The following is a 71,677-nucleotide window of genomic DNA, read 5'->3' as shown; positions in this document are numbered from 1 at the left end:
GCCCCATCCCTCATAAGAAGCAGCACACTGCTGAGGGTGGCACTGATCTGGGTCCTTTACCTCTCAATGTGAAGTGCTATTGAACATGGACTAGTACTGCTCCATTGCCAGGTTCTTTCTGTTTTCCCCATTTCTTCTGCTCCTTTTTTGTAAGTGCGCACATCTATGGAAATAGGGTCCTTTCAGTCTTTTCTCCTACAGCAACCATGCAACAGCAATGAGCAGAAGAAAGAATAATTCGTAAATCCTGATAACTCCTTCAATTTCTCTCCTCAGTGCCAGTTAACTCGGACAACATGACCTTTCCATTAGGTCTCACCAAAGTTTGGTTAAAGTCTGCCTGCTTTGTCTGATCTGATGTTTGCCCTTTATGCTCAACTTGAATTACTTTATGCTTAGTTTTTTAAAAGTTCTTACCTCAAGCAAATTATCCCTTTCAGGCCTCTTGCACTTCTCATGATCCTATTTGTATGTGACAATTGCAGCAGAAATGAAGTGCCACTGTAACTATCAATATTTATAAACTGACATGCAAGTGAACTCTGCATAAATCCTGAAACAGAATTGCTGTTGTTTGGTCCTCTCCTTGATCTCAGAAAACACCATTTAGCCAAGAAAGTATTAAGACAAACCCAGCAATACTGATCAAATTTGATTTTCCCCCTCACTGAACCTGTTTTCTGACAAACAATTAGTGAATGACTGTTACTTCTTGTTCTCACTGGCAGTAATTTAATTTCCTCTTTCATTTTAATTAAAAAAAAAAATATTGTGAAGCTAATTTTCAAGTCATTGTGCTTTGCAGAGTCTGCCCAATGGGAGAGGATTGAGCCACATACAGCTAAAATCAAACCCATTAGCTGATCCTTTACTTCAGGCAGGATTAGCAGGCAGGCCTCTTTACCCCCAGTCAGGCATCCTACCTATTTCTCTGAACCACTTCTTAAACCTGCAGTTGGAAACTGCAGAAAAAGAAAAGAAGAAAATATTCAGTTGTGAGTAAAGAGGAAAAACCATGCTACTAAATCCCAAGGAAAACAGCTCTCTGTTTTATTCATATTTGATTTCAGTGGTAACCATGGGAAACCAGAGCCAAACCTGGTACCCTCTTGTGTACTGCAATCCCTCACTCCAGCGCAAACAGAGACACAAGAGCTGCAATGGAAAAGGGCATATCAGTTAAAGGTGGCTCAGTTAGCACTAGAAAAGGCTTTACTTGAGAGGTTCAGTAGAGATCCAACCCTAAACATGAAATGGCCAGGTGGACTCGAGAGACTCTGCAGCACTGCTCGGTAACAGCACCCTGGGACACGGCGTTTTGCAGGGACCTGGTGTGTGCAGCCTGAGCACAGGAGTCCTGGTGATACGCTGGGTGTTAGAAACACATGATGTACTGACTGAGGACGTGCCACTGCAGTGTGCAATGCAATAAGGACCACGGCTCTGGGCTTTAGGAGAGACAGAAGGCCCCTCTGAGTTAACAGACTGACACTACCTACAAGCTGAACTTTTTCCCCCACCAAGGTTGACAGGTAGAGGGAACAATCTGTTCATCTGTTTTACATTTCAGCCTTTCACAACTCTGTAATTATTCCATCTGCCCTAGCTCAATTGTTTGCTGAACCTTGAAATTTGGCTGGTAAGTAGTGCTCAACTGGAATGTGTACTGCAGCCAACTAAGAGTCTGTGCAGATCTTTCTTAAAGATAGCACCCAGCACGCTTCTCAGCCACCTAATGAAGCAAGGCAGTGCTTCCTGGTGAGCCTGCTGCCCCATTAGCATTCAAGCACTTGCTGTGGCAGTTGTGTCCAAATATCTATGGATGCCTTCCTAAAAATGGCATTAACAACATAAAAGGGAAGTACAGAACAGGGATCTGTGTGTGTGCATCCACTTGGGTGTTAGGAGTGTCTAAGCACCATTCAGCACCATTCAGCCCAAGTCATTTGAAGTAATCCAAAACATAAAAGTAGTCTTGAGTACTAAGAGCCCTCAAAAAAGCCTGGATATTCTGATGATGCCCTTTGCAGAGATGAAGCATTACCCACATAACTCAAGGTTATCTGACAAATAATTAGCATTACTGGCACGAATGGTGATTAGTGCCATCCAGGTACAGGAGGTGAGGAACTGACTCCAGGAAGAGTAGGAAGAACAGGTGCAGAGAGAGGGTCTTAGTTCAGGAGTAAGATCTTAGAGAAATTCTCTGAGGTCTTGCTGTAAGTTTCCTTTAATGACAGTGTTGCAAAATGTCCAGAAACTGAAGTGTATTAGCTCAAAGCTTACAGCCACTGTCCATGTGGAAAAAGATGTGCCTCTGAAAACTCTAAGTGTATAAATGTAAGCAGCATAGACTCCAAACCTTTCGGTGACAATAGTAAGAATTTCTGTGAGATCAGCAGTTGAAAATTGCTGAAAGAGACAGGAAAGTCTCTTCCAGAGTGTGTAACTGTGTCTTAAATGTATCAACATGTCACTAAGAAGACAGAGCTGTGAGAAAGTCAACTGGTTCCACAGTGCAGGTGCAAAGCAAGATCCAGAAGCACAAACCACAGTAGTGAGATGCTATGTAGGCTCCAGCTCAAGTTGAAGAAACATCAAATCAATTCAGAACAATTGCAGAGAAAGGCAAATAAAATATTCGTGAGAAAGAAGGCAAGACTACAGAAATTTGGCATATTTAGTCTCACAAAATGCAAGCCAAGAGTAGTACAATTACTTCACATGAATACAAATGAATGTTGAAAACCTGAGTGGCCATGCTGGCTCAAGACCAAACAGGTTTAAACTGATCATAAACACATTACACAGGAGACAGGAAGACACTGGGTTTCAGGAGAAGCAGTTTTTGACTCATCATAATTAATTGTGAGAGTCGTGTGGAGTAAAATACTCTGAACCTCACAATACATAACCAACAACAAAATCCCCGATTCTATTAAGTTTTAAGGTATTTCTAGGAAATAGGGACTCATATTTGATATGCTGGCCCTGTCTCATATTCCTGCATTCTACATTTGAGCTAGAGCACAGTGTGTGGGCACAGAACTACAGGAACTAACTACTGTTCCTGCGACAGTCTGGTTTCTGGTCCCTAGAATTGGTTCTTCTGGGGGAATTCATCCTCCCTGGCACCTGCAGCAAGGGAAAGGCCATTAGAAAGGCCATTTCTGGAGGATGTCAGAGATAACACAGATGTTAGACTTACCAACTGAGATTATGGGATTATGCTGGTATGGATGTGCCACTTAAAAATAAGGAAGAACTGGTCAGGGTGTAACTGTAATGATCCAGACACAGGAGAGTTCAAGATCCAGGGTGGGGAGCAGGAAGGTCAATAGCCCTGAACCTCATGACAGAAAGCTGTAGCTTACTCAGGGAAGAGGTAGGTGTGAGGAAACTCCTATGGGAGCCAGCTCTTGTGGGGTTTCAAGGGCAAAGGAGTTCATAAGAAAAGTCCATGCTGATGCTCAAGGATAAAACACACAAGATATTTTAGGAGGTTGGCTTGGCTAAAAAGAGAACTCATGGCAGAGCAATGCCAAAAAAACCCCCAAAAACAACAACAACAAAAGAAAAAACTAAACAGCAACGACAAAACAAAACAAGAATGCATAAGCATATTGGGACTTATGAGATGTTATGACAGAGATTATATTATTGTTTCTGCTGAGGTGTGAAGAGGTGTAATCAGGAAAGCCAAAGCTAAGCCAGGGTTCAAGAAGTGCTTCTGCTGCTATGTAAGAAGTAAATCAGGTAAAGAAATTATGATAAATGGGTTGAGTGGTACATTGATGACTGCCTGCAAATGCAGGCAAAAATTAGGTACTTTGTGCCTTCTTACTCTCAGTTTCCACTGATACTGTTCCCAGGTGTTTTAGCCCAAAGGCAGGGGTGGAGGAATTCCAGGAGTAGAGGAGATTCAGCTTAGGGGTCTCCTAGAAAATCTTACTTTATACAATTCCATTGACCCAAGTGGGATTTGTGTGAAGGGAGTTGAGTGAGGTGGCTGATGACAGCATGAGGCCACTCTCTGCCATTTTTGAAAGGTTGTGGAGCCTGGGGGAGGTCCCTGAAGATTTTATGTGCACCTAGAAGGCACCTAATGATTTTATGATTCCCAGGGTTCCATCAGGTCACTCTGGCTGGGGCAGACAACTCCAGGCACATGAGGTAAGAAGGTTCATTGGGTAATACCTCATGACTCCCTGGGAGGCTGCAGTGCAAAGTACCACAGGCTTTCTCCACATCTCAGCACTTCTGGCCAGCCCTCTGGGCTCCCTTGATTCCTTCCACAAGGAGATTTTCACAGAATCTTGGAAAAGTTTGGGTTGGAAGAGACCTTCAAGATAATTTAGTTCCATCCCTCCCCTCCATCCCCAAAAGCAGGGGTGCCATCCACTAGATCAGTAGCTCTGGGCTTGAACACTTCCAGGTACAGGGCAATCACAGCTCCTCTGGTCAAGTCTGTGTCAGGGCCTCACTACCCTCTGAATTAAGATTTTCCTCCAAATATCTGCCCTCTTTCAAGTTAAAGTTATTCCCCCTTGTTTTATCACTATATGTCCTCAAAAAAAAAAAAAAAAGTCTCTCTCCAGGTCTCTTGTAATCTGTTTAGGTACTGCAAAGTGCTCTAAGGTTTCCCTTCTCTTCTTCAGGCTGAACAACCTCAACGCTCTCCTGTCCCTCCTTAGCACAGTTACTCCAGCATTCTGAGCATCTCTGTGGCCTCCTCTGGACCAGCTCTAGGAGGTCCACATGCTTCCTGTGCTGGGGAATCCAGAGCTGGATGCAGCTCTCTGGGTGGAGTCTCAAGAAGGCAAGGTAGAGGGGAAGAATCCCTTCCCTTGACATGTTTCCCCCATTGCTTTTGGTGCAGCCCAGGGTGTAATTGGCTCTCTGGGCTGCCAGTCCATACCACTGGCTCATGTCCACCTTTGTATTTGTCAGAAGAACCCCAAAGTCCTTCTCCACAGGGCTGCTCCCAATGAATTCTTCTCCCAGTCTCATGGGATTGCCCCTGGTGCAGCGCCTGACACTTGGACTTGCTGAACCTCATTGGGTTCTTCGGGCCCCATTCTCAAGCTGGTCCAGGAACCCCTGGCTGGCTCCATCCTTCAGGTGTGTCACTGTACCTGCAGCTTGGTGTCAGCTGCAAACCTGCTCTCCCTGTCCGTGTCACTGATGAAGGCACTGAAGAGCCTCAGTCCCAGGACAAGCCCTGAGGGACACCACTCGTCACAGCCTCCAGCTGGACATGGAACCATTGACCACAACAACAATCCATCCAGCCAGCTCCCTGTCCACTGAACCCTACACCCTTCAGGCACAGGTCTCTCCAAAGGCCTTACAGAAATCCAGGTGGATGGCATTGGTCAGTCTTCCCTTGCTGACCATTGCAGTCACTCCATCACAGAGGGCCACCAGATGGGCAGGGACGTTTTTCCCTTAGTGAAGCTAAGCTGGATATCTTAGAACATCTCCTTGTCCTCCATGTGCCCAAAATTGCTTCCATAAGGATCTGATCCATGAACTTCCCAGGCACAGAGGTGAGGCTCACTGGTCTGTAGCTCCCTGTGTTATCCTTTCTCCCAGTTTTGAAAATAGGAGTGACGCTTCCTTTTTTCCAGGCACCACAGAAGTCCCTTGATTGCCATGACTTTTCAGATATGATGGAGAGTGGCTTGGTAACATCAGCCAATTCCGTCAGGACTCTGGGATCTCTCTCATTGGGCCCATGGACTTGTGCCTATTTTCTCTCCCATCCAGGGTGCAGGGAGGTGGTCAAGGGTGATCCCCTCTACTCAGAACCCACCAAGCTTCACTGAGGCACTGTGTGCTGTTTGGGGTCCCAGGCAGAACTGACAAACCAGAAGGGCTCAGGGGAGGCCACTGGAACTGAAATGATCACCCTCAGAGGAGGGTCTGTGGGGCTGGTTCAATACGGAACAGAATGGTCTGAGGCAGCTCACAGCACACCCTTGTGCCTGTGGGGATGAGATCAAGTGGATGGGGCCAGGGTCTTCCCAGTGAAGCACACCCTTTGGCAGGAGGGCAAGAGACAGTGACATCAGCAGAAACTAGAGAAGTTCAGCATACAGTTAGAAGGGGAAAAAAATTAGAATAATTATGCACTATAGCAGGAGCCAGAGGAGGCTGTGGGATCTTGGAAGGTTTTCAAATTCCAGCTGGACAAAGCTCTGAGCATCAGGGTCTGAATTCATCCTGGAATCCATTCTTCACCTCCAAGTAAAAGTTTGGGGCAGAAGCTATCTGTGCCAACTACAAGGCTTTTGTGGTCTGTGACCTAGGAGTTGGTATTGTTTTACAGAAGGTTTTAAGTACACAGAGTAACTACACATCCGAGTGAATTCCTGTTGAATCCAGAGGGCTCACACTCCCCAGCTGTCAGGTTACACATATGTTAGGAAAGCAATGTACTGTAGCAGCTACATTACTCCACAGCAGATGGCCTGTACAAGCTTGTACACCATGACAAAAGCTTCAGAGCACAGCACATTTTTCTCTTTTATCTGGAAGTCAGTACAGAAAGCAAAGTGTTGGAAAGTGCATGCTGAAAATCTAGTAATGCAAAAATCCATAGTCAGATCTCTGTAGAAAGATCTGTTTTGGTGTTTAATTCCTTATCCCACACTGGGAAAGACTGCTCTGTGTGTGTGGCTGTCCATCTTAGGCCAAATTTGTTTATATGAGTTTCAACTGCATTTTGATTAAATTAAAATACTTTCAGATAACCACAGCGATAACTGCAATATGATTAATGACTCATACAAAAATAAACTGATTTAATTTACTCATAGTAGGCCCAGCTAGAACTGTAGGATTTGATTCACTATTTTTCAGATAAACATTATTCTTGGAATCGATGTTCCAGATTAATTGCTGACAACTCCTGACGTCATTTTCCTAGAAGCTTTTAATAGAGCACTCAGCAATCCATTCTGCAACTGCTCAGTCCCCTCCTGAAGCTGGGAAGACTCACCCTGTGACAACTGTCAATAGCAATGGGCTGCCCTGGCTGGCTGCAGTATTTGTCATTCTAATGCCTCATGCAATTATTGGCCTTGCTTTGGAATATTCAGATGTCTGGCCTTTCCACAGCAGCTCTGCAGAACCACAGGAGGACAGTGTACAGCTTCCATCTCCCATTTGTCCTTGTTGTTACAGGACAGGCATGGACAAAGAAGCTCAAACAGAGCCTAAATATTAGAATAGTTGGCAAAGAGTCTGCACTCTGAAACACTGTAAAACCCCCCTAGAGCTACAGCAACCCTTCCTGCTAACAGACACAGACATCAGATAACTGTCTTCAGAGGCATTTGTCAACTCCCAATCAGTTTTATTCCCTTCCCTTTCAGCTGTCTGGCACCCCAAAGAAACCAGTGATTAAATAAGGAAACTTTCCAGGGGTAAAAATATTTTTTCATTTCCAGATAAACTCTCTTGAAGCACACAGAATTCAACACCTCCCTCTCCTAGGTGACAAGTCATTTCTGCACAGCACAGATTTAAAGAGTTTGATTCCAGTGCCCATCAATAGTATGTTCAGGGTACTGACACTGCTGGAATAAGCTTCCAGAGTCACTAGCCATGGCTGCTACATGCCTGGAAGATGACCTCTTCCCAGAAATGCTTGCGGCAAGAAGGACTATGCAGCCTGGTACTCGACTTCAAGGTCCATTTGGCCTTTCTTGGCAAACCTCATTTCCTGCAGTTGCAAAATGACACTGACATGATGGCAAGGGAGCCTATAAACAAACAAACAAAAAGCAAATATCCAAAGAGACACACGAAGGGGTTAGATTCCAGCTACAAGCCCAGTGCTGTTGTGAGGCTGGACTATGCTCTAGGAATAGCTCCTGGAGGCAGCACGCCTTGCAGACACACCCTGGACTGAGATTCCCTTTCCCACCCCTTGTCCCTCACTTCCTTAATAAATAGTATAAAATAAATTAACAGTGATTTAAAATTAGGAAGTACATGTACTTACTATAGCTACTGCTCCTAAATCTCTGTATAAAGGAAATAAAATAAAGGAAAAGGCTTTGCAACTGAATGGGAGCATTTATTACATGTTTAAGGAAAATTTTCAGATTGGAGTCAGCTGAGAAATCTTTTGTGGGTTTCCCCATACTTGGTACTGATTTTACTGATAGAAAATATCTAGATATTCCTAATACAATTACTACACCCACATAATTAGCATAATAAATATATAAGCCTGTCAGGATGATAGTCTAATGCACTTACCACACTGTTATTTTATAGTGAATTCCAAGTATTCTTGGCAGCTGTTTGAGTGTCAATCAGGCTGAAAAAATTAACAACAGAAAAGCAATCACTCTCAAAATAAAAGACCTCAAATATGAATCCTGCATAAAAGAAATTTTAGTCCCTTTTATCAATAAAGACTGGGTTTCATTTTGATCTCATACTAACTTTCCATCAGTCTGTGCAATAACACTGAAATGTAGATTCTTCTCTGCAGACTCCAGTGCTAACATCCATGGTGTCCAAGGGCTGATGGGAACTCTAATGGGACTTTCCATGCTTCTGAGTGTGCTGCTGAAAATGCACTCAGTGATTTCCCTCATCCAAGGCAGTCCCACTGCTTCAGAGTGAGATGTCTCCAAGTCTGAAGGATCCAGCCCCTTTTGATTACCTTTATTTTTTCAGACCATGAGACCATGCAGACATGAGAGATTACAGATAAATCCAAAGAAAAGCAAGATCCAGACCCTCTTCTTCCTGCAGCTGGTAGCTGCTGAAGTGGTTACAACCACCTCACTGTATACAGCCACTGCCTCCGTGGTCACTGCCTAATACCTCACTAATTAGCTGATTAACCTGCACAGGTGCTTTTCACTATCGTGACAAACAGTGCGAAGCTGCTTCAGTGTTAGTCCTGCACAATAAATGAGGATTATTGAGGAAGCATGGTAGCAGCTTCACAGTGCAAGTAAACCCTCAAATTATTTCTGTACCAGAAGAAATAATGCTGCCAACAGGAGGTAGATAAAGCTCTAGAGTGCATACGGAATAAGATTAAGCACGAATTAATGAATTACTGCAAACTGGAATGTAAGCAGAGGTCAGCCTGCTCCAGAGATGTGCTTGCAGTTAGTTCAGCCTTCACAAAAGGTCCACTGGTGTTCTCAACTAATTTGTGGTACAGAGAAAGCCAGTGGGAGATCTGCATGGAGACATGTGGAACAGCAGAGACCAGTCAATTCAATGGAAAATCTCACTACAATGGCAAATGAACACTACAGCCTAGGCTACCTTGCATTAATTTATATTTCATAAAACAGAAAAAGTCTGCTTTTGAAGCACTTTTCAGGGATAGGTCACTTATTGTGAAATAAGTGTGAAATGCTACCTTTCATGAAAGGTAAGGTCATGTTACTGCCTGACAGTGATGGTACTACCTTCCCTCGTCTCTCCATTACCAGCTGTTTGATCCCAAGCCCATCCAGGCTGTGCTGCCCTTCTGGAACTCTTCTATACATTTACCTGTGTAACAATTATTCCTAACCACCACCACAAGTTTAAAATCTTGCTCTTCCTTCTATTACCTCTGTTATCCAGACTTTTAAGCATCTGCCTGGAGTACTGCCCTCTGCATGCCTCCTCCCAGCTCAACACAGAAAAAACAAGTTGTTTTCTACACCTTCATGCCATTTCTGTCACTGCTGTCTTGTGTTTGAGAACCCTGCATCCACCTCAAAGGTGTGAAATAGAATGTGCTGCTTTCTTGCAAGCACCATTTCACCCCTGGCGTCCCTAAACAGTTCTTTGGGGTGAAAGTCACCTTCATATCTTTTATCAGCCCTACAATCTGGGTAGGACCTGTAAAAATTATGGCAATGATAAAAATGGTGGGCAGCCTTAATTGCATCCAGGCATCTAAGACAGTGGGATGACCCAGGTAACAAAGAGGGTATGTGTAGTTAACTGCATGTTAGAGCAGAAGTTGAATTGACTTACCAAGAGCACTGACTTGTGTCTTTGCCTCAGTGGTTGCCACTGAAAACCACAGAAACTTTTCCCAAGATAAGTAGACAAACTGCAGTATCATGCAACAGGGACTTCTTTTGTGGCTGGAGAGTTGACACACACATAACCTGAGATGACAAAACACAGACATGTGCACACAAATATTGTTACAACAGGTTCTGTAACAATCAGAGTCCTTGAGCCCACAGGTGAGCTCACAGCTGTGAGCAGGTATGGGTGAAGATCAGCTCCTGGGGAATCATGGACAACCAAAAGGAGCTGAGGAAGGCAAAGCCATGGCAGCAGAAAGCTGGAGTAAGCGCGCCAGGGAGATCAACTTGCAAGCAAGGATACAAAAGTAGTCATCGTATGGAAAGTAATCATCGTATGCATTTGCCACCAAAACATCTTTCTAAGTCTTTGGCTTCGTTTCACATCTCTCTCAAATCAATCCAAGTTTGTTTTTTGTTTTTTTTTTTTGTTTGTTTGCATAGGAGAGGTTTGCATGCTCACTGAGTCAGCATATAAACTGTTGTAAATGAAATTAGCTAACTGTGATGCTCCAATCTGCACACAGGGCGATTACTCAAAATACTTCAGACACAGAATAAATAAAACAAAAACCACCAAGCACTGGCTGTCAAGAAGAAGCAATATGACACTAAATTATGAGAGGACTCTGGGGGAAAATTCCAACCCTCAATTCTGCAACTGCAAAAAAGAACTGGAGAGCCAAGTCCTGCCAGATTTTATGGAGCTGAATGGGCTGAGCTAGAGGAAATACCAAGAATCTGTTTATTTATTATATTCCCCATACAGTGAGCTGTCATAAGTTCCTGAACCACTCAGAGGGAAAAAACAAATCACAGCTTCTTTTTTTTTCCTCATTCTATTTTAAAATTCAAATAAATGCTCAGAAAAAACTTCATCCTTAGCCATTCACAGCCTCTGGAGTTGTTTCCCAGTTATTCTGGGGCTTTTGCAAGCAGAGCTGAACAGCCACTGTGCAAATGAACCCTTAGCCCTGGGCAGACCCACTTCACACACCAACCAGCAAACACAGAAGTCAGAACAAGTAATTTAACACAATCTGAGCAGAAAAGAGTAGTGAAACTGTCACAACCCCCCAGCATGAGGTACTTTAGTTTGCATGTGAAGCTCAGCACTTACATATCTGGACTGCTGAATAAAAAGTTAAAAAAAAAAATCCCTTTTATCTTCAAAGTGTCAACTCAGGTTTGGTATCAGGCAATAGTGAAAGTGAACAACCAGCATATTTTAAGCTGTAACCACCCAAGCAAAAAATAGCAAGTGATATTTTTTCTCTCTCTCTCTTTTTTTTTTTTTTTTTTTTTTTTAATGGCTCTCCACACAGAGCAAGCAAGTTATTCTGTGCTGTCAAGAATGCTGGATTCCTACTAGCAACAGTCAGCAGTTTCTTTTTAGTTGCGAAAGCTGCAGGAGGCTCTGGCTGTCTGGCAGATCTGTGTCAGAGCATGAGCAGGACACTGGCAGAAGCAGCACCTCCAGCCCTGTGTGTACATGTAGCACATCTCCATTTCCTCACTTCCACAAGGAAAGGGGTCTCCCACTTTTCCCTCTGCCTGGCAATGCCGTCTGCTGGCCATGCCACTGGGAGGAAATGGCGTGGAAGCCAAGCCTAATGTAAAAAATTAGTTAGAAGATGGTTCTTATTACAGACATTAAGCTGACAATGTGGCAGGCTAGAAATTCCCCAGCCATTACACAATACTAGGAAATTTGGAGTTTAACTGCAATTAAGTCAGCCTGACATCAGCATCCCCTTTTGCAGAAAGAGAGCCGTGGGAGATCCCACACCTGCAGATGGAAGAGGCTACAAGGAAATTCCACACCTGATGATGGAAGAGGTTATGAGGTGCAGGGGAAAGGGTCTCTTTTACCAACACAGCTGGCTCAAATTTGTGTTTATTTGTAGCAGCTTCTCTCCTATATTACCTAAGGAGCACCAGGGCAAACACAGGTCAATACTCATCAAATGTACACATCAACTACTCAAACACTAAACTACAAACTACTAAACTCACCGTGAGCCAGCAATGTGCACTCAATGTGCTCACAGCCCAGAAAGCCAAATGAATCCTGGGCTGCATCCAAAGCAGCATAGGCAGCAGGTCAAAGGAGGCAATTCCACCTCTCTTCTTCTCTTGTCAGACCCTCACCCTCAGTTGCATCCAGCTCTGGGGGGTCTCAATATGAAAAAGACATGGAACTGTTGGAGCAAGTAGAGGGGAGGCCACCAAGTTCATCAGGAGCATCTTCCCTGTGAAGTCAGGTTGAGAAAGCTGGGGCTGTTCACCCCAGAGAAGAGAAGGTTCCAGTACCTGAAGGAGCCTACAGGGAAGCCAGAGAGGGATGCTTTCTTGGGAACTCTAGAGATAGGACAAGGAGGGATAGGTACAAACTGAAAGAGGGGAGATTTAGGTTGGACATAGGGAAGTAATTCTTTATTGTGAGGATGATGAGACACTGGAAGAGGTGACCTGGGGAGGCTGTGTGTCGCTCTGTTGGGAACGGTGAGAAGAACGACACAGACTATCTTGTGGAGTCAAACTGGAGAATTTTCTCCCAGTTTATTGCTTCAGATCTTTTTTATAGACCGATACATGAAAAGAAAAGAAAAACTCTTATTGGTTAGTAAACTAACACATCACCATCGTTGGTCAGTGGGGTACACCACCCCTCGACCTTCTCCTGCAAGAAAACAAGGAACAAACAAACAGCACCTGCAAGGCTGTTCTCTATCTCTGAGGATTGTTTTAATTCCTCCTTTTGATTTCCCAGGCCACTTTCTCAGGCAAGACTGAGAAAGTTATTCGACCTGCTATTCCACAGGCACCGTGCTCCCTGCTTCACAGTTAACATCCATAGTTGTGGATGCCCCAACCCTGGCAGTGTTCAAGGACAGGTTGGATAAGGCAACCTTGAGCAACCTGGTTTAGTGGGAGGTGTCCCTGCCCATGGCAGAGGGGCTGGAACTAGACGGTCTTTTATATTCTGTGACACCAGCACTGGCAGAACTTAGGTGCATTAACCCATGCGTGCACTAATGAACTTACAAGTAGTGTGTCTGTGACATTTTAAGAAGGACATTGAGGGGCTGCAGCGTGCCCAGAGAAGGGAACGGAGCTGGGAAGGGGCTGGAGCCCCAGGAGGGGCTGAGGGAGCTGGGAAAGGGGCTGAGCCTGGAGAAAAGGAGGCTCAGGGGGCCCTTGTGGCTCTGCACAAGTCCCTGCCAGGAGGGGACAGCCGGGGGGGTTTGGGCTCTGCTCCCAGGAACAGGAACAGGAGGAGAGGGAACGGCCTCAGGCTGGGCCAGGGGAGATTTAGATTGGATATTAGGAAGAATTTCTTCCCAGAAAGGGTGGCTGGGCATTGGAATGGGATGCCGGGGAGGCTGCAGAGTCACTGCCCCGGAGGTGTTCAAGGAAAGACTGGACGCGTCATTCAATGCCTCGGCCTCCTTGACACGGTGCTGTCCGCGCACAGGCCGGATAGCCTCAGAGACCTTTTCCCCGTCAACCGCTCCGTTCTCTCTCTCTCTCTCTCTCTCTCTCTCGATATATACATATTTAGATATACAGATATTTGTATTTCTGGGTCTCTGCCCGCGCCCCTCCTCCCGCTCTCCCCGCCCTCAGGACTTCCCGCGCCTGCGCCTTGCCGGGCGCCTCAGGCCGCGCATGCGCGTCCCCCCCTCCCGCCGAGCCCGACACCGCCTCCCTCCTCCTCCTCCCTTTCCCGGCCTCTTCCCCGCCACCTCTTCCCGGGAAAGGGACGAGGGCGGCCGGAGCGCGGCACGTAACCGCCGCCATGCAGATCACGCTGAAGACGCTGCAGCAGCAAACCTTCCGCATCGACATCGACCCCGAGGAGACGGTGCGGCCATTCCCGGGCTCCCTCCCCATCCCGCCTCCCCCACCCCCGGGACGCGGCCGTGGAGAGGGATGCGGGGATCTGTGCCCTCGCCCCCTGGGGAAGGGAGGGACGGACCCCTCTGGTGAAGGTGGCCGGAGATTCAGGGAGGGGATTGGGGCACGGGGGTGATGCGGTGTCCTCCCGGGATGATTTTGGGGGATTGGGGGCCGGGGGGAGGGGGTGAGCTCAGCCGGGGGTGATGAGGGACCCCTTTTCCTCGGGATGCTGGTGGGTAAGAGTGACTTCCTATCGCCGAAGGTAAGGCTGCCGTGGCCAAACCTTCGGCGGAAGGACTTTTCCCCCCTTGTTTTTGAGGAGAACGCCCCGGAGGTGGGAGGGGGAATAGCTCCGAGGTGGAAAGGGGAAATAGCCCGGGAGGTGGGAGAGGGGCTAAATATCTCACGTAGTCGTGGGAAGGAGAGGAGCGCTATAGGAAAGGAAAGTTTTTCCTTTCGGGGGGCCGGGGTGCCGTGGGTTAGCAGTCAGTGGGGCACAGATCCCTGCTGGTTTATAATGGGAGCACTGGGAGAGGGGATATGGTGAGACTGTCTCTCTCCCGGGGTGGGGCTGGGAGTGCAGCAGGAGGAAAACGTGGTGGTCCTTCCCATCCTTCTATGGATTCCCGCAAGGGAAACGCTGGGGGAGTTGTGGAGCTTTTCTGCTAGGGCAGGAGCATGACCTGGAGAGGGGCTGGTGTTTGCTCCCAGGTGCATCGCTATGTGCCCGGGCAGGTGTGTGCTGTGGAGGTGGGAGAGTGCGAGGAGGGTTTATTGTTTGGCCTCACGGGGCGAGCTGCAGTGATTAATCAGTCTGCACTTAGAAGGGGAGGGAGTGCAGGAGAGACTCTGCTGACCTCTGTGGAGCTGGTGTTGGCGTGTGTGATGGGGTTCATAGCAGTCTCGTTCCCCCTCCCCTGTGCCTTTGGATGTGTGTAATGATGCTGCGAGTGAGGAGACATGTTTTGCTTCCAGGTGGATGTTTTCTTCTGGCACACGGGAGCCCGCTGGAAAATCCTCAGGGAAATGCAGCATTCTGAGATGAGAAGGGCCTTAAGTGAGTTGGCAGGGTTGGAAGTTGCCTTGTCACTTTCCTGAGCAGGGATGGTCGATCTGATAGCCAAGGCCATACACACTTGTGGCCTTGGTTTGAAAGATCTGGGGAGGCTGGCAGCTTCCCTTTCCAGCAGCCTTTCCTGTGGCAGGTGGGCAGTGAAGCTCTAGAAACTATGGAACATTGTATCTGCTCTTATAAAGTCTGTTGGTTTATCCTCTTCCATCTTAAGGAAAATAAAGGATGACAGTTGTAAGTTGGACTAAGAGCTCACTTGGGTTATCATTGTGACTGAGAGACATGTCAAATGCCTAGAAGAAACATGGGTCAGAAACCTAGAAATACTTAAAACATAAGTCTTTACTGTTACTGAGAAAACTCTCTTTTTTTTTTTTTTCCCTCTCTTGCTCTCTGCATTCAGTAAAATCCTGGGAAGTAAATTCAAGGAGAGGACCGAAGGAACGTTACCAGTCAAAGCCCTCACCAGTTTATGAGACAGCAGAATGCAATGACTGCAAGTTGGGTTGTGGGAAATGAGACTGCACCCTCTGTTTATAAATGTAGCTGCTACAGTAGCTCAAAATTAAAATGCTCCTCATGAGCATAACTTCAGGTTTTGGCCAGGAATGGGTGGTAAGACAAAGGAGATCAGGTAGAATTTGAGGAGAACTTTGTTTTAAAAACAGCAGGATAAAGACCTGATCTTATTAGCTGTAGAGGTGAAGAACCTGTTTAAATTTCTGTGGCACACTTCTTAGAAAATTATGAAGAACTTACTCTTGGAAGTATTAAAAATCATATTGACTTAATAAAGAGAAGTTCAGCTTTGAGCCTTCAGTTACAAACTGAGTCTTAAAATCAGAAAACGATTTGAAATATGCTATGTTGAGGAAGTGCCTCACAAGTGTGTGCTTTCAAGTCCTCAGTCAGATTTTTTTTGAATACACGAATTTTAGCTAACTGCGCTGGTTTCTTAGATTAATTTCCTGAGATCTTGAAATGTGTTTCATATAGTTTGGGAAACATTACTTTTAGTCTTTGGACCATGTGTGTGTTTCTCAGAGGTAGGCTTGTTTACTTGGATTTCTGCCCTGTGCTGTGACAAGGCCAAAAATCACGTAGTTGTGATAGGCACAGGAAACCTGTTGATCCAAAGTTGGGTTCTGTTTCTATAAAATTGCTTTCATGCTCCTTTTCTCCCCTTACTCTCAGTAGCAAGTTAATCTGGAGAGACTTGATGTTACTGTGCAAAGTAGCATTCTGACAATATTTAATGCTTGTAGCTGAGAGCTGTTGTTGATAAGAATGTTTAAACCAACCCCCAGTGAGAATTTGAAGCAACACACATCCTCATAACTAATTAGCTCTGCTACTTAGCTTTTTGCACAAGCAACTCGGGGGGTTTTTTCCTATTAAATCACACAGTTGAGTTTTAAACTTTCCTTCAGTAGTGTGACTCTAGTTTTAAAACATTAGCCAACTGAGTATTTTGAGTGAATAAAAACTACACTTGAAGCTATCTTGCTTGACAAAGCACTGGGTGAAGACTGTCAGGTACTCTGACTAAAGAAGATGAAAAGATTTAGCCTCGGGCACTATTATTGGGGAAAGCCCATTATCAAATGAAATTTTCGCAAGCCTGGCTGTTTTTCCTTCGGTATTGTGATGCACCCATCAAGCTCCACACAGGGGTGCATATACCTATTGTGGCCTTTCTGGTGTTCTGAGCGGGGCCACGCAGGGCTTGAGCGCTCAGATTTAACCAGGGTAAATGAAAGCATGTATCAATCTGCACAAGCTGCTGCTTCTTTTTGTTGGCTCTCTGTGAGAAAGTAAATACGTGAAACATTGTGTTAGGAAGGAATAACAAGCGCTGTCTGACACTGATGCAGGCCTGTGTAGCCACATCTCTTGTCTGAAGTGACAGTGCTGACACTGTAAGCTTCTAAATGTAGCATTTCTGTTGTAGTTATCACTATCTAGATGCTAAGCAGGGTTTTAAAAGTCTTCAACAAACGTTCTTAACTCTGAAAGTGAAACACTGGGCAAAAGTTAAGTCTGTCCTGTTTTGTTTTCAGCTCCCCCTGTGCTGTTAGCCCAAAAACCTGGTTGTCAAAATGCAGAGAAGTGCAGGGAATATTCAGGATGTCAGCAGTCTTTCGGCTGCAGTCTCTATGTCACATAATATGGGCTTTCACATTTCACTGTTCCACCACAGCACTTGAACACCCAGGAAAAGCCAGCTTGTTTAACACCATGTCAGCAGAACACTTAGTTGTGGAAGTTTGAGCTTCTGCTGTGTTCTGGTGTGTCCATAGTATGTGTGTGCTTTATTTAAATGTGTTTATGGAGATTTCTGGATGCTAATGTTGCTGTGTCAGAATAATTGATTTTGTAACAGTTCTGGAAGAATCAGAGACTATTGATGAGTGAAATGGTGCGAGCTGACTCCAGGGCTTGTAACTTGTGAGTATGAATGTACTCTTGATAACCTCCTTCCTACATGTGCTTCAGTGCAGATTAATCCTGCAGCAGTTGTGGGTAATAGGATTGTTTTTTGTATTTCCCTGAGAGTTTATCATTTTAGTGGTTAGAGGAAAAGTGCTCAGTTCAAAATCCAGAAATACCCTTCTAGGTTAAAGATGTTTTTCTGCTTCAGGTCTTGGCATTTTTCTATAATTGCTCTTTGGGTTGTACAATAAGTATTTTTCTCTGCTTCTGGAGGATTGTTTTGTTGTTCTTGCCTCTCTTTAGGATTTTATTGTTATTGGGGGGGTGTGTGTGCTTGCAGAGGCAGAGGAGGTGTGAATTTTAAGGGCTTGCACTTGCTACTTGTGGTTTGATATATGACTCTGCAAAATTGTAACTTCAGAGATAACTAGAGTAAGAATAGAGTAGCTACATTTGTTTTTCATTGTTTTCATGCTTTCTTCATAGACTGTAGCATTTTTGGATTTACAGTCTGTTACAATTCACATTTGTTTAGTTGAGTCTCTAGAGGCTTTTTGCTACTGCTTTTCTTTGGTGTGTAGTCCTTTTCTGTTTCCTGGTTAGAATTAGGATTTTCAAGCAAGGAAGTAGTTCTGATTCTTGGCTGAAGAAGGCTAGGTTTTCACATGTTCAGGAATATTTTCCTGACATTCTAGTGAGTGTTTTAAATATAATTTCCAAAGAAATTCGGGTAGAATGACATATTTTTTTTAAAAAATGAAAAAAGGAAAGGATAAGACAGCATAAATTACTTAATACAACTAAAATTATTTTATTCATATTGGAATATGTTTTTATATGTTGTCCATTTTTCAAATGCCATGGCTGTGCCCATAATTTTTCAACTATTTTATAGAGAATGTTCTTATCCAATTTAGCTGTCAGCAAATAAAAGTTAGCTTTGTACTTTTAATAATTTGGCAGTATTATATGCTGTATTCCTCAAAATCTAAACTGTCTTGGGCCACCATTCCCAAGGTGGCCAGTACACTGAGTAGTTAAATATAGAGATTGTACACATATAAATATATCTAAGTGGTATTAATGAATATATCTAGAGATTGTACACACTTAAGGATGGTTCTATATATATTAAGGTCTGTTTTGCAGGTATGACTGGAAAACAAAGGTATCTGTCCTTGATATGGATAACAACAGGCTGGAAGGTGTTCCCTTTGAAGGTTGGTGAAAGTGGAGAGTACATTTAATTAAAAAGAATTGATATGAGCAGATAATCCAGCTACTGTCTGGAGTCCCATTGCTGCCCTTGTGCATAAATGGCTGTTTTTGCTGACAAACCTTTCGAAAATATATTTTTTTTTTAATTCCTGAAACACAGAAAAGGATATCTTTAGGTGTGAGATAGGGGGGTGTAAAGTTAGAGCCCCCTGGCAATGTTTTCTCTCGCCAAGGTTTGTGCCTTTGGTCAGGGTTCCTGTGGGTGGAGTGGACTCGGTGAAACAAATCTCTCGATTTCACAGGATGTGGTGATGTGCAGCCTGTCTTACCTAGAGCCTGTAAGGATAACTGTCCTCTGCATGCTGCCCTGCAGGGAGCACCAAAGGAACGGGAAAAGGAGAGGGAAGGGCTTGCTGTGGCTGTGAGCACACAGAGTGTTGTCTACACACTGACTCTGGTTCTCCTTCTCTTTGTCTTTCCCTGTGTTTTGAGGCAACCCTCCAACTGGCCAGTCAGCGTGCAGTGTTGCAAAAGGGTTTTTTAAGCGTCTTTTTAGAATTGATCAAAGTGGCCTGTCAGTCTTCTTCATACTCAAATAGCTGTGTCACTTTTATACTTGTAAATGGGTTTGTGGGGAATGTGCCTGTTGTGAAAATTGTCTGCCCAAAGCTACAGGAGGATTTTTTGTGCTAATCAACATGACCATGCAAGAGTCACCACTCAGACTGTAAGCTTTCTTCCTAAAACAAGCCTTTGTGGCTTCAGAGGCAGGAATGTCCATCTTGCTGCTTTTCTTCAAGCTACAGATAGCTGAAAGCTCTGCTTTAGGCTGAAATTTGTGTTCCTGTGTTAGTTAGTACAAAGCTGCATGAATGCAGCTCTTTTAGTCACCTTTTTGCATCAGAAAACTGGCCTCAGTGTCTCCTCTTTCTGGCAGGGCTTAGATCAATTTTGAAATGCAGGGCAGAAGTGTCTGGAGGCCTGGAGGCCAGCTTTGAGATCAGAAATTATTTCTCTTGATATCTGGTCAGTGCATAACAACTACTAGACTTAAAAATTTCATTTGTGTGTAGAGGAGCTCAATTTTGTGGAGGAAATTAGAAAGGTAGAGGTAATTGCAGAGAAAGTAAATGTCAGGGCTAAATTTGGATTTTTACCTTGACAATTCCAGACTATTTTTCTTCAGAAGAGGATGCTTCTTTCTTTGTACGCAAACTTCAACAACAGTAAATACAGCAAGTAAATAAAGGAGCTTATGAATGCTTTATCCTGTCTGTTTTTAAATGCTGGAGTAATTCTAGATGCCTTGTTTATTTGAGTACAACTGGGTTTTTTTTTCAGGCACTTATTAAGCTCGTAAACCTGGCTGGATTAACAAGGCTCTTCCTCTCCTGTGGTTCTTCCCAATTACTGTATCTGTTATGCCTTTGAGGCCTGAAGTAGGGCAGTGATCTGTTCATGTAACCACCATGATTGCCTTCTGACTAAATATGAGTGTCCTGTTTAGAAAGATAATATAAGGGAACACTGTGAATGGAGTTTTGTGCCAGAAAAGCCTGCTTTTCTAATTTGTGGAAAGAAGTAGCTGGAAGCAAATGCATTCTTACCAGTAAAAGTACTGTAAAGCATTGATTTATGAGCTTAGTAGTTTCTTATCCTCTGTGTGTTTTCAGTAGTAGGCACAATATTTGTCATTAATCAGTTGCTGCTCATGGAGTTTGATTAAGGGTAGTAAAACCTGTTGCACTGGTCAGTTTGTTGCTTCATTAGCAGCTTTATTGTCTGATACAGCTTCATTGTCCTCGCCTGACTTTGAGCAGTGTGTATATGGCAGTATAACATGTGGTAAATATTTTTGCAAGGGCAATGGGAGGAGAAAACTCAGGAATATCAAAGCTAAATTCTAAACAAGTTTTCAGACTGTGATGCCCTCTCTCAGGGAGGAGGAAAAGAGCAAAGCCCTTTGGAGTAAAAGCTTTTGTCCTTGTCTGACTAGGACTTTTCCCAAAGTCTGGAAGAAACCTGTTAGCCTTCTATGGAAAAACATGAAGAGTGACAGAGAATTATAAGGTAGATTTAAAGAAAAAAAACCCTCTGTGCAGCATTTATTCTCAAAGAGAAGCAGTTCAGCACTTGGTAGGTTGGTAGTGAGGGTCTTCCAGAGTTAGTCTTGGGATGCATCGCTTCACAGTCCTTTAATTCATTTGATTAGAATTGCAGTAAAAATGAACAGAAGCATGAAGACATTGACAAACACAAAGTTTAACATTAGTGCCTGGCTGCCTGTTTGAGGGTCAGACTTTGGTAAGTCGAATGAGCAGCATTGATTGATTGGAGTTGGGTTCATTAAAAGGTGAAGCCCTGAAGATCACAGATCCTGAAACGTCCAGGGAGAGCAGTGATGCTACTCTGCTTCAAATGTGCTCTCCACCTGTTCCCAAGGGCAATGAATTTCTACCCTTGGAAAGAGATGCCTGGAGCCTGTGGAAAACTGTGACTCTGACATGAAACTAAAGAGAACTGCTTAGCTTAGCTCACAAGTTTTGGTGAAATTGTGTAAATGTCTTATGCTAGTAAGCACCAAGGGATGTGGGAAGGCTACTCATGCTTGAATTATAACATCAACATAAGAAAAAAATCAGTATTAGTAGTCTGGGAATTAACTTGGGCAGGAAACTAGGAGAAGACTTCCAATATCAGAGTAAACTTTGTAGCAGCCTCTTAGTAGAAGTAGCAGACAGGCTTGTCTGTGGGTACATCAGATTCCTGATGAAGATTGTGGGGTGGAAGATGTGTTTGTGGCTTGATGTCTACAGAAGAGATCCTTACCAGTTTTGTATTCAGTTTCACCCAACATCTCAAGAAATTCAGCAATTTGTCTTGCCTGTGTAATTATCCATTCAAACCAATGAAAGTACCCTGTTCACATTTTCATTAGGATTTATGAAATGAGGCTTTGAATAAACTGATGATTTCTGCCTCTTCTGTGTTAGCATTTATATGAGGTAGGAGAAATGAAAACTGGTGTGTGAGAGGGAAGGAGGGGAGAGTGTTTGATCCATGGGAGCTGCTTGCCTGGACGGAACCCAGTGTGCCCTGCTGGCTTAGCTGGCAAAAAGTGACTGCAAGGAGCAACTGCGAAACTCAGCACTGGTGATTTCATGAAACCCATTTTTAGATGCCTGTCTGGGATACAGCTGATGACTGGTGTTTCTTTGGAAGACCTCAGTTTTTCAGTTAGGAGTTGATTTGCTCTAGTTCTTTATTAAACAGATTGCATGGCATATATTCTCGAGAACATTGCGCTCAGTTTCTGAGTAGTAGGGAGAGTTTTATGTCTGAATTCATAGGGGACAGAAAAAAGTCATCTTGACTGGTAAGTGTGTTGTTTCTGAATCTTTAAGCTAAAGTGTTTGTAGATGAATTGATGCTCATTTTTAAAGGTATTGCCATGAAGTACAGGCTCTGTTTATTGTGCTGTGAAATTTTATTAAGGGCAGAGGAAAAATGGGATTTGGTGAGGACTGAAATACATTTTGAACCCTAATCAGGTTGAATAAAGCTAGGAAGCCTGAAGGTTTGGTTTATGGATCTGTATTTATGAGAAAAATAAATCATAACCTAAGGATGATTTCTCAGTTTGACAGATCAATGTGCTGGGTGTGCTTCCCCAAAATTAATTTTCACTTAATAACCAATGGTGGTGCTGAACTCTAGGTTCTCAGCAACCTAATTTGCTAGAGACAAAGTTTAGGATCTTGCCTTTTTCAGGAGTTCACTGCACCAGCAGCTGGAAGATGCAGCTGAAAAGCATTGAGAAGGCTTCTCTCTCTCTCTCTCTCTCTCTTTGATTTTTTTAATTCTTCCTTGAAAATGGAACATCTATGGTTTAAATCTAAATGAAGGTGGATCAGACTACTGTCTGACCTACAGGTTGTTGCACCATCATGCATTTTCTTCTCTCAGCAGAATTATGAAGGTATACCTCACTATGCTTTCAGTCACTCCAGTTAAAACTACAAGAGGAAATTCTATGCCACTGGAATGTTGCTGCTAAAACTGATGTATCTGATCTTATCTATTCCTTTTCTTTTTATTCTGAAAAATAAGTATTGTATCCTCTTCATTTGCGTTCCAGTTTAGGATGTAATCTGTTCTTAAACTGATTGATGCATGTGGCAAGAATACAGGAAGAGAATAAAGACCAGCACTGAAAATTTTAACTGCCTATTCTCCTCTGGATTTCCAGTTTTTCCAAGAATTAAGAAGTTAAGGTGGCCTCTGTATTGGCAAGCTCCAGCCAAAGATTGTTCTTTAGGGAAAAAACTTGTAGTTTATGTTCAGAACCGCCATGGATCTGTAACCTCATGGTGTTATTTGCATTGATAGCTACTTCACTGAGGCAATAAATGCCAAACTCCTTCACTTGGATCCAGTTACTGCATAGTAATTAGTATAACTCTTTATTCTGTCCTTACCTAGACCACCACAATAATAAAAATTATGCCAATATTAGTATGCAGAGAGGATTTTTGGATTGTGGAAGGGGACTGTACAGCTGAAGCACTGTCACTTGAATGTCCAACAAGGATGAAACTGCCTGTGGCTGCCACGTTAGTTCTCCTAGGTGTAATCCTGTGGAACATGGGGCTGTGTGCTCTTGGTGGTCCTCAGCACATGGAAGATGTGAGCCTGTTGGAGCTGGTCCAGAGGAGGCCATGGAGATGTTCAGAGGGTGGAGCACCTCTCCTGAGAGGGATGGGGTTGTTCAGGCTGGGGAGACCTTGGAGAACCTCCCAGTGCCAAATAGGGGCTTATAAGAAAGATGGGGACAGACTTTTTAGCAGGCCTGTTAAGACCCTGCAAGCAAGGGATTTTGTGCGGTGAGGATGGTGAAACACTGGAACAGATTCCCAGAGAAGGTTTTTTTCTTCGTTTGCCTTGGCCCCATGGTGTAAATGGAAGTTTGCCTACATCTGGAGATGAATGCCACCTGCCAGAGGGATGAAAGCATAGTCCTGTTTATTGCAGACTTTTGGAAGGGGGAACATTTTGGGAGGTTTTGGAAGAAGGCAGTGCCTCAGGTCACTTGCAGTACATCAGTCACAGCACAGTAATAATAAGGGGAAATCATACACACAGGTGGTCAGCAAAGGCAAATTAATTGTTGGATCCTCCTACAGTAAATATCTTAACTCCTTTTCATGGATCCAATTATTGTGTAATAAATCAACATGTGTGTTCAGTGTGTCCTGACCTAGACTTTTAGCTGTTCAAACATTTATGTTTGAGAGAACACATCTTGGTTTTGTTCCTTGTGGGAATAAGGCTGTTGTCTGGAATAAAACAATAGAAAATGAAGAAGACAAAGTAGATATTTGAAGCTAGTGCCTTGATTGATGCAGTGGACATGAAACAAATTTTTATTTTCTCCCACAAAATAGATTATACATGTTAGTGGCATTGCAATACTTGTTACAAATCTATGACAAACATGGTAACTGGGTATAAAAGAAGTAGCCTCCAGTCATTATCTTTGAGTGATTGGTAAAAATGCATAAGTGTAGGAATAAATTAGGAGAGTATTAAAAAGTAGATATTTGGAAATATAACAGGCTTTTACCATGATTCAAGGGATTAATTTGCCCTAGTGTATGCAGGACTTTAAATGAAGTTATGTGAAGTATTAGTATAATATGTATTTAAGTTTAGGAAAAAAATCCTTGGTGACTTTTCTGTGGTGAAGGAGATTGTTCAGTAGCAACGTGAGTGACTTGAATCCTTAAAATTGGGGAGGAATTAACAAGTTATATTTTTAATTTTCAAGAAAATATGCTTTAAAAATAAACTTAAGTCCAAAGATAGGACTTAAAGTAAGTGCATGAGAATGATGATGCTTTCAGCGAATTACTGTCAAATTTGACTGTCCTCAGAAGTCAGGGGTGGCAGGGAGCTGCTCTTCGTTTTGCTGTGGGAAAGCAACTGCCTGGTTGGAGATTAATTCCAAAGCATTTGGCAGGTGCTGGGATGGCATGTACGATACAAAATACCAAAATCATCCTTTCTTCATCTGCTGGGGAAAAAGACCTGGCTCCCTATTTTTGTTTAGTTCCATAGAGGGATGCAATATGTTGTGTTCTATATCCTTGCAGAATTTTATGAAAAAGGTTTTTTTGAATATTCAGGAAAAAAAAACCACCCAACAAACCCTTTAGAAGGTGATGTTACCTTGTAGTAATAAGCTCATAACAGACTGGTTGTCTTTGTTTTGTGTATACAGGGAGAGTCTGCAAGAAAGCAAGAAGAATTGACTGTTTGTGCAGGCAGTTTGTCTTAAAACAGGACAGCAGATGTGAATGTTTTTACAGGAGCTTGCTTTACCTCCTCAGTACAGGATTATGGAGACTTTCTGGAGAACTGGGAGCATTCTTACATATGACAGCTAGCAGTGCCACTTGAACTATTGGTGCTGTAAAAGTGTGGAAGATGCATCAGTGGTCCATGCAAACAAGTAAATGTGTAGGCTTAGAATTGCTGTGTGGAGCTCCAGAAATTGTGGTGGAGGGGGAGGAGTTGGAAAGTGTTTATGTAAGATAAGCCTCTGAACATTTTGCACAAGTCTTTGCATATGGGGGCTTCAAGGTTGAATGTCATGGTGATCTTAGCAAAAAAAACCCCAGGCATTCCCTGAAAAGTGGTTATGATGATGAAAACCTTCAGCTGTTTATAGCAGGTGTACCTTCTGCATTCCGGGAAAGAACAGGGCAAATGGGTCAAGAGATGAAAACAATTTTTAATTTACTTTTTCGCTGTGTTGTACACTCATACTAATAACTTCTCATGGAAAAAATAATTACCTAATTTGATTCAGCCCAGGAGACTGTTTGTGAAAGGGACATGTTGCTCTGCAAAGTGGTTACAGTGACATACTCAGAAGACTGATAAACTTGACATAATCAAGACATGATTGAAACTACTCTTCAGTATTTAAAACTTAAAGTATACTTAATTAGGTTTGTACTGTGAACTTTGTTTTCATTAAGACTGTTTTTGTGCTTTAGGTGAAGGCACTGAAAGAGAAGATTGAATCAGAAAGGGGGAAAGATGCCTTTCCAGTAGCTGGCCAAAAACTAATTTATGCAGGTAATGGATATTCTGAAGGTAACTTATCTGAACTTGCCTTATTTTATTGTTGTTGTTTGACTTGGATGTGAATGTTCAGTCTTCTAAGAATTCTAAGAACTGAAGTACAGGCAGGATAAAAACCCCCACAAATGCGAAAACAAACTCAAGGTTGAACGGAACTCTTCATTCTGAATTGGAATTTTTTAGGTTTCAATACATGTTTGTCTGTCAACTTTGCTCTTACAACAGGATGTCTTGGGGGTAAGCTGGGTGAAGAAGAAATAGCTTTTGTTATAAGAATTCAGGATTTAAGCAGGTCAAAGCTGCTGTTCTGCTTAATTCTTTTCTTGTTCAGTTTATGCTGTGTATAGTTGAAGCATTGCTGTATATACCTCAGAGAATTAAAAAACAGATTATTTCTTTAGGATTAACGAAAGAAACCCACCACCAAATCCTTGCTCTACAAAGGTACTTTCAGTACTTTTAAGCTCTGTCACTAGAAACGTGTATTATGTACAAGCAAAAAGCAGGCTAATGTCAGTTAAAAGCATGAAATTAACTTTTTTTGAGCTTTATTTTACTTCCCTTATTCATTCTGGTGCAAATACAGAAATCCATTTTTTTGTTCTTCATGTCAGAACTTTGGTTCTATTCCACTACTCCCTCTAGTGTTTTTTTGTTCCCCCTCTGAAACTGAGCTTGAAAGAAGCTTTGGTGGACTTTTTACTTTTGTTATGTACTGCTTTGTAACAGGTATTGTCTTTTTCACTTGTAATGAATAAAGCCAGTGTTAACAGTGGAGAGATGCTAATGGGAGAGAAGTTGTGAGTCTGTTTGTACAGCTCCTCTGGACTGTGTCTGATATCAGGTTTTATCTCCCTGGTGCTTCAGTGGGGGAGTGCATGTCAGGAACATGAAGGTGGAAATCTCATGCATAACCAAGGAATGTGAACCAGGCAGAAGGGTTTGTGCAATGTGTGTAACTGCATGGCACTCTTAATATTGTGTTTCTGTGATTGCAAAAATAAAAGATTGCATAAGATTCTGTGACATGACTTGAATGTTTTTGGAAGCCAGAATGCATCTGCAGTAGTGAATAATCCTACAAGCAGTAGGAAATATAGGGAATAAGACTGAGAATATAATATTATCCAAAGATGGATTCTCTCTTTTCTTTTTCTTGGACAAGAGAAACGAGGGTATATGATCATATTTTTACGTTTATTGAAATGAGCTTTAGAATTTTCACGGTTTGTTAAAGCAAAGTGATATCCCCAGCTGACTTTGATTAGAGAGGCAGATCCATTGTGTTGACATCTGCATTTGGGTGAGGTCTAGAAACCCTGAGTGTGGTGTGCTCTGAGAAGACAGGATGTCTGTATATATACTTCCATAAAGCATATCTTTTATATTACATACACATTCATTAAAGCCTTCCCCAAAGTGCCTATAAAAAGCTGTTAGTAAACCCATGTAGGTTCTGAGTCAGATGCTACAGGTATTGCTATTACTGCCCTACATGTATAACTTCCTTAAATGTTTGACCTGCAGGACTGGTGGAACCAGTCTTTTGTGTTCTGAGTGCCATAAAGTGTATGTGTTGCTTTATTTCCTTGCAATCCTCAGGATAAGGATGTGTCATTCTAGTTGCAGTCCACTAGAGAAGTTGTGAAATAGAAGCAGTCTGTGGCACATCTTCAGAAAATTAATCAGTTTAAATTGTAAAATACTTCCTGAAAATTCTATCAGTGCTATAAAACTCACTGAAATACAGACCTGATTTTCTGATCTGTGGCTCTACCTCTAAGTCAGTTTATTCTAAGAAAAGGCAAAAAATATGTGGCTTATTGTGTTCCTAAGTTCTTTCAGAAGTGTTGCAAATCTATTTTACAGTACCATGTCTGCTTATGAAACATCAAAAGTCATAGTATAAAAAATGTTTCTGGGTTTGCCTGTTAGGTTTTTCATCCTTCCGTCAAGATGGCAAGTTCTGGAATGATTCTAGCTTTTTCTAATGTTTTAGTCTTGCAAATTTTTGAAGTTGCAAGGTCACACACTTGTTATTGCAGGTGATGCTCTTATCTGAGGAACAAATGGAAGATAAGTAGAAAGGAGTTTCCCTTACTGTATAAGCAGGCATAATACAATACAGACATATTTGGCTAAGCTTTTTGTGTGTTAACACCTCTCCTCTGTATTACATGTGTCTTTGTTAAGGATCCAGTGAATCTTTTCAGATTTAATGCTTTTTGTTTTAAATGGTTTTAAAGCTTCTTCAGCACTTAGGGCAGCAGCCCTCAAGCTATCCACTACTCTGCACTCATATGAGGAAAATTGTAGCTCTACTGCCAAAGCATAATGGCCAAACTTTTTCTTGTTGGGTTGTTTAATGTTTAAAAATTTGCATAAAACATGTTTTTATGTGGAAATCCCAAGATCATCTACTGATTTGCTAAATAACTTCTTGATTTCTGCCTGTTTAATTTCCCAGGTAAAATCCTTAATGATGAAACTGCTCTTAAAGAATACAAGATAGATGAGAAGAACTTCGTTGTGGTTATGGTGACAAAAGTGAGTAATTGTTTCTTTTGAATAGGAAACTTAATTAATTCTGTTTTTTCTTGTGATGAGTGATTGTATATGGCCATTTTTAAAACCAGTGGGATTTCATCATATGCAAGTTCAGGTCAACAGTAAAAAGCTTCTATGAATAGATAAAAAATACTGCTTCACAGTCTTGGTTTGCCTAAGCTGATTTTTTCTCCTGCTCTGTGCTAAATGTTTGTATCAAAGAAAAAAATTGCTAATGGCTGATTTTACTGTTTATTCTTTCTTGTCTCTCTCTGTTTTGGGCTTTTTTTTTCCTTTTATTATTAAAAGGAAGAAGGCAGCCTAGGTAGTTTGTTGTTAAATCCTCTGTATGGAACTGTTCCAGCCTTGCCATGTTTCTTTTCATAGTTCATGGCTTTTTCTTCTTTCAGAACCAACAGCATAAACCAGTAGAGACGGGATACATCTGGCAGTAAACAAACCTATGGGTTTTGAAAGACTGCAAGTGCAATTTATAGGCAATGGCTGTGACATGTGTTTGAAGTATTTCTTCTCTGAACCACTTGTCAGGCTGCTTCCAGGAATCAAGCCACTGATTTTCCAGGCATTCCAGACCATTGCAATCTGAATAAAACTGGCTTCATCTGTGCTTTGGACTATGACATTTATTTTGAAGCTGGAGTTCTTCCTCCTGACAAAGAAAACATATATTCTGTTGCCCTTTATTTTTATCTGGTAATATTAAACATAATTAAATGTGGGCTTTTTGAAGATAACTGTTGTTGCTGTTTCCCTGAATGAACACTTTCTAGTCTGTGGTTTGCCACAGAGGCATTTATCAGTACAAGAAAACATGTACAGATGATATGTCAGAGTCCAGTTTTTCATTTTGTTGATAGCAGAAGACTCCAGAGAAGTGGTGCAATTGCCAGTCCTGGAAGTATTCAATAAATGTGTGGCTGTGGCACTTGGGGACAAGTTTAGTGGTGGATGCGTCAGTGCTGCGTTAGATTTAATCATTTTAGAGGTCTCCTCAACAATTCTGTGATCCTAAACGCAGATCTCCATGAAGAACTGCTAAATTCAGTATATTCTGGTAATAAAGGACCTGTAGTTTCAGTATTTCTTCAGTCTTAAAATCTTTTTGTTAGTCTTGGATCTCAATTGCCCTTTCCTGATTCTATTGTGGATAAGATATGCCCAGTCATGTAGGCACAGACTTTGTCTGATGCTCTGACGTTGCATTAAGGGTTTAGGAATCCAGCAGAAAATAACCCCCCTTGCATTCCAACTGTGTCAGTGTTTTCCTTTGAGTGCTTAAAATGTTATTTGCTGTGCCTGTCATATTGGAAGGTATTCATTCTTAAGCTTACCTCTCCTTGCAGACAAAAGGAGGAAGTAAATGTTTTCTTCTTCAAGCAGGCAATGTCTGAAAGTGGTACACACCTTGAATAAGTAGTTTTGTTAAAGTTCAGCTATTTCTCTTGGAAAGGCAAAGATTGGGGTCAACTTTGTCAGCCCTTGGGGCTATTTCTGTGTGGAATTAATATTGTATCCAAGAAAAATTCAAGTTTCCGTTAGAGATGTGAACATTATTTCACTGTTGCATACAAGTATTACTCACTCTAAATATTCTGCTGTAAATTTGGTAGTCCTTCATTCTGCGGTATCCTTGGTGCTTGCTTCGGAACTGAAGTATTTGAGATGTTATTTTAGTGCTCTGAATGCAAATACTGCATAACTAAAACATGTCGCAGGTGAAGTTTAATTTTTTTTTTTTTTTGCATCTTGTTTTCCAGCAAACAGCATTCATAATGAAATGTGATTTCTGTCTTAATCGCTTTTTTCCAGATCTGAATGGTGAGGAAAGCTTATGCCTGTTCTGCAGAGATTTTTTTGGCAGCTCATTTGGTTTTGTCTAGAAGAATGTGCTTTTGTAAAATACAGGATTGTTTTCATATTTAGAATATTGTGGTCTGTAAATATTTAGATCTTTGCATTTCACTTTATCCTCACAGTGCAAGTGCTCAGGTGTCTAAGTGCTTCACTGATGCTCTTAGTTGCTTGTTTGAACACAGTGAAGGGTGTTAGAGGTTTAATGTCTTGCACCATTTTAATGTTGTGCTTGATGCAGAGGCAGCAATATCAAACACAAATGGTCTTAACAGAACTTAGTGGGTTGCCTTTAGAGAGCCATGGATTTATGAGCTTTGTGCTGTGCCTGAAGTCTGTTGTCCTCCTGTAGCCCAAAGCAGCAGCTGGAGCGAGTCAGCCGTCAAATGCCACTTCCACTGTTGGCTCAACAACTGCAGCTCCCACAGCAGTTGCTGCACCAATCCCTGTTCCTGCTCCTGTGCCAGCTCCTGTCCCTCCACCACCAGCACCAGATGCAGTGGCTTGTGAACCTGCACCTGTGAGTGCCCCGATAGAGGAGAAACCAGAAGAAAAACCACCTGAGGCACCAGCTGCTATCAGTCCATCATCAATTGACAGGTATGAATAAGCCTCCAAAAATGGATTCCTGTTTCTGTTGCTTCTAGTTTTGATTTTAAGTTTTCACTACAGTGTTATCCAATCACACTCTCCATTCTACGTAATTTTTCTTCATTCTTAACTGGAATTTCAGTCTCTGACTCAAGTATAACATTACTTGAGTTGTAAGAAGTGCCTCTCCTTGCTTATGCCTTCTTCCGTGGGAACAAACTTGTGGAGGGGAGAGTTAAAAGACACAAGACTTGAGCTCCTGTTACACATTTCAGAGTTGCTATCCTGCAAATTTCTTTTCAGACTGAGGATATTCACCTGCAGTGGGGATCTATTGCTCACAAAGCCCTTGAAATCCTAGGAGGAATGTGTCCTGTCCTGCTCATAACCCTCTGATTGTCCTTTGGGTCGTGTTGGTCAGATTCAAACCACACATTCCTTATTGCTGTACGAATCCCTTAATTTCTGGAAAGAGTTTTTTTCTTCCAAAATCTAGGATATGGTGACTTAAAGCTACAAGGTTGTTGTTCATTTTTTTCTGAATGTTCCTTGGCCCATCTACAGGTAATTGTGTGACCTAGGAAAATTTTTCACCTCGATTTTCTACAATTGAGAAAATCAGGTGGAACTTAGAAGTTTCATCCATATTGTATGTCATTGCCATTTTTTGCTTAAGTTGCTGAAGTACTGCATGGGATTAAAATGTTGTTAACTGGAATTTAATGGCCCCTGAAGTGCTACATACCGTCAAATCTCCATTTTTCATACTCTGGGTTTTAATTAACTGTGTGTTATTTCTGGGAATACTGGTGTACACAGTATTTTTTTAAGTGATTGTTTTTAAACACCATCAAATACTGATTTGGTCATAATGAAGCAAAACTTGGAATTGCCTAATGTCTTGAAAAACTCATCACAAATTTCTTGCACTAAATACACAAATTGATGATTTAATTTTGCAATTCTGAGAAATTAGTATCTCCTAGAAATGGAATGCAAATGAAGTTTCATTTAGCAGTCAAATTAACTTAGTTGTTAAAAAATACTAAGGAGTGGGGTTTTTTCTTTTTTTTTTCCTTGCTCAGTTTGTCCAGTAAGTTCAAAGATTAATCTTTCTTACTGAAACAGTGTTTTTTATGTTTTTCATGTACAGATTGCAGTTTTGCAAAACAGCAGTAAGGGAGCCTCAGTGCACACACTTAACAGGGAGGAACAAAATAATTTAACATATAGATTAATGTTAACACCTGCCTTGATTTCAGTGAGTACTGTTTGCTTCTGATTTGCTTTGGAAGTTAAATTACTGAGGCAAGATTTATTGACCCAAGGCCAGGCCAACTGGCGTCCTGCTTTGCCTTTGGTCTTTTTTTGATTGTAAATCTTAACTACTGACAGATACTAGTGAAGCATTCTTGTTGGAACAAATTATTTCTTGCATAGATCTTACAGAGATCTCTGTAAGTGCCTTGTTGGATTTTTAGCGGTGTCTTCTGAAAACATTCAGATCAATCTGATGATCTTTCACTTGCTGGTAGGAGTTGCCAACTCTGGTAGCCTGATTAATGTGAGGCTCCTGCAGCTCCATGTCCTCAAGTCTCTCACATTATCAAGACTGAACATGTATTCCCAAAATATAGACACAAGATGTATATACCTATAAATATATGTCTGGCTGATTAGGTCAGCTGAGGCAGGGAAAATCCCAGCACTCATGCAGGATACATCAGCCACATCCTGTTCCCTTCTGGCTATTTAGGGCAAAGCCCACTACTGCAAAATGAGTATGTACAAAACACAAATGAAAAATAAGAATTTCTGTTTTGATAGCTGGCCCCTTAGACTCTGACAAGTTTTTGGTACGAGGGCATGGGGACCTGAGCCCTGCAACCCTGATTCCCAGGTTCCAGGCCCTGATTCCCATTGCCTTCACACACACACACACACACACACACACACACACACACAAAAAAAAAAAAAAAAGGGCTCAGCCAGGAACTGGCTGCAGTCCTTGGCTTTCAGACTTCCACAGTGTCTGGTCTCAGCAGTTGCTGGCTCCACAGGTGTCTGGTTCCCCCTGACTCACAATACCCTGTCTCTGTGAACACTTGGAATTCCTCATACACATGTGTGTGTAGAATAGACACACACACACACACCCTGAATTGTGAAAAATTTTAAGAAGTAGAATTTAATGAAAAGACAGGATGAATGGATGGTGACACACAGAGCATGGCCAGGCAAGTGTTTCTTATATACAACTGGCCCTTTTTATCCTCTTTTTGCTCTCTTGACCTGTGCTTTTCTTCTGCATGATGCCTTAAGCTTTTCTTTCCCTGCCTTTGGTTCTTCCTCTAGATTTCCCCCCAACACTTTTTGCTGGCACCCCACACTGAGTTGCACCACTCTGTAGGCTGTAATGCCCTTGAAGGAGTCCTGTTGACCCACCCCAGGTGTCATCCCAAGACCAAGGGGCTGATGATTTAATTTTGCAGCCCTGGGAATGGGGCTGGTATTCCTCTGCCTAGTGTTGTGCCTCTGTGTTCCTTGCTGTTCACGGAGGTGAGCCTCTAATCCTGTAATTTAACAACTTTGATAACTTGAGATGGAGTAATAGCAAATGTTAGCAGTTTATATTTCTGGGAAAGTAGTATACAGGGATTTTAATAAGTGCTTGCCACCTACCTCCTTGGGTCTTCATTGAGGTCGAACTGGTGACTGTGGGGAAGCAGTTAGTGAGACTGCTGTGTGCTTTTAAAAATCCACCTTGTTCTCCCACCCTTTAAAGCATTCAAGCAAGCAGATGGCTAATCCCTGAGCAGATGGGCAAGAGCCAAACTTCTGGGGGGTAGCGGGGGAAGGTTGGCCTTGTGTTAAAAATGCTAGCATTGTAAGTTTGTAAAATCTATTCTCACTGTAGGACCAAAAGAGAGCTCTTTGGAAAGCTTTGTTGGTTTTTTAGAAACAAAAGGTGCTATTAGAATTACAGCTGCTGCTGCTTTTTTATTTTTTCTTTTTCTTTTCTTTTCTGTTTTTTTTTTTTTTTTTTTTTAAAAACCCAGGAAGTTTTTCAAAGTTTTGTAATTACCACTGCACTTGTCTTCATCTTACAGTACAACAGGTGATACATCTCGATCAAATCTTTTTGAGGATGCTATAAGTGCACTTGGTAAGTGGAGAGTTTTTTTAATGTAGACATTATTTTGGTGCAGCAGAAACATGACGTATTAGCAGATGTTGACATTTTCTTCTGTATCTGTCATTGCTAAAGTTATAATCAAAGTGCTCTTCTCTAAGACCTGAACTTGGTATCTTGGAACCAGCTTCAAGAGCTACTTTACTGAACAATATTTCCCTTTACATATTCTTATTGTGTAAAAGGAAGATCCTCGCACTCCTGCTTTTTTCCCGCATTTGCTTTAATTTCTCTCTAACTGTTCACTTTGAAGTAGCTTGAATAGAAGATTAGATCTAAATATGTGTGTGCTTTTCACTTTTGCACCGCAGATTGCAGGGCTGATAAAATGGCTGCCTTTATTATTCACTTGTTCCAGCTTTAAAAGTACTTGCTTTTTGACACATTGAGATTAGATAAATTCACCAGATCTGCTGCTGTCTGGGCTGAGAAATGAATGCCTCCATGTATTTACAGTCAACTTACTTTTATTTTGACATTTTAAATAATATTTTTTTCTCAGTGGAATAGACAGAATAAAGACAACAGGAAGGTCTGCCGCTCACTTATGCTGACTTGGGGAGCTAGAAAATTATTAGACAAATCCACAGCTCCTTACTCCTGATGAAATTTTTGGGTTGTTTTGGAGTGTAACAAATTCAGGTACAGAAATAAGGAGGTGGGGTTTTTAATTTGTCTTTAAATATGAAGCTGCAACTTGGTACAAAGAGTAAAACCAAGTTAAGACTTTCACTTAAGTTTTTGTGTGGATTTATTTGAGGTAGGTGCTGTGATTAAGCAGCCCAGGGTGATTTAGAAGCAGCAGGAACATTTTACATGAATTAGTGGTAGCAACTCGATTTAGTCTCTCCACTGCAGCTTAGATCTTAGGTCTGACATACTGTTTTAAATTGTATCATCCAAAATAGCTGATAGATACTGATAGCAGGAGACAAAAATGTAGCAGAACTAAAGTGGCTGAAGTGAAGGTGCTTTCTTAACTATTCATAATGTCCCAGTGGCCAGGATGAGGTCATCACCAACACAAGTGTTTAACAGTGTTACCAGCAAGTTAATTGAAGCTGGTGATCTTGATTCAAATCTCTTCAAAATTGGGGAAAAAAACCCAAAATATTTCAAGAACATTTTATATGGGAGTTCTTTGGTTGGTGTCTGATGGAGTAAACCTATCAGACAAACCTGACGTGTTTGGAAATAAGAGGTATTGAGTGTGACTTACGTGTTGTCAGCCAAAAATTTTTAAGGGCAATAGACATGAACTCTGTGGTTCTTTTTCTTTAAAAACTGTCCTGAAGGGCATTTGCTTGCACAAATTGATGGAGTATGTTTTCACATCCCAAGTTGGATCCTGTACATGTTCTAACTGTTGCTTCTCAATTACATTGTCTGAAATTAATTGACTTTGCATTAAAAACAGGGATTGGTTTCTATGATTTGCTGTTGTTTTCAGTTAAATGCTGAAAAGTGATGTGGCTTTGTGTATTATGTGAAGATCTGCACGTCTTGCAGTCCTTGTACAGCCACATCTTTCACAGGAGCAGCCGCAGCTTTCTTGAGGCATAGGATGAGAAATATTGTGGGGAGTATGATGAACTGGATTTGAGAGTTAATCCAGCTTTAAAATGTTATTTGAAAGACAAAAGCAAAGAGCAGAATCAATTCAACATTGACCTCAAACATTTCCACTAGCACTAGAGACAGAGAGGCCTGACTCTGTATCATGACATTGCTGGTGTGCACCTTCTGAATTGTTATTCTTGATCTTGTTGCTGCACACTTTGTGAAGTAGGCTGCATGGAGTACATGCACTTACATTTTCAGTAACTCTGTTTTCCTCCTTTGGCTTTTAATTATGCCTTAGGTAGCAGCCTGTGCAGGGCAAGCCAGCCTTTTTGCACCTTTTTCCTGTATCAAATCTCATACTGTTCCAGTCTCTACCTTATTTGCTTATAGCAATAATAAGCAAAATATAAGCAAAAAATACAAGCCATAATAAGCAAAAATATATTTGCTTATATTGAAAAAGCAATACTCATTGCTTATACTGAAAAAGCAATGTTCAAGTGGTAACTAATTACATTAACAGGTGTTCTGTCTGCTTGGTTACTTTCTTAGGAGTGGTAAGGGTAAACTAGTGTGGTGTAAGGAAGAACGTGAGCAGAATTAATAAAATCATTGTGTTGGGACAATTATTGGCTTGGCTTTTTTTTGCTCCCCTGAAGATACAAATAGAAGTATGTATCTTTAGAGCAAGGTTTAGGTGATTTTTTTATTTCACATCTGAAAAAATGGAGGCAGATGTAAAATGGATGATCTTGTAGGTCTGTATGAAGACATGAAGAGCTTATTCCTTAAACTCAGGTTGGCACTATTACTTTGAGGCCCAAATAATAAATACTCAAATTAGTCAAGGCTTTTAAATCCTTTATTTCTGGATAATGCACAAGTACCCTTGGGCTAGGGCTTTTATTGTTTGTTCTTGAATATACTGCCCTAAGTCATACACCTACTGATTATTTAGAAGCACACATTAAAAAACAGGCAGTGGGGTTGTATTAATGCTGGCTTGAGTTAAACACCTTCTCCCTAAGGGAATAAAACATAATGTTTTCTTTGGCTCTTTTAATTATGACTTACTTGCCTTAGCAGAGTAGCTCTTGTATTTGTTTCCTCTGGGTTTTTTTAAAAATATTATTATTAATCAGTTTTTTTTATTACATCTGTTAATTATTTAACTTTCTTGTCACTAACTTGATATTTGCAGAGTCAGTCAGTGGTAGGATTCACTGAGATCAGGAATACCTTAATCCAAGGAAGAAGGTATTTTAATGCCTGGGTTTGTTTGTATTTTTTTTGCCCCCCAGGAAGATAACCTTGAAGACTTGCCCAATTGCAATGTATAACAGAATAGTTACCTTTTTTTTTTTTTTTTTTAAATTTATATACTTGCTGCCTGCTTTTGAGGCAGGAAAATTAAATGGATTATGAAAAGAGATAATAATCTTCCTTACAATTATATTAGTGAACAGTTGCCCTTAAATTGCTCCATATACAGTGTATGTACCTTTTGTCTTGATTGATGCAGGTATGGGACAGTTTTCATCTCTTTTTGCTGTAAGAGGTGGGGGATTTGATGGGATGGATGTCTTGTCAAATGTTAAATTGAGTAAGATAAGAATTAAATGGGATAACTTGGTTTCCTGAACCCCCACTGAGGTCTTGAATGATGTTTCTAGATACAACTTCTAAGTCTTCTACGTGATTTGAGTTGGTCCACCTTAAATTGATTGAATTACTTTGATCATCATCACCGTCACATAGCGATATATAGCAATATATAATATATAATAATCACTAATTGTCATCTGTCTAACAACAGCATAGCAGAAAGTCTTTATTTGGAAAATCCTCAGTGGCTAATAATTTGATAGGCAGATTTCAAATGAATACATTTCCAAATGTAAGCTGCAGGAGACTTCTCTTGATTACATCAGGAATTGAATATTAGCTGTGAGGATGCCCTTGACCTTAAATGAAAACATTGAAGAGAGAACATTATTTCAATTACAAGTACAGAAGTATCACAAGTACTGCTTTTGTCAGTAGAAGTTTAAATTTTCTTCATTACCTTCCACTATTTCCAATCAAATTCATAATGAAACCACTGAATATTTTTGGAATTAAAGCCACAGAACCGTGGCATGTTTAATATGAAGTACTCTTCGCAATGAATGACTGAAATTCAGGTAGAAATTACACTTACCCCTTACTTTTTTTTTTTTTTTTTTGTGTGTGTGTGATTATTTTCATCTTATTCCCTTAAAATGGTGTTCCTGTGACTTCTAGTGACTGGTCAATCCTATGAGAACATGGTGACTGAGATCATGTCCATGGGCTACGAGCGGGAGCAGGTGATTGCAGCACTGAGGGCCAGCTTCAACAATCCTGACAGAGCGGTGGAATACCTTCTGATGGTGAGCACTTACCTTACTGCACCTTCTTTTTTGAGTTTTGGTTTCCCAGGTAGTGCCTTTCACTTTGATTTTGGTGTTATTTTGGACATGATTCAGTCACTGAGAGTGACATTTGCCATCTGGAAAGATGGGATCAAAGTTTTGACAGACATGCTGTGTTACAGAAAACACTGAATAATCCCTAACCACCTCTACCACTTCTTTGCTTTCATTTTTTGTTGATTGATATAGATATGTCTGTGAAGTATGTCCAATTACAGTGATAACTTTAACTGCCAATGGTTGGCTCAGTGGTTTTGTCACCTTTGTGACAGCATTAATTGATTAGTTATACTTTTGTATCTATATTGTTACCATTAGGTTCCAGTACACTGTTTTTGCTAATAATGCACAGTGTTCTTAATATACTTTCCAAGCAGAAAGTTTTGAGAGTTTTTTTTTTAAACTATTCTTAACTGGTGTTTTCATTTCAGCAGTGTTTTAGAGAAGAAACTATTTTCATTTGATAAATAAAGCTTGAAGGGCATGAGAGGAAATAGAAGAGTAAATTTCACTTTAATGAAAACCCTGTGAGTTGTTTTAGGGACTTTTTGGATCGTTTATTGTTGTATAGCTTAATCTGACAGGTGAATTGTAACCACCATAGAATCTGTCTGATTTTGTTGCTTAATCAGTATTTCCAGTACATTTAATTTTCACTCTGGCATACCATTTTTCCCCTGATGGGGTTTTTCCTTTTAGCAGATCTGAACTTTATTAAGATCTGGCAGCCAGATATCTTGACTTAATCCTTGCAAAATACATGTGGATCGAATTTCTGATTGATTGATAAGAAATCTGGCATCTTTACCCTCTAGTTATAAAACTTCAATTTTGTTAATGAAGTTTTCCTTCAGTAGTTACAACTACAAGTCCCTGGCATGCTTCCTACTTACATTTATGTTCCCAAATGTACAAAACTTGGTAATCTTCAAATTTTCAAGTGACAACAAATGCTTTGAGTACAATAATGTGAAAAGTTCAATTTCCAACTAGCACTAGGCCAAGCAAAGGTGAATGCAAAAGCTCTCCATTCTGTCATAAGTCTGAAAGTTTAGACATTTGTTTTTCATGCTGTAAAAATGTTGGGTTTACTGTTCATCTAGTCTGTAAATACACTGAATTCAGTGCCTCCCCTAAGTGTGGGGTCTGCTGTGTGTGTGGCAGCATGCAATTCTTGTGCACTCAGCTTCTGGCATTTCCTTCCTCTGGCTTATTTCTGTTCAGGAGCTCCAGAAGAGAGATAGAATATCCCTGTGAAGGAGCTGCATGTCACATCTGCCAAGTGCTTTGACTGCTAGGAGCAGTTCATTTCTAGTCCTTTACTAGGTCCTGTATATAAAATGGGTCCTTCTGTTATGTAAGGTGTCCCTCTATGTTTTGTGTTATCCTTCACTGGAAATACCTTTTATTTTTTCTTCCTCTTCTTCCTGCTGGGAAAGGGAGTAGGGAGGAATGGTTTTGCTCTTGGAGATCATATTAGATGGCAGACTTTTTGCTGTCCTTCTAGAAGAATCCTCTTGCTGTAAGTCGTCTTTATAACTGTTCTGGATCTTCTGGGGTCTGAAGATGTTCCTTACTTTCCTGCTGCATTAGAAAAAGGTTCTTTTTAGTCACTATTCATCTGATCTGTTGATGACACTGTTCTTTGACCCTCTCTCTACATTACTTGCCTACAAACTATCATCAGCACTATTTTTTATATAATCTGCAGATTAAGATTCAGTCATTGAGATCTATAAGTGTAACAACACTGTCCAGGTTTAAAGAATTTGGGTACAGCAAGGATAAGGTGTTCAAAAGGACTTAAACTGCAATTAAAGCACAGCTGTTCCTCAGATGAGCCCTGAAGATTTTACTTGTTTCCCATGGTTCAGACGGAAAGCTCTTCAGTTTTCATGGTTTGGTCATTGAAGATTATAGATGTAATCCTGTGGTTGTAGGAGTTGCAAAAGATGATCTTTATTTTTCTATGCCCCAGACTCATCTTTGGTGGCATTTACATTCAGATCTCTCTTTCAGCCAAGGGTTTCCTAACCTCTAGTCAGGAAGGAGTTTTGTCATCTCTTCAATAACCAGCCTCTTAGTCTGGATATTTTTTGGGAGCATTTTTTTAGAGTGAGTATAGTCAAATACTGAACACCATTCCTAGAGAGATGGTCAATGTCCTGTGCCTGTCAGTGTTTCAGAGGCATTTGGACAATGCCCTTTACAGGTTATAACTTTTTGGTCAGCCATGAGTTGGTCAATCAGTAGGACTTAGATGATCATTATAAGTACCTCCCAACTGGAACCACTTTGTTCTCTCTTCTGTGCAGAAGCTGGACCTGATGTGATTATTGCCCTGCAGAGAGCACTGTCAGCTGAAATCCACTGTACTGCTCAGTTAAACAGTAAACAATTGTTTCATCCACCATAAGGCAACAGTGGCCTTTTTTTGCTGTCCAAGCAGTGTTTGCATTCAGAGTGGCTTGTGCTGTGTGGTTTAATACCATGTTTTATTTTGTTGTGTAGCTGTGTGAACAAGGTCCACACGCCTCACTGGCATTGTCTGATAACAACTGCACACAGTCTCCGTTATTTGGAGAGTGATAATTCAAGCTTGTCTTGGGAAGTTAAGATGATGTTCAAGATGACAAATAATTTCTAAGTAAATTGTTTGAACTAGTTTACACAATCCTTCCATTCAAGAGCAAACTTAAAAGTTTAAATAAGCACATGGTGTTTGATCTGGACACAGATTGCAGTGATGACGTATGCTTATGAATAGGTGAAATCAACTAGTAATTTCATAAGATTAGCCCAAGTTGTCACATTATACTTGGATTGCCAGAAATTACTGATTTGATGGAAAAGGTATGTAATCAGTGCTCTGTAAGCCACTGATAAGGGAGAGTTACCTCAGAATTATACCATTAATGGAATCCTCCTCCCCCTCAGTGGAGGGAGGGATGTGTAGCAAGCTTACTGAGCTGTGTGAAGGTAATGAAGTGTGTGACAGGGAAATCTTGCATTTATTCCCCTGAGTGGCTTAAATGTGTACTTGATGACCAGATGATTTATACCTTGATGTACTTCTTAATAAACAAGGTAAGGCAAAGAGCATTGTTTGGAGCACTGTCCAATTCTCCCTTTCTAGATGTGTCCTTTATATTAGCTGTATATTTGTCCTTTTTGTTCAGGTGTAATGATGAATATACCATGTGAAGCTCATGTTACAGCAGGACTTTTAATCTGCATTACCTACCACTGATTTTTATGGTAGGCTTGACAAACCTCTTCATTGTCTGGTTACCCTGTAGTTCTGTAATATTTCCACCCACCCAGTTCCTTACGTTTTGTGGTTCCCCAGCACAAGGCTGACCCTTACTTGGGTAACTTGTCTGGGCTGTTCCAAGAGGGTTTGTTGCAATATTCTTTGTGTCTCTCCCAGGAGTAAGTTAGCAGGCTTCAGAAAGGCAGCTTGAAAGGACAGACTTGGTGCAGGAGTTCAGTGGCAGCAAGGAAGGCAGGGTTAGGGTAGGAAGCTTGAGGGATTTCCATGCAGGAGAAAAGCGGCAGAGTGAGGTATCATGGTTGTGTAACCCAGCTTCCAGTTTATTATAATATTGTGTTTTAGCTTTGTGCATTTCAGCCATCTGAGCAGTCAGTTCCTGTATAAAGTTGCTTGTACATAGAAAATAAAAGGCAAGTTAACTTTTTTTTTAAACTGCTAAAGCTGGGTGACATACAGACCTTTTCACCTTTAAGATACATTAAATGACAGCTTTTCATTGAAGAAAGGGGTCCCAAGAGCTGTGTTCTTGTATCTCTTCTCATTCCTTGCCAGTTGTATGGAATTGTTAATCTTAGTTAGCATTTTGTGGTGCAATTTGTTGTTGTAATGTCTCTTTTGCACAACAATATAAGATAGTGTATTTAGTTTAAGTTTTTCATTCTTATCAAATATATTTAAGCAGAATTCAAAGCAAGTACTATTTATCAGGCAAAGGGTGTTTTAAAGTGATGCAGGGCATGCTTTGCTGCCTTTTTATACAAACCACACATTTTTCCTGCCAGAAAATAAAATTAACCTTTTCCACAGTGTTCTCTGTCAGTTATAAAAGCATAACTCACAGGATCTTGCCTTATGTTTGCAGTGAAAGCATTAAGGTTTTTTTTTTTTCCCCTTCATTCTGAAAGCCAAATAACTGCATGCAGTTGAAACATATCTGTTAGCATTCTGTGGGTAATGATGTGAACTGTGGCTTTAGGGTATACCTGGAGATAATCAGGCTGTGGCTGACCCCCCTCAACCACCAAGCACTGGTGCATCTCAGTCTTCAGCAGTGGCAGCAGCAGTAGCAACTATACCCACGACTACTAGTTCACTAGGAGGTAAGAAAGGCTGTATTTGAGAAGATGTGATGAACAATGTGCACTTAATCAATCTCTTTTTTCAGTCAGTTTTAAGTTCCAGGTGCTGGTGAGCTGTTCAGAGGGAATTGGATAAGAGCTGTTAACATGGGAAGTCCAGGTGTGGTACTTTCTCGGGACAAGTAGCTTGTTGTATGCCACATGCAAAGCTTTCCATAAATGCAGTGAGCTTGCACAAGTTCAGTATTCTGGATTCTTAAGTGCAAGACCACAATGTGGGGAGGGGTTGTGTTTTGTCTCACTTAAATTCTGGGTTTCCACTCTCTGACTGACTGGGCACTGCCCACTATGACTATATTAATATATTTACCACATAGAAGCTGGGATATCGAGGGAGAAACCTGAAATTAGGCCATGAATTGTAGCACTGGAGAGACCTATAAATGACCTAGGACTCCTCACTCAGCACTGCAGCACTTTGACAGTGGTTGGTGCCTGCTGAAGAGAACGGTATTTATCATGTATTTATCTCCTTCTTAAAGGGAGATAGACAAAGACATGAAAGGAGCCAAGTGAAGGGGTAGGAAAGGTCTGTTTTAGGCTATGGTAGAAATGGTGCTCAAGATACAAGAGACAAGACAGTCAAGATTGGGTAGATGTGTCTTACTGAGATTAACCAGAAATGAGACATCCAGAGTAAAGTGTTTGAGATAAGGACAAGGCTGTTGGATCTTATAAGAAGACTTGGTGGAAAGGAAATGTGTTGTTTAACCTTAGAATAAGGAAGTATTGCTTAAACTAGAGTGAAGAAGCAAATTATTCTATTCTTCAGTGAGTGGTGTATTATCCACTTTCATGTCCTGTTTCTATCTACAATTACAGTGCAGGTATGCATTTTATTAAGGTTTGCAATAACTTTTAAAAAATCATGTTATTTCTCTGGTCTTTTTTTCAGGACATCCTCTTGAGTTTTTACGAAATCAGCCTCAGTTCCAGCAGATGAGACAAATTATCCAGCAAAATCCTTCTCTGTTGCCAGCATTGCTACAGCAGATTGGACGGGAAAACCCCCAACTACTGCAGGTGGATCTTAAAACAAGAAAACAATGCTTACTAATTCTGATTTAGCTTTACAGGAGAGTCATATGTTGATGTTGTCTGGGATAATGTGTTACTAGCAGTTACAACATTCTATTGCTGGCTTTTCAGCAGTTGTTGCTGTATAGAAGGTATTTTCTCTGACATTAGATATAAATTTGAGATATCATAGGAGGTGAAGAGGGGGTGAAGAGGAGGAAAGGATCACTGCATTTGAATTGAAACATAAAAATTGCATTTGTTACCGTTAGATTTAACAGGTATTTTCTGTGCACTTTTTACGCATCCTTTTGACTTCTTAATTCTCTGAAAACAAATATTTTTGCACATTTGTTACTTAAATATATGTGTTTCTTTTACTGTTCTGTGCATCACAGCAAATAAGCCAGCACCAGGAACATTTTATTCATATGTTGAATGAGCCAGTTCTAGAGTCGCGCCAAGGTTTAAGTGGCAGTGATGATGGTGCCAGCACTGGAGGGATAGGAGATGCTGGGAATGCTCATATGAACTACATTCAAGTAACACCTCAGGAAAAAGAAGCTATAGAAAGGGTGAGCCTTTCTTCTTTGAAATTGTCTTTCTTCTTTGAAATGCTTGTTGCTGTAGGGTGTTGACTCCAGTGCATGTCTAAGACATACTTAAACTTTGTTTAGCTCAGTAGTTCTGCATCATATTTGGTATTTTCATAGTTGGCATTTCATAGCTGTTGTAGCCTTGTTTCAAATTATATCTCTTCTTGTTTTATAGCAGTTGAGTCTAAAATATCTGAAATCCGTCGTACTGAGAAGAGGCAGAGCATTTTAAGTGATCAGAGACCATCCTGTGATAATTGATATTGGAATGGGTTTCGCTCAGCAATTATTCAGGAAGTAATTCCTCTTACTTGTGCAAAAAGTAGAAGGAAGTAGCAGAAGCTTCAGCCAGTACTGTTCTAGGTCATGCCATGACAGGTTTGCAGGTACAAAGATCTGGCTGCTTAAGCACTGTTTGCAAAGTACTCAGAAAGTAAAAACACTCACAGTTAAGTAGATTAGTTGAAGTCAAAACCCAGTTATTTGTCTGTCCATGACAATTAGTTAATTATAGTTTTCTAAAAGTACTGGTAAGCATGAAAATATACTCTTGGTGGTGGTGTATTACATTCATAAATACTGTGTAACTGACTAAATATGGATTTGCATAGATGGCAGTGCCTCTGAGGTTTTTCTCAGGACAAATTGCAAGACTTTTGTTCTACTGTGGTAGTGGCTTGGCACCCCAAAGACAATGTTTTTTAATCTGGCAAAACAAAACTTTATGTAAAAATCATTAGAATATACCTATTTGTATACAGGTGTCAGCTCTCTACATCTTGAGGAAATTGGCAATTATTAAAATTAGTCTTATAAAATTATTTGTCCATGTACTTTTCCACAGGCCATCTTCTGTAATCTGTTGCATTTCCTTTTAAAGCCATTTAATGCAGTAGAGCTTTATTACCTCTACAACCTGTTCTAAATCCCAGCAGAGATCCTAATACGCTTCTTTCTCTTTCCATGAAAGACAAACATCAAAATTCAAGTGTCTTAGTATTTCAGCTGATGCCTTCATGCTGTTTGTGAGCCTGAAATATAAAATCTAAGGATGGCTGGTGAGGGATAATAGGATACAGTTTTTTTTTTCTCGCAGTTATTTGAACTGCCCCATACATGAAGTACCTTGGAGGTGCTGTGAGGATTTTAAGAAAATATCCAAATAGTAGAGTGTACTTGCCTTTGGCTAAAAGGAGAATTCATTTGCTGAGTGCCCCTAAGTGCTGGCTAAACCCTTGGCACAGCAATAAGTTCTTCTCTGGTGTTCTCAAGCCCTGTTGTCACTGTATTCCAGACATTAATTAATTCTTTGACTTCTGAAAACCAGATTGCTCTCAGCTTACTTCTCTTGGCTGCAGCATGTAGCTAATTTTTTAAGATAAACAACTGAAAATATGGCTTAATGGGATGTGCTGGACAAGATCACAGGCTGGGAGCTTTTGTGCCAGGCAATTTTTTGTTAAAAGTGCTTTAGAGCTTTGTATAATTGTTTAAAATGAGCTTGTTTGAAGTTTTGTTTTATTTTTTGTTTTTTTTTTCTGCAGCAGTGCAATGTACCGTTACTTCTTGACAATACTGTGACCCAGGTCTCTTTTAGACTTGCTGTGTCACTAAAGAAGTGACAACTTTTTATTATGCTTCATTAGACTTAATCCAATCATATTTTAAAGTGAGGATGCTCTTTACTAGAGGCAGAGGCAGCACCTCATTTTTTACTTGCTAAAGTCTGCATTGAAGTAGGCAGCAATGATATTTTCAAGAAGGCAGTAGTTGCTTAAGTGACATCTCAAGACACATGCAAAATGTACTTCCTAAATATGTTTCTTTTCTTCAGTTAAAGGCATTAGGATTTCCTGAAGGACTTGTGATACAGGCATATTTCGCTTGTGAGAAGAATGAAAACCTGGCTGCCAACTTTCTTCTACAGCAGAACTTCGACGAAGACTGAGAGAATTTTCTTTTCTATTTCACACCTCACACCAGTGCATTACACTAACTCTGTTCACTGGATTGTCTAGGATATTTGGGCTTATATTCATTATGCTTGGTGTATGGCAAATAGGGGGTGGGTGGAAGGGAGAACATAGGAAACAAAGCAAAGAAAGCAACCAGTTTTAAATGTCTGTTTCTAAATTAGCAGATGCAGAAAATCGCACAGTGTAAAAAAAGAAACCATATATATATATACAACCAAAAAATCAGCTTCTGCAGATAATTAGTTCCTTCTATAACCTGTAGGTTAACTTTTTCTAGGTTTAAACTCTTACTGTACTAGTTCCAGAAATGTAGTGTAATGCACTGCTTCATGTTCCTTTCCACTTAGTATTGACAATGGAAGTAGCCTGTGCTACGTAGATTTTACAGTCTGTATTTCATGGCAACACTGGATAGCAGCTTTGTGAAATCTAAAAAATCTGAGCAAATGTAATCCTGAATGCCAAAATAGGGGTATTCAGGTTTTTTCTTCAGCTGTGTTAAAGTAGTGCAAGAAACACACTATTTTTGTCTAATGCTGAATTAGAACAGTGTTGGCTTTTTACTTTTTTTCCAATGAAAACCCACTGCAGTTAAAAGTGTCCTGATTATTGAAAAACACCACCCCCTCCTTTGTCCCCCTGAAATGATCTGAGAAACTATATACATACAGAAAAAAAAATTATTATCCTGTTTACATATTTTCTCTTTGGGAAAAAAAAAAAAAATTATAGATATCTAATTACTGTTCTCTTAATGTTATCTTGCAGTAAAAGTTTTAAAAGCAATAGATTGCATGTTTGGTTTTGTTATATGCACTCTAGTGAATTGAATATTCTTTTTCTGCCAGCAAACAAAATGCAAGCTTCATTTTTGTCTGCTGCAATGAGACTTTATCAAATCAAATTTCACCTTCCCAACTTTGTTGAACCAGCTTTTATAGTACAGCTCTAAGTGTTCTGTTGCTCTTGAGTAGATTGTAGTGTTCAAGCTATTTCTGTTAAGTAAGGACTTTTGGGGATTTATTCACTTTATAAGGAAGAGAAGTTCAAAACTTGAGATATCAAGGAAACTATCAATTTATTCCAATGTAAAAAAAAAAAAATTGACACTCGAAACTTTCTATGGAAAATAAACTCTGGTTACAGAGTTTTGAATCTTACTTCTTTGTTTCTACTTAACATTTATTTTGTTTAGTCATCATAAAATGTTAACAATGTTGTTTTTTTGGGTTTTTTTTAATACATGTTTATTTTTAGAGGTAATTTTGCCCATCATTGCAATACTAGGAATAAAAACAAATGTAAATTTAATCTAAAGCTGTTCTGTGCAACGTTACCTGAACACAACATGGGGATAGTTTGATTTTTCTACTGTTGTAGTCCGATTACCTGGATTACAAATTTACCTCTACAGTTAGCAGGAAAAAATATTATTAGTGGTACAGCCCTGAACTCCTGTACAACTAATGATATTAATGATTTTAGTGATTTAGTGGTACAACTAAAAAATTATTTTCTGCTGAGTTTGTCTATCAGTGGATTAACTACTTAACTACTACTTAAGCTCAAAGTACAAGTCAAGTGTTTTGAAAAAAAGAGCTAAAAAGACTGAAACATTTGTATTTCGTTTCTTCATTGATTGGCCATAGTCTGTAAAAATATTATCTGCACAAAACAACTGCATTAAAGCCTTCTACTTTTTTTTTTTTTCTATTCTTATACATCTGTGATATTTTTCCAGATAGTGTGTATTTTAATTATTCAGATTTTATTCTTTTAAAATTTCTTAGGTGTATATTGTCTAAGTGATCAGTAGCACAACCCAAATCTATCAGTAGGAGATGTGATACTGCTAAATAGGAAATAAGTCTTTCATAATGTTTTCATTAGAGAAGTTAACATTAATACCTGAATCAGCTAGTGGACTTCATCTAAATAGGATTCTCAGTTTATCTGTGAACTGGGAGAGATGGATTTTGATTTAACACTGCACGCCGAAAGGGGCTGTTTGTTATCTGTGAAAGGACCAGCTGTCAGGTACTTGAAAAACACCAAATTGATACAAGGACTTCTTGAATGTACTTTTACTACATAGCTAATACCTAACTAAGACAAAAGCTTTTAGTTTGTGGGAGTCTTCTGTACTGATCAAACTGCTATGAGAAATAACCATTCCTTCTCTAGGAGGGTGGAGAGTAAAGCAAGAATGTCTGGGTGTTTCAGTCCACTCCCTCCAATTTTGATTTTGAAATGTTTACTTATTATAAATGTATTTGAATTAAAGTCTGTTGAGCTTGTTCTTTGTAAAAAAAAAAAACAAATAACAAAACAAAAGCCAAAAAAAAAAAAAAGCTAGTAGCTTTGTTCATTTGTAACTTTGTATGCTGAGTGACTGAGGGATTTATGGCTGCTGTGTTTGAAGCCTTACTAGTCATGCTGTTCCCGTTTTTTCCAGCAGTGAAACAGTGTTTTTGTGACTTCTGATGAACAACAGGTGTCTGACCTTACATGCTAGCAAAAACTGTTAACCTGTCCAATAGCGGGATACTTGCCAGGGAGAATCGTGTCTCTCTTTGTAGTAGCTGCCAAAAGGGAAGAATACATGGAATTCATGTGGTGTTGAGGAGGTGTGACCTGAGCAAGCTGCCTAGGTGTGTTGTGCCTCGTTTTCTACCAAGTACTACCGGGAGTTGTCTGCACAGAGTGCTCCTCAGCTTCTCTGCTGCAGATCTCTTAGGGATTTGGGGATCAGTTTCCTCAGGGCTTTCTGAACAGTAGCTGAGAAAATAAAGTATTTCTTCCTAAGTTTTGGTACTGTAGTCCTTATCTTTGTTGTAAAACTTCTGAATATCTGCTTAGACAAAAGCTATTTATGATGCACTTTTAATTGGGATTAAAAAGTTACTCTGAAGTCATATTAATTCTGTAGTTGTCTGTTCTTAAGTCCTCTCTACAGCTGCATTTTAATGCTGTGGTTCATTTGTCCAGAGATGCCTGATGAATCCAGCTAAAACCCAAGCAATTCGACTGATCAAATACCCTGTTCTTACCCCACTAACTAAAAAAAAAAAAAAAGTTCTGTTTCTAAGAGAACATTTTAGGAATGTGAGATAATCACTCCTGAAGTCAGATTGTGAGTCTGATTTTGGAGTGCTGGGATGAGCTTCACTTCGAGAACATTCATGAATGAATCAAGCAGAGACACAAAGCCAAGTCCTCAAATAATGTATGCAGATCTGTCACCTGTGGTTTCATTGGATATTTCATTTGGTTTTAAGAGTTTTGGAGGCAGCCACACCTTTCTTTTTTTTTTTTTCCTGATTTCTCTTAAATCCAGCTCTGTGCAGAAAACTAACCTAGAATTTCTGCACTTGAAAATACTCTCTAGTTCAATGGAAACAATAAGGTGGGAGTGGGGAGAACATCTTTGTCAGTTTTTTTAAAGCTTTTTCAGAGCTTTTAGTTCTTCTTCCCTGCCTGGTTTGGGATGCCAACACTGTTCGACACACCATCCTTTGAAAACATTATTCTAACACAGGTATAACCGCAACTATGTGGTTATGAAGCCACAATTTACAGAATTCTGTGTATTCACTAAACTATCCAGAAAAGCAGGTTTATTCCACCAGTAATTAGATGATGTATGGGAAAAATTTAAGTATTCAGTTACCACAAAATACATGACTGATCAGTGCTGCTGATGCCTGTATCTGCAGACTGTAGCTGATACTACTGACTTCTAATTGTCAAGTGCCAGTTCTGTATTGATACATTTCTTGATAGAATGTAAGACCTGTGAGGAGAGGAAAAGGTTGTGCAACTTCTTGGTTTCTGTGTGGACTCAATTTCTTTCCTCCTGTGCAAGAGAAATAAATGTTAAAGACAGACAATTTAACTCCAGTTCTACTCAAAGCACATTTTCATGAAGACACCAGCATCTCTGGCATTTTCTGTCCAAACTGCAGTGAAACTAATAAAGACAAATACATGCTCTTCAATAATGGTGGTAGTCTGTAATAACTAACAGTGGTACTCTGAAGATCTTCATCCCTTTGCTTTGGCATTTTCCTCTGTGAGCTCTTACAAAGCATTATCTGCTGTGTGCTTCCATTTGCTGAAAGTCTGGTGCTAAAAACAGTCCTTTAGATTTTGTGTTGTGTGTGCCTCATGCAGTTATGCCTCAGAGACCAGGAGTGCAAAGTGTCTTTTAAAATAGGTATCTCTCTATTTTTATATGCTCCACACATATACGTGAATACTCTGCGGTGCTGAGGGCAAGGAGCAACATCCTTGAAATTCTTGTTGCCTGAGATAAGAGATTTTCGATGTGATAGACTAGGGGTAACCAGACACACCAGCAGGCAGCTGTTTGACATCCCAGGGGAAGGGTTGGTTGCTGTCCTTGTAATGCGAAACATTTGACTCTAAATGTGCAGCAGCCAAAGATGAAAAAACAAGGCAGTGTCTCCCACGTGTCTGTGTAGCTAAATCTGTAGAATTGTACAAAGTCTCGTCAAAGTCAGGCATGTATTTTTAATCATATCTTTGAATTAAGCTTGTTTCTTCCCACTCCCTTGTTTTCACTCTAAATCTCTTTCTTTCCCCCCCCCGCCACTTTCTTCTCATTATTGAAGAAAACATGCCAGCTGCAAAGTGTGCACTACCGGCTTCTGTTAGAGGATGGAAGAATGGGATTTCAGAATAGGAAAAGGGGCAGGAAATAGTCTTCAGGGTGGGATATGAAGCAGGATTATAAAAGTGATAAACATCTGGGGTAGGTATCTCCCTAGGGAGGTTGAGGTGAGGTGTCTGGAGCTGGAATTGGTGGTTTGAAAGGAAATGCATGGCAGAGTTACAAGTGTAAGGAAGGAATGGAGTGGCAGGGCCAAATGGGGAGTCAGAATGAGCAAACCTTTGGCAGGACTCTGGATGTATAAGTAAGCGATGGATGGAACATTTGGGAACAGAACTAGTATTTATCCATGAGGACACTCCAAAGACAAAGAAATTACTTGTTTTCTTTTAACTTGCCCAGTAGCTTTTTTGTGTAGTGCTTTGCTTCTAAAACCAGTTCTGAAGGAGATGATGAAGAGCTTACAAAAGGAGGGCAGTAAAAAGAAACAGAAAGAGACAAACAAAAGTTTGTACCTTGGCATATTCCATACAGACACGATACAGTACTCTTGGGTAGTCTGACTGCACTGAGGTCCTCCTGCCTAAAGGTGGAGAGAAAAAAAAAGTAATTTTTTATTTCCATGAGTCTCTGTGTTGCTTGAACTGAGATGATCTGCCCGAAAGCATGCATTTCACATTAAAAAACATGCTGCTTGCTTCCCCTGTCTCCATGTTAAAATACCAAATTCCCTTTGGCAAAGGGCAGGATTGTGCAGAACACTCTTGGAGCAATGCTGGAGAGGCCATTTGGGCAACTGTTTCAGATGGGATTGTGCTCTTTGAGCATGAATGTAATTTGTGATCCATGAATGTTCTAAAACCTAAACTGTGATCTGTGGAAAGCTGAAAAAACCTGGGAACATTCAATCTTGGAAGAGCAGCACGGCTAAGATGAGAAGCTACTGGAATATATTAAATATGACTGTAAATCAAGAAAGCTGTAATTTTTTTTTCAGCTGCAGTAAGAAATTGTTGCTAAATCTGTACATAGCCGTATTTTTTCACATTTCACAGAATTTGCAGTAAGTGGCTCTCTGGTACACAAACAGAAAAGAGGCAGAATACACAAAAAAACCCATTTCCTAAATCTAGTTGGTGTGTGCCTATGTTGCCTTCAAAATCTGTGTCAAATGGTCATTCCTGAAGCTCTGAACCTCCGTTTGCCCTGCACAAGGGTGATTTTGCTCCCAGGCAGGGGCAGCAGGATGGAGAGCTGAAATTAACCCTTTGTTGTGGACACCTGTGGGAGAGGCTTGTAAATTCATCCACTGCTCTTGGCAAGAGGGAGCCTTGTGATTCCAGTTTAGAATTCCCTTTGCTGCAGGGTTGTTTGGAAATGACCTGTTGCTTTCCAGATGGATCAAAATGTCACTTGTGAGTCCTGCCCTGCTTAAAGGCAAGGGTAGCTGGGAGCTGAGAGCTCAGGTGAGGAGAACAGGGAGAATCCCTGATGAAAAGGGGTAAGGCAGAAGCCAGTTTTTGGGAAGAGTCACTTTATTTAAGCATTCTGGTGCAAAATGAGGCTGGGAAGTGAAGCCATGCATTTGATTCACATGGTCAGGTCTGTCAGGTGGCAGACACAAACTGGAGTTTTTAGAGGAAACACCCTGTTGGAAGGTAGGGTGGCAAAAAAATAGGTTTGCCTAATGGAGCTGCATCTGGTGCAGAACTCTGCCATTTTTATATTTGTATTTTGAAAGTGAAGCCACTGATGCTACAATTTTGTTTCCTTGATGAACAGCTGAAGGTTGTGGTGTCTTTAGAGCGGTGTGTTAATCCCTAATAAGCCTTATCATGCCCTAATAATACCCTCTGAATGCCTCGGATGTAAGTGATTAGGCCCGTGCTTACACAAATAGGTGTCTCAGTGGTAAGATGTTATTTGCATGATTGTGGTTTGTAGGTGGAGAAGCTGCAATCCTGTCATCAAATTACTCATTCCAGCTGAAAAAAAAATTCCCTCTGTGTGGCTGTCACATCATCATCATCATCATCATCATAGCTTGCATGGAACAATTAGTGCCACTTTGCAAGGGGCTGGATTTTTGCCCCTTTTCTCCTTGGGGGTTTTGCTTTAAGGTGACTGTGCTGGGACAGAGATGATTTTTCTCACTGTAAGAAAATACCAGTAGGAGGATGTAGTTTGGGTTTGTGCTGTAAACAGTGTTTGATAACACAGGGATGTTTTAGTTATTGCTGAGCAGTGTTTGCACAACGAGGCCCTTCTCTGCTCCTCTCACCACCCTGGCTGAGAGTGCTCAAGGATTTGGGAGGGAACACAGCCAGGACAGCTGATCCCAACTGACTCAAGGAATATTCCAGAGCCTGTGATATCCTGGCCAGTGTAGGAAGTGATGGGAATACAAAGGAAGGGCAAGGGACAAACACATTCAAGGGGTCGTCATTATTCAGGTGGAAATACAAGTTGCTTAGTTTTAATCCTGTTCCCCCTTCACCTCTGACCCCAGCCACAGTGTTGGTTGTCCTCTTGTTTAACACTCAGATTTTGTAATCAGGAATTGAGCTGCACTGGGGAGATGGAGAATGAGCAGCTCAGTTGTCAAATTAAATTAGCATTTAGACAAGTGTAGGCAGAGGTCACACAGAGCTGACCAGGCTGGCTGGCAAGGTAACTGGGAAAAAGTGGGGGGGAAAGTGATTAATTCTGCATTTGGGGAAAGAGAAGGGGAAATGCCAGTCTGGGGAGTTGTGTCGTGCTGAAATCCCAGGTTTGAGAGTCCTAACAACACACCAGTGAGGTGTCTGGAGAAGGGAGATACCTGAAGAAACCCTGAGGGTTTTATAGATGCACAAAAATATATGTAGCCGGCAATATTTAGGGTCGGGCTTAAGTAATTTCAACTCAAATCTGTGTCACTTCTCTCCTGCAGACTTTGAGTGTGCCAGAATCTCGATGGAGGACTGCTATCCCAAATCTGAATATGTAAATCTGAGGGCAAATAACACCTCAGAGAGCTGGTATTGGGGTGGGAAAGGCAGTCACGTGAGTTTGGTCCTGTGCTTGCTCACTAGCCTGCTCATCAGATATGAGCAGTTCAAACAGTGTTAGGGACTAGTAATTTCACGTTGAAAAAAATCATGATTGTGAAGGGGGTAGGATGAAGGTTTTAGAAAGACTTCCCATTCTGGTGTTTTGTAGAACTAAACATATCCTTATTTGCAACCTCTATTCTAAGATTTTCGCATCTATTCTTTCTAAATTTGCAGCTTTAAATGAGCTGGAAAGAAACTTTCCATGCTTGGTGATTTTAGTTTGTTTGAGGGTGGATTTGGGGCTTTGTTGGGGGGATTTTTTTTTTGTTTGTGTTTTTTTTGTTTGTGGGGTAGGTTTTTTTTGTTTTTCTGGGGGAGGGTTTGACTGTTTGTTTTTAATGTTTACGATGATAACTGATTTTACTCTTTTGGCAAGAAGAACTGGGGCAAGGAAAATACATTACTTTTTCAAATTTAAATTTCCTTTGGCTGAGCAGAGGCACTAGGTATCTAGATGTTATTTGATGTAGTTTCTATTTTTCTCCACATATTTGCATGGGGCCAGGAAAAATAAAAATTATGAGGGTTAATTTTTTTATTTTTTTATTTTTTTCCTCTTTGGTTTCCAGTGCTGAGTACCCAGGCAGAGTTTCTGTGATGCTGAAAGTCTTGGCTGTATCCCTTGTGCCCATGCCAACAAATCTGAAAGCTTGAATGTAGCAAGTTAATGCTTCTGGTCTTGTGCACAAGCATTCATCTGGCCTGTTCTGAATATCCTGGTTTTGCTGTTCATGTACAGGACAGCTGTTTATTGTGGGCAGGGAAAGCTGGTGGTTCTTGACCCCTGTGACAGCTTAGAGCATGTGGAATCTGTAGGCTTGGAGTTTGGACCACTGGAAAGGAAGAGAGCAGAGAGACTTTGGTTAAAAAGGCAGTTTTTGAGCCACTTGGAGCCAAACCAGAGGCAGCTAAAACTCTGTTTTGCTCCTTCAATACCTTCCATTTACAAGTTTGTAAAGCTTGAGCTCTCCATCAGTGCCATTGTTACTAATTCCATTTTTTCCTCACTTTTTGATTTTTTTTTAATTTTTTTTTTTTTTGAGATGTCCCAATTCTGTTTGTCCTATCTCGTGGTCCTGCCTGCAGGCCCTGTGCAGATCACAGGGTATGAATCAGCAAGAGGTGGCACATTGAACTCTGGAAACAGGTCCTCAGAAACTGGAGCATCGTGTCCTCTGCCGTCAGCAAGTGCCTGTGAAGGTTCCTAACAGAGTTTGTGTCATCTTGTCCCTTTTGTGCTGGAAGGACAACGTCCTGTAAGAGTTATTAGCTGTGGCTTTAGATGGAGTGGAAAGGTTGTGCAGCTTTGACCATCATCTCTGAACCACAAAGAGGTGGAATCTGATGGGTTTTTCATATGGGCAGCCTTGACTTCATGCTCAGCTTGGCAGGGGGATGTGCTGTTCACACAGAGTTTTTTTCAGGTTTCAGTGGTGTCTAAGCTTTCCTGAGTAAAGGAGGACACCATTATTTATATAATAAGATTGGAGGCACATATTGGAGCAGGTGTTACTGTCTCCATCTTTGCAGGTTTCCAAGTCCAGCCTGGTTGAAGCCCTGAGTGTTCTGATATAATCCTGTAGCTCACCCAGGATGACTGAAGATCTCCAGAGATCTCTGGCTGATCCAGGCTCTCAAAATTAATTATTTTTGTCATGCAGCTTTACCATTCCAGTGGGGATTTATGTTCTGTGAAAGCTTAGCCTCAATTTCCATATCCTGCCCTTCCTTTTGTTTTTTTTTTTTTCTCTTTTTGAAGTGTAGAAGCTGCCCAAACACCATTTGAATACTGAATTCTGCCACCTTCTCTTCATATTTTAAGCAGACCCATAGAAATTAACAAAGCAAGTTTGTCTGACATTGTTTGTTCTTTAAAAATCCATCAGGCAAATTAAATTAGGCCTACATTATTTTTTTTCTTAGGTTCTGATAGCAAAATGAAAGAATTTGCAGAATCAGGAAGAGTTAGCTGACTTATCCAATGACAAATAGGAAAGAAGGATTTTCTGAGCTGGCATATAAAATAAATGCTCTGGATTATTTACTGTGAAAATTTCTGACGTCCTTTATTGTTGTGGAAGCAGCTGCCCATTTGTTTATTTCAAAAACATTGCTTTCACAGTGGGATAACTTCCCCCCTCACCCCTCCAGCTAAAACCATCTATTAGTGTTTGTGAAAAATTTTCAAGAGGCAAAAGTCCTCCCCCCCCAAAAAAAAAACCTAATTGCATGGTTTTTGGTTTTTGTTTTTTTTTTTTCCTCTTTTTCTTTTCTTTAACATTATCCAGATGAATAAGAACATGGGTTTTTAAAAGTGTAAACTGAATAGAAAATGTGACTGGAAAGCCATTATTTTTCTCATGTAAACCATATAGCTCAGGGATCCTGTTCAATCTTCCAGGGTTGGGAAGAAGTGAGTAGAATAAATCATAAATACCAAACAGATTTCAGTGACCTGGACTCCCAGGCTTGCCTTGAAGAGAAAACCAGCAGAGCCCCTTGGGTGAGTTGTTAGAGAAATTTCACAGTGAGATTTCAAAGCTCCCTGCAGGCTGTGACAGGGAGCACCTGAAAAACCATGTGCTGAAATCATCCTGCTGGGAGAAGCAGGGAAATCTCTTTTTTTTCAGTGTGGAACAAAGCAGATGCACAAGCTTTCTCCTCCTTGTCTTCTGCTTGGGGTTGGTTGCCTGCTACCTGCTATTTCCTTTCACTCTGGAACAGCTGTGATGGATCAGCAGGATGGGTTCATCTACTTTGTTGGGATAAATTTGTTGGGGCACCCAAGTTCAGCTATTGACATGCATGATTAAGGGGGAAGTTGCACCCTGGCATTTCTAAACAGAGCTAATTTTCTTGGTTATGAATCTTTGGGTGGAAGTTAGCAAGAAGTGGAAATCTCTCCTACTACTTTTAGCAGCTGGTACTGAAAATTTAGAACAAAATTAGTTTTTCACCAGTAACAAATGTGCACTGACTATTTCTGTCACATCTTCTCAGGCTTTTATGCTTTAGAACTTGCACATTCCAGCTGTCTGAAATGAAAAATGAGGCTCTCGTTATCCTCAGCCAGTCTGTCACACCACAAGGTGTAAAGCAGTCGTGTTTATCAAGACTTTTAGGAGCCAGAAGGTCAAAGCTGCCTTTCATCCATGAAAATGATGCATTTAGCTTGCTTGGGACACGCTTGCTAAAATATCCCCCTGACCCTTCAAGGCAGAGCTGCTTTGGTCTCCATGCCACTGAAGCACTTTGTTCACTGATAAATGACAACAAGGCACGTCCACGTGGAAGCTTCTCTGAGGATTTGCCACCTAGCAGTGTCTGAGCAATTAAGAGCAGGGGTGGGAATTCCCATTTTGGGGTGTCAGGGACCACAGCACCGCATGAGGTACCCATGACTCTGTTTCACTTCAAAGGACCCCCTCAGCACCAGCCCTGAAGTGAGCAATGCACCTTTTTAGCTGAGAGGAAACTGAGGGGTAGAAAGGAGCGTGTGCTCCTCAGTCCTGTCTCCCTTCTAATGGCACAGGCTGGGCTGTCTCAAGCCTGCACAGCCCTGAGCTCGTTTCAGAGTGCTAAAAGGGTCTCGACAAACCAGTGAGAGTGAGCAGTGCTGGATGTGGAAAGAAATATTCTGGCCAAGAGGGCACTTTGCTCCGCTCCTGAATGGAGGCCTGCATTTCAAGTGCCTGCTTGCCCACTGTCTGTCCAAAGCTGAGCCTGAGATGCCTGAAAATAACCTGAGAGGCTGAAAATTAACTTGCTTGCTTTTTAGACTTTTGTACAACATAATGCAGCGGCTTGTTTCCATGGTGCCTGTTTTCTCTACGGCTCTCCGATTGTATGGGCAAATTAAAAACCTTGGCTCTGCTTTCTTTTCTTCCATCCTGGGCCCAGTGTTGAAGATCATCTTTGAAGCAATCACTCTGATAATAAATGGAGTCTCCATGGTGACTTGCAGGTATAAGTGATGTCATGAGGCAAAGAAGGATGTTTTTCTCAAACTCACTGCTCAAAATAACCCAGGTGCCTCCCAAATCTCCCAAAATCTGTCTCATCATGGTCTAGCCTTGAAAAGGAAAGTGGTGCCTACATAGAAATGGGGGTATGATTCACATCAGCTGGTCCAGGACAGTGTAAAGGACATTGTTACCTCAGGCCTCCTCTCGTCTCTGCAAGTCTCCTGTGATCACAATGGAAATCTTGTTCCCACGATGAACAATCTGTTCTTCCAGCTGAAGGAGGAACCATTACCTGCGTGGCACTGGCCAAAGTGGGGCTTTTGCTCAGACACCTCAGCCTGGATGGGGGTTTGAGCAGTTTGTTTCATGCAAAGCTGGAGGGCTTTCTGTGCCCAAATTACAGCAGAGTCTTTGTGGGGATCTTGGTGAGGGTTTGGTTTCTTCAGAAAGTTTTCAGTTCTCCGCAAAACTTTTTTTTAATAGATGAAATTTTGAATTTTGGGCAGCTGCGCCATTTGTCATTGGTAGATATAGATAAAATTGTAGATAGGAATTGGCTTTATGGGAGTTTTGACCGACAACTCCTGCCAGAAAGTCCCTTGGGTGACAGAAATAATAAAAGCCTGGTTTATGTGTGGGTTTGTGGCTCTTACACTGAGCCCTCACAGAACTTTTCCCCATGTTGAGATGCTTATAAAACTTTTTCTTTCCCCTCCTGTGAATTTTTTTGATTTCTAACTGCACATGGAGGAGTTTTTTGGGACAGCCTGCTTCTCTTCAGCATGATGGATCTGTCTTTGGCTGCTTAACCTCCCAGGGATCCCAAACCTCTGTCCCAGTTAAATCTGCTGAACAGGTTTAGGGAGGGAGGGGAGATGGCTAAAGAGATCTGAGTGATCATAACATACCTCAATATATCAATGCCATTGATACAACTTCTCAGGAAACGAGGTTCTCTTCAAAAACTTGGAGGAAAACCTCAAACCCCTGGAATTAAGCTCTAAATCCCCAGTGGTATCTGTTCCCTGTGTGTTATTTTGGACACCTTCCTCCACACTGAATGCCCGAGCCCATCCAAGATTTAGAATAGCCGTTACTGAACTGCTCTTTTATTTGCTGATGGATATCTCAGCTGCTGTAGTTTTCCCAAGTGCCTTTCCAAGCAGGCCTTTCCTAAGAGGTCCTGATTATTTTTAAAGTTTTAAAGACACAGTGACCCTCATGCCAAAGCAGGGAGTAATTTGTACTGAATAATTGCATTTCAGATTTTTAAAATTTGTAATTTTGAAAAAAAGATAAAATTCCAAGTTTCCCTAAAGAGGGCTTAAAGGAAGGGCTGGAAAAGGGATTTTCCTCAAGGGCATGGAGGGACAGTATAAGGAGGAATGGCTTTAAGGTGAAGCAGGACAGGTTCAGGAGGAACTGAAACAAAGACAATGAGCCTTGCACTTCTCTTGGATACCTCTTTCCAAAGCCAGTGCCCTGCAAGGAAGCCTGAGAGTAAATAAGACTCAATCACTGTTCAGAGTGCTGAGGGCTGACAAAAGGAGACAATAATTTTCCTTTGGCTGTAGAAAAACAAAGGATATTGAGAGGGCCAGAGCATCTGCTGATGTAAATTACCAGAGTTTTCCTGGTCATGGGGTTCATATCCCATTAACCCAGCTGGGAATGTGTCCCTGGGAGATAGTTTAAGGATTTACACCATCAACATGGAGGCAGATGAAAAAGCAACATTGAAAAAGCAACATTAAAAAAGCAATATGCTTAGGTCAATATGTGGGGCATTGAAGGCCTACATTAAAAAAAGAAAAAATAAATAATTAGAAGAAGCTTTTACTTTGTTGCTAGCTTGGAAATGGGTTTTTCTAGTAGTGTGATCTTATGGTCAGGTGGCCTTTTTAAACCTGAGGCTTTTTGTTTGTAATTACTGGCTTTACAGATGAAATAAAGTTAAAAATAGCACAAACTAGTGCCCTGCTCCTGCAAATGCTCAAGTGTCCTTATGAGTAGGACCGTAGAGTTCAAAGGGGTCTAAGGTCCTTACAAAAGCAATCTGAAATGCAGAATTTATGTGTTTCAATTCTCTGTTTTCCTGAATTGTTTCCTCCTGGTGCAACTTGGGGTGCTTCGTTTTGAAAACCAGACCAAGGACATCTGGAAATTCCTAAGCTAATCTAATTAACTGCTAATAAACAGCTTTTTTTTTTTTTTTTCCTTCTCCCCGCCCTCCACCTTCCCATTCTCCTCCCTCCTTCCGTCCACACAGTAGATTTCTTTGCTTTTTTTTTAAAAAAAAAAAAATTAATTTTATTTTTCTGTTTGTGAAAGGCTGACATTAACTTCTGGCCAGGTGACAGGCAGCCTGGTCAGGCATCAAGTCACAGATGTGACAGGCGTGGTTTTGCTCATCCTCTCGTAGGTGTGTCACCCACGTGGGGGTAAGTGAAACTCCCTAACGCTATTTTTTGGGATCTGGCATTCCCCTATCCCAGCCTGGGGAGCATGAGGGAATAGCTCCACCTAGGTGCACACAGCTTCCCAAACTTCCCGCTTTCTTACGAACTTCAGGCAAGCAAATTAGCATTCATTGGTTCTAAATTACATTTTTCTCCTCGTTAATTAGTGTTCTCTCTTCTGCTGGTTATTGTTTTCTCGTTTCTCATGCTAACTCGCCCACATTTTTCTGTCTTTTCATTATCTGTCTTTCACAGGCAGGGAGTTTCCAGCATATGTTGAATTGCCTTTGATAGTCTTTTCTTTATTTTCCGGTCACTCCAGCATGTCCTTTGAGGGCTATAAATTCTGGATTCCAGGTGCCCAGGGTTTAGCTCCCACAGGCTTTCTTCACTGAAGCCTATCAGGGTTAGTTTAGTAAAACTTCAAAAGTTTCGATGGTCTCATGAAGTCCCTCTAAAAACAACAATCTGCGAGAAAAAAGCTACGTTCTGCCTAAAGTGGAAGATTCCACTGCTTAGCTGCTGGTGGATAAAAACAAGATTAAGTGCAACAATTAATTAAAACTTAATTAAGACAGCTAATGAGAAAAAAAAATTAATTAGGGGTGCAATGTCATCCCCAAACAGGTGCAGGGGATGTCAAAGGCTGCAAGAGGCAGCGTGTGTCCCCACAGCTGGCGTGGACAGGGACCTTCCTCTCTCAGTTTCTCCTCACTGATGCTCCAGCCCAGCTCTGTGGGGCTGAGCTGGGGCACTGGAGGGACCAGGGGTCAGGGGAATTGTGCCCTGGGCTGGCAGCTGACCAAACCTGTCCGGGCTGGGCTTGTTTGTACAGCTTCAGTCGCTGCTGTGTTCTGTATTCAGAAGACCAACACGGCTCTAGGGGTAGGTTCGTGTGACCCAGCCAAGGCACGTTACAGCTTGGCTGATTCAGCCCAATTAGTTCTGAATATCAAAAGCACCAGATTCCAGCAAAGCTGTTGTGAGAGGGGAGTTGCTTCGACTGCTTCCCACTGAAGTTTTGTGTGTGGCTTTGTGTGCCGTGCTGGGGGGGCAGCGTTCTGCTTTCTAAGCCAGATTAGAAATCCTGTTGTTGCCCCCTCCTTCTGCAGTGGGCCCCTCTTTCTGTCTGCTTCTGACACTTTCCAGGCCTCCCTGCAGGTCTGCATCCATGCCTCCTGCTTCACAGAGGTACACAGCAAACAAGTCCTTCATCTGACTGCCATTTAGGTTAATGAGAATCTTTCTTCTCACTTCAATGGCAGCTGGAGCACGTCTTTCATCTTTCCTTCTCGGAAACTGGTTGGTCAAGGTCCCTTTTTGTTCTTCTTGTGCTGGCCTTTGTCCCCATCATCTCTGAGCACTTCAGTCAGCAGTAGATTGCTCTGTCTTGTTCTGGTACTCTTATTCTCTTTTGGGGAATAATAGTCTGGAGTGTTCTGCATGTCCCCATCTTTAACCGAGGCTAAGTGGCAAAGATGAAAGGACAGATTTTCAAGATGTGGATGAGAGTCTGCTGCAGTTTTTCAAAGACATTTAGAAGCTTCAGAAAGCACCACTTTGTTCCTGTTCCTTTAAGGCCCGTAACTGTCCTGAGAAGACCCAGCATTAAATGGGTCAGAAAAGGTCACAGGGCAGATGCAGAGGGGGCTGGAGAAGCACCAGTTCCACATCTGCCTCTGAAAATTCCCTCTTCTAAAACCTCCCAGCCTTGGGCTTCACCACACAGTGGCTCTAAAGGCAGAGTGCCACCAGGGAAGGATCCTACCTGGAAAAGCCACTCTCCTGAAGCACCTGATGGTGGGTGTGGGCTGATTTCAGCCTGCAAAGGCTTCCCTGCCTTCCCTTAGTCACCTTTTTTCACAATCTAAGGGTCTATGAACTAAGGACTTCTAAACAAAGTAATATTTCCAAGGCCCAAAACATCACCAGGTGGGCACTGTGGGACTGGCTTAAGGTTTCAGAGGCAAAGAGCAACTCAGGGACTTGTTCCTTTGATACAGGGATGTGACAGAGGCAAAGAAAACAGAACAAACCAAACCACAACACATCTGCAAACTACTGCCTTGTTGACACAACACAGCTCAATTTCAACCCAGAAAATTGTCTGCTTTTCTGGCTGCTCTGAGGTGATCAGATATGCACACTACAGCAATTAGTTCTGCCAGCAATTATTTGTGCCTCCAAAAAACGCAGTCCTTCATTAAGACCTGGCCCGAGACGTCAGAACCCCGCAGTTAACCTGGAATCTTTGAAGTCTTTGGATGTTGAAAGTCTAACAGTAATAATGTGTAAACACACAAATGCTTCCCTAGGATGTCACAACCACATGAAAGGCAGACTGAAGCGTGTTGGTGAGACTGCAAGAAGCAGCAGGACAAAAGTTTGAAGATTCTGACTGCACATCTTTGTAATAAACATCATTATTTTAATAGAAATTGTGTCCCTTTGACTGATTTTTTTTTTTTTCCCAGTTACTCTGGCACACATTCGTGGCACTTGGTAGAGTGACTGAGTCACTCAGATTACAGAGCAGGACTGGTGCTCCCTGGGGTGGGCATGTGACTGGTCATTTAATGATACCCTTTGTATTGAAGTGCTGCTGAATGATTGCTTGAAAGGTTCACAAAATTATATCCCTACCACCTTGGCTGACAGGTAGGAAGAGATCATTAAAATAAACTCTGCAGTATGGCAATGACCAGGCTTGGCTCCACAAACTGCTGTCTTATGGAAGAGACTGAAATTAAAAAAAAAACCAAAAAACAACAACCCAGGAACTGCCACTGCTCAAAGAGAGTTTGTGGCTCATAAAGCAAAGGACATTTTGAGCAAACACAGTATCAAGAAGAACACTGCCATTCTGAAGATCTTTTCCAGCTGACAATTAATTATTGCTGAGCCTTAACAAAGCCATCTGCAGAAGGTGTTATGCCCTTCATCAAATGACACTGGTGTGGCACTGGCACAAGGGAAAAAAGTAAAGTTTTGAGCTTTCCCAAAAGAGACAATTGGAAGCTACCAGTCAGACACCCCCAAGTTCTGCTAGGTGGCAAATTTACTGCTTTAACAGCCCTCTAAGATGGGGACAGTAAGGTTGTTATACAGAGCTGAGACCAAAATGATGCTTAACGAGCTGTGGCGAGCAGCTGTGGTGTGATGTCCTTTCCATGTGCTCCTTGTTTGTTGACTTTGATGGACAGGGGAGCAGAGGAGTGGGAAAGGAGAGCGGGGTCTTAATGCCAGATAACCCACTCTTTCCAGGACAAAAGTCAAGAGCAGGAAAGGGGTTTTGATCCAGAAAGGTTCTTCCTGAATTTTCCCCTGCAAGAGCCCAGAGACAGAGGGAACAGAGCATGCACAAGGACATGGTTTTGACTGCTTTCTCCTGTGGCTTGTGCAACACCACACAGATGCTCCAGGCTGGAGCAGCTGTGCTATGGACACAGGCTGAGTGAGGTGGGGCTGTTCAGCTGGAGAAAAGAGGGCACCAGGGAGACCTTAGAGCCCCTTCCAGTGCTTAAATGGGTTCCAAGAGAGCTGGAGAGGAATTGTTTTTACAAGGGCCTGGAGGGACGGGATGGGGCAGGGTGGGGAATGGTTTGAACTGAGAGAGGGCAGGTTTAGATCAGATATTAGGAGTCAATTCTTCCCTGTGAGGGTAGGGAGGCCCTGGATCCCTGGAAGTGTCCAAGACCAGGCTGGATAGGGCTTGGAGCAACCTGGATAGCGGGAGGTGTCCCTGCCCATGGCTGGGGATGGAATGGGATCATCTTTAAGGTCTCTTCCAACCCAAACCATTCCATGATTCACACATACATCAGGTGCAGAAGTTGGATGGTAGCAGTGCTTACCTTCACCACTCGTTTCCTGTGTATTTTGGGGCCTTTCTAGAACAAGGACTGATGTTGCTGTGTTTCTGAGCCTGGGGTGAAATCCTTTAAAGTGGAAAGCTGTGCTATTTTAATTTTGTTGTGTGGGTGAGATATAATCCTTAGAAGAATGAATAGTCCTGTGCCTACTGCCCAATGGTCATTAAGGTCTCCAAACAATTACAAAGCCAGGTGGTGCTGAATAAAAAATGAAATCTGTGAGGTGTTTCCAGAGCTGAGACAGTGAAACATTTCCAGGCAGCCTGAGATTTATTTTTTTTTCTGCTGTACAGCAGAGGGGATTGGACTTTATGGCACCGTGAAAATACTCTGACCACAGACACCTAGACTTCTGTGACTTGTTTCCTGGGGAGAGGTCTCTGGGGAAATGGAGCTTCCTATGGAAGTCTGAAGGCTTCTTTTTCTTTTTGTTTCTTTAATTTTTTTTTTTTTTTAAATTTTTATCCAGAAAAGAGGCATCCTAAATGCATTAATTTACGATTTGTAGCTGGGGTTACAATTTCCCACACAATGGGAAAGTGGACAGCATTTTGCAATGAGAGGGTGAAGTCTGTAAATAAGAATTTAGTGGGCCATATTTTCACTATGGAGCAGGAATTTAGAAAATTGTTTGCATGAACTTTACCAGGAGGCACCAGACACACACTTCTGAAAAACGTTAAGCCACATGTATGCAGCTTCCTGAAAATCATGTATCACTTTTGAAAATGTAGGATTAGGGCTTCAGAATCCCCAGGCCCACACAGCAGTCCTGCCACATACAGAACTGGAAATCAGAGAAACTGATCAGCATTACAATAGCAGACTTTCTGCTCTCCTGCCAAGAATTTTAGGCTGAGTAAAGGTATTACCTTTCTCAAGAAGATAAATTATGGCATGTACCATGAATGAAGGTACTTGATTTTTGAGATTTAGACATGGGATCCTTGCTGGCAGTACTTGTAATTTATTGCAGAAGTCAAACATCCCATTTATTGTGTCCATGCCAACCTGCCTTGACAAAGGGAGGTAATTTCTTCCTCTTCATATGTATAAGTAGTCTGTGGAGTTTTTTTAACTTCTCAAAGTATAAAGAAGGCATATTTCTTCTCAGCACCAACTCCTGGCTGATGTTAATTTCATCTGTGCCTATCTGAACTTGAGCACTAAATGCTTGCTAAAGAATTGGAAGGCATAAATGGAAAGAAAAGAAAAAAATTGTGTTGTTTATTCAGAATTCTGGGGTAAAATAGGCTGGTATCTTTAGATGACAACATGCAAATCATATGAATTGCCCAGTTTTGCCTGCTAGCCACTTCAGCAGCTGTCCCTGTTGGCAGGCATGAGATGTTTTATGGCATCTGATGCCTCTTTCATGTGCCAGAGTCTGGGCTGAGCTGTGTCTCAGCCACAGTGGCTCCTCTTCTCCCCCTGCACCCTTTTCCCACAGCTTTCCTGTAACTCCCAAACCCTCTCTGCTCATCTTCCTTTGTCTCTTGAGCTCCTTGGAGTGTGGATTAGCTGTGAGGAGGCACCAGGCAGGACCCCACACTGACTTACACTCTCTGCCCATTTTTCAGCTCCACAAAAACACGTTTCATCACCTTGTGACCATCAGCCAGTTTCTTCAGCCCATCCCCTAAAGCTGACCCGTGCTCCTCAGGTTTTCCTACCCTACAGCCTGTGAGCCATGCCCTGGGTTTGCCTGTGGAGCCCTGATACCTCGTCCAGATAGCGGGCAGTCAAACCAAGCAGCGCCGCGGCGCGGATCCCGTCTGGGGGCGTTGGTAAAACAGACCCACATGTTTCTCATGATCTCATCAGCAGCTGCAGAACCTGGAGGACCTGCCACCTCCCAGGGAGAGTGTTTATTCACATCACGTCTTCCCCCTCTGAAAATTACATGATGAGAGCTCTTGCAGCAGGCTGTGCGGTGAAAACACCTTGGAAAACTCGAGTGCATCAAGACAGAGTGGCAGTCTTATTGAAATAAAATGTTTGTTTCATAAGGTGTGCTGGCTGGTTTTAATTTCACCAGTTTAGGCCCAGACATTACCGTTGCTTCACCCCCTGAAGGAGGCACTGCTCTGGAGAATTCCAGGAAAGGAGTTTTCCACCTTTGTAACTCCTTTCGAGCACAAGTATCCCCACACCAGGCGCTTCCCTTCTGCTGCAGATGCCCCTGGATCAGCTACAGCTGACTGGGGGAGGACATCCCATTGTCCATCCACTCCTGGGCTGGCACAGCACTGTCCCTGCATGAGAAAGGCCTTGGCAGTCCCAAATTCTGCCTGTGGAATGTGTAGGATTACCAGTGGCAGGCTCTTGGAGGCGTTCCCCAGCGTGCCTGGCTGCGGGGTTGTCTGTCTCTGCCTCTGTTTGTGTGTGTGCAGGGTCACAGGAGGTGCTAAACCCTGCTTAATTCTGTCAGTGCTGCCACATCTGAAATTCACCGGGCAAACAGACCCCGGGCTCCTCTGCTGCACGCCTTGCGCTGCTTTTTGTGCTGCTTTGTTTCCCAGTTTCCTCCAGCTGTAATTTTGCCTCGCCAGCTCCACTGTAGGGGGGAAGAAAAGCTGGAATGTGACTCATAGCTAACGTTTGGTGAACCCCTTTGGCAGTCCTTCGAGATATCTACACATGACACACATCAATTAGCCAAACTACAGAGAAAGAAGTCTGCATAAGGTAAATGAGCACTTTTTACAGACTTCCTTTAACTCATAATGACCCCATCAAGGAGTAGGTGATGTAAAATACATAATTAAGGCCAAAGGTAGGTGGTGATACCCAGGGACTTCCAGTATCTCCTTTGTGACTGCTTGCAGAGATCAGCATCTGGCAGCACCCTGGGACAGATTCTCCCAGGACCTCAGCTGTTTGGAAAACCAAAGCACTGATTTAGATGCAAAGTTGTTTTTGAAACTGGTTTCCAAAGGAAATCAGGGACCAGGCAGTCCCTTTCTGGCTGTCTCTGTCCTTGAGGGCTCACCCCTGGATAATTCCTGAATCCATTTGCTACCCACAGGTGACCCAGCAGCAAACAGCCCCGCAGCGTGTGAACTCTGGCTTTTCACACAGCAAGGTGGAGGGGCTGGTGAAAGAGTCCCTTAACCTCTGGAGAGTGAATCAACACTCCTGGTGTGAATCAGCTGCTGTTTGCTCAACCCCAGGGGTGAGGGAGTGTGAAAAAGGGAGTGGTGTCACTGATGCTTTATCGGGGCTACCTAAAAACATTGGCCAGGCAAAATCAAGGGAATAAAAAGTGGTTATATTTATTGAAGGGCCTTCAGGTACCTTTAGGGCAGACAAAGCCCCACAGGGGCTGCGCCCAAAATGGATGACAGGTCATGGGTTTTCATAATTTTATAAGTTTGGTCCATTTGCATATTGGAGGGGGGTGGTTAATCTCCCAATTCCAGTTTAGGGTAATGAAGTCATTTACGCCCAGTTTGCTGCCCCCAACTCCCTTTTGTTTGTGTTTCTGGGAACTGAGGCAGTGAGGTGTCCCTGATTCCCAGGCCTGGAGAGGAATTGCTGGGTCTGACCAAAATGGGGAAGCAGCATCCGACACTGTATGTGGAGTTTAGAGTTACACACTAAAGAATCACAGGATTACAAATATATGGAAAATATAAAAGGTAAAATCCTAAGGCATGGTCACAGTGAAAGGGACCAGGAGGCAGGGAAGGGATCATTCAGGTCAGCTCAGCCCACGCCACTGGTCTCATTTATGGTCCAAGGCTGGTGGGGGCTTTAACACCCTCAGCGGTGAGGAGATTCTAAATAAAACAGCAGCCCAAAAGGATAAAGGGGTATCTGTGGGACCTTTACATCTTCTCCTATAAAATCAGATGTGGACACTCATAAAGAAGTAAAATGAGGTGTATCATTAGGGTATAATGCAATTGTAAAAACCCAATCTTTTAAGCTAACAGCTAACAATTTTCATTTTTTAAGGATCATTGTTGGAGTAGGAATTTTGTGTTCTTGTGTATTCATTGGGTCATTACTATGTTGATAGTTTTTAAATTTTGTAAAACTTTTTGTTATTTTTTTAAATCATAAATAGTGGGGTCTTCAATTGGTTTGTAGAATAAATTATATTTTTTAGATTTAATTGGTTTTTGATTAATTTTTGTGGTTTTTTTAGGGATTTTTTTGTTTGTTTTGGGTTTGGTTTGATTTTTTTTTTTTTTTAATGTGAGCTTAAGTTTTGGTTGTACATCAGTGGCCCTTTTTAGAAATCTGTTGTCAAAATCAGTTTTTATTATGACAACTGATGTGGACACTCATGCTGTGACACTGGATCTGCACTGGGAGGAGCAAGAAAGACTGTATAGCATGGGTCAAACTTCTGACAAGTCCTGCTCCCTTCAATGAATTCCTGCTCTCAAGTTTCACTGAGCACATGTGCAGTTAGAGGATATATTTTAAGCTGAATACACTTCTGAATACATCCCATATCTTTGTTACAGTAAGCAAGAATTTGGCCAAAGCTGTAAAAATACAAATTAAACTTTTTTTGCGCCCCCCCACTTTGAATATACAAAAGGTGAAATTGAAGTGGCCTGCGTTCTGGTACTCATGTGGCTTTTGATGTGTTTGCTGGTAAAGAGTCTGGTAATCCCCAAGGAGGGTCTTGCCATAATAAATACAATAGAAATAGCATGGTTCTACATATTTTGCCACAAAAGAGCATTTCCCAAGCTTGTATTTCTACCTGCTCTCAAAAACCCTGTCCTTGCACACCCATGCCAGGTTGAGTACCCTTTACCTGATGTTTTTTCCTGGCTGTGGAATGTGTGATAAATGGCAGCAGAAAGGTTTCCCTGATGGAATCCCAAACCTTGCAAGAGGTCTCCTCATCCAAAGCACTGATACCCTGTGTGAGACATGAATAAATGAAAATGAAATGCCACAGCAGCCAGGTGTGTGCTTGCATGGCTGTAACAGCTGGGAGCATAATCCAGGAGCTTGGTGCTGGTGGCAGCTGTGCCACTGCTGCGAGGGACCTGAATCCCTTCATGCACGTGTGACAGGCTGAGTTCCTCACAGACAGAGAACAGTGAAATAATTCTGGTTTTTTCAAGGCCAACAAAAAAATTCTACTTCAGATGAGCTTCATATACTAGGATGATTTGAAGAATAGGTGCCCAAGTTCAGACTGCTCAGGGGGACATCTGATTGCAGAGGGCGTGGGGATAAAACCTGGAGAAAAGGAGGCTCAGGGGGCCCTTCTGGCTCTGCACAAGTCCCTGCCAGGAGGGGACAGCCAGGGGGGATTTGGGATGTTATCCCAGGGAACAGGGACAGGAGGAGAGGGAACGGCCTCAGGCTGGGCCAGGGGAGGCCAAGGGTGGACATCAGCAGGAATTTCCCCATGGAAAGGGTTGTTAAACACTGGAAGGGGCTGCCCAGGGAGGTTTTGTGGCGTCCCCACCCCTGGAGGTGTCCAAGGGCTGCCTGGATGTGGCACTCAGTGCTCTGGGCTGGTGACAAGGCGGTGACAGTCACAGGCCGTGGGCTCCATGATCTCGGAGGCCTTTTCCGCTCTGCACGACTCTGTGGTGCTTTGCTCAGCCATGCATCATCAAAAGCAGTGCTGAGGCACAAAATGAGAGAAGAATTCTCGCTGTCTGCTTCACCAGTGAGGTGACAGCACCACCAGCATGTTGGGACCTCACAGCTTCCCCCGGAGCCTGAGCTGCCACGTGTAGCCTCTGAAGGTCTGGGGCAGGCACGGGCATCACCTTGGGCTGCCATGGAGACTCTCTGTGCCCCTTCAGCACTCTTCACACCTGGCACAAAAGGGAAATGAACCCCAAAAAGGCTGTGACGAGGATCCGGGTGGGAATGGAGTGCTGCAATCCTGAGGGCAGAGCTCCTTCTGAGCCTTCCTTGAAGGGGCAGTATCCTGCTCAGCTCCAGACTGTGTGGCACTCTGAAGGCAGGCCAGCCTCCCTCTCCTGGAGTGCATCTGCAACAAAAAACACATTACACAGAGTGGAGGTCCAGCTGGAAGCTAAACTTAAAAAAAAAAATAAGGCAAGATAGAGGATGTGCTTCCAATAGGGATCACCCTTCCACCGAATTTAGAATGGAGGACCCACAGATCTTCTGGCCCTGAAATTCATAACCAGCTATTTTGCAGCTGCTGCTGTGCTGCGATCAATAACCAGTTTTAAAACGTGCTCTCGTTCTTTCCCTGTGTCCAGAGACGGTGACTCTGTGCCTCCCTCTACTGTTGGCGACAGGGTCACTGCCCTTCCCTTTAAAAGGCAGCCCTCAATCCCAGTTTGAAAGTGTCTTCTTCCAGCTTTCAGCTCCTGTTAGCTCTTCCTAAACCTTTGTCTGTCAGGTGTTCAACACTGCAGCACGCCCTCCTCTTTGAAATGGATCCTTTCTGCGTTCTGCTCTAGTGCAGATACCCAAAGACTCTAAATGAGCAAATTTGGGTTTCAGAGAAGTCTCAATATAGCAGCATATGCCTTTTTTTTTGAAGCAGATGGTGTTGGTCACAGTGGAAGAAAGCACATGGGTAATACCATGTGCTTTTGGGCTGATTTATTCTTGTGTGCTGGGTTGGATTTTTCCCAATCACTGCCTTACAATGTAATTAATTAGTACTTTTCTCTGTCTTGGCATCCTGGGTGTAGAACTGGATTCAGTGGTTTTGTCTCAAACTACACAGGAATGCTGTGACTTTTCAGGGACATCCTTGAGTGTCAAGTGAGGATGTCAACCTTAAGTGACATCCTTTGTCCCTTTTTCTCCATATTTCCAAAGACGTGACATAAAATCCTGTGGATTGCCAGACCAGCCGCAAGAACCCTGAAGTGCTTTGTAAAATGGCCCTTTAAATGGCCACTGTGCAGTGTGAAATACCTGGCTTGGCTTTCCTCAGATTTGTGTGGCCCTGGCTGCCACACCATGTGCCTGTCCTGAGCTGCTGTGACCTTGCTGTGACTCCAGCAGCACCATGGAGCTCGTGTTGGGCACTTGGAGAATGAACCTGGTTTCTGTCTGGCCTTCTAGGAATGTGCTGTCCATGAGAGTCTCTCCATCTTTGTGTCCTGCACTGCAAAGAACCAGCCTGGACTTCTCCTAAGAAAGTTTAGGTTTGTCTGGCTCTTGCATTTGTGTTGTCCCATGCCCTGCTGTCTCTACTGAGTATTTTGGTGGTTGCTCCTTCTTGAAGACTGCCCACCCTTTGCAATTATTGGATGGGTCCAATTTCTGCAGGGAGCTCATGCAAATCTGTGAGAAATTGTGACTTCCAATGGTCTACTCACAAACAGGCTCTCAGATATCTCCCAGTGGGCTGAGGCTTGGGAAAACCAGCTTGGGCCATTTTGTTCTGCTGTAGTGGGGTGTCTTGAACCACCTGCATCCCAGAGAAGACTTAGGCAGCACCCCTGTTTTAATTCTGGCCATGGGAAGGGCTGATGGCTTTACAGGAGCTCTGCTTTAGGCCACAGCTGTTCTCCAAATGCCCTGGGAGAGGTGAGTTTAAAGAAAAAACAAGGTACAGGCCCTGTGACAAATCTCTGCTGGGCTGGGGGGGAATAGGAAATTAATCAGCCCTGC

The 71,677-nt window shown here is 41.9% G+C and overlaps 1 protein-coding gene across 1 annotated transcript; it reads left to right on the top strand.

Moving 5' to 3' along the window:
• The first annotated feature begins 13,752 nt into the window (after positions 1-13,752).
• RAD23B (RAD23 homolog B, nucleotide excision repair protein) lies at positions 13,753-48,868 on the top strand. Its single transcript, XM_058826109.1, has 10 exons — positions 13,753-13,935; positions 25,755-25,836; positions 28,310-28,389; positions 30,614-30,861; positions 33,963-34,018; positions 37,892-38,019; positions 42,312-42,435; positions 43,370-43,497; positions 43,890-44,066; positions 45,922-48,868. The coding sequence occupies exons 1-10, from the start codon at positions 13,870-13,872 to the stop codon at positions 46,033-46,035; spliced, it is 1,203 nt and encodes a 400-aa protein (XP_058682092.1). The 5' UTR covers positions 13,753-13,869; the 3' UTR covers positions 46,036-48,868.
• Positions 48,869-71,677: the final 22,809 nt, after the last annotated feature.

Source organism: Poecile atricapillus, chromosome Z (genome assembly GCF_030490865.1).
Source record: "Poecile atricapillus isolate bPoeAtr1 chromosome Z, bPoeAtr1.hap1, whole genome shotgun sequence".
In the NCBI taxonomy this organism is placed as follows: domain Eukaryota; kingdom Metazoa; phylum Chordata; class Aves; order Passeriformes; family Paridae; genus Poecile; species Poecile atricapillus.
The sequence above is the reverse complement of the archived record's forward strand: the minus strand, read 5'-3'. Positions and strand labels throughout refer to the sequence as shown.

Excerpts from the sequence above, each read along its gene's own strand:
- RAD23B (XM_058826109.1), top strand. The coding sequence starts at position 13,870 with ATGCAGATCACGCTGAAGACGCTGCAGCAGCAAACCTTCCGCATCGAC. Across the intron at positions 13,936-25,754 it reads ACATCGACCCCGAGGAGACG|GTGAAGGCACTGAAAGAGAA; the intron begins GTGCGGCCATTC and ends TTTGTGCTTTAG. Across the intron at positions 25,837-28,309 it reads CCAAAAACTAATTTATGCAG|GTAAAATCCTTAATGATGAA; the intron begins GTAATGGATATT and ends TTAATTTCCCAG.